Source organism: Hemitrygon akajei, chromosome 28, assembly GCF_048418815.1.
Source record: "Hemitrygon akajei chromosome 28, sHemAka1.3, whole genome shotgun sequence".
NCBI classification, from domain to species: domain Eukaryota; kingdom Metazoa; phylum Chordata; class Chondrichthyes; order Myliobatiformes; family Dasyatidae; genus Hemitrygon; species Hemitrygon akajei.
The window spans coordinates 37,076,535-37,148,623 of record NC_133151.1 but is presented as its reverse complement, the minus strand read 5'-3'; the positions used below and the strand labels follow the sequence as shown (position 1 = coordinate 37,148,623).

The following is a 72,089-nucleotide window of genomic DNA, read 5'->3' as shown; positions in this document are numbered from 1 at the left end:
CCTTACCAGCTTATTAAGACGTGAGGCGTCCCTCTTCTTAATGCTTCCTCCCCAACACGCCACCACAAAGAAGAGGGCGCTCTCCACAACTGACCTATAGAACATCTTCAGCATCTCACTACAGACATTGAATGACGCCAACCTTCTAAGGAAGTACAGTCGACTCTGTGCCTTCCTGCACAAGGCATCTGTGTTGGCAGTCCAGTTTAGCTTCTCGTCTAACTATACTCTCAGATATTTGTAGATCTTAACCTGCTCCACACATTCTCCATTAATGATCACTGGCTCCATATGAGGCCTAGATCTCCTAAAGTCCACCACCATCTCCTTGGTCTTGGTGATATTGAGACGCAGGTAGTTTGAGTTGCACCATATCACAAAGTCCTGTATCAGTTTCCTATACTCCTCCTCCTGTCCATTCCTGACACACCCCACTATGGCCGTGTCATCAGCGAACTTCTGCACATGGCAGGACTCCGAGTTATATTGGAAGTCTGATGTGTACAGGGTGAACAGGACCGGAGAGAGTACGGTTCCCTGCGGCGCTCCTGTGCTGCTGACCACCGTGTCAGACCTACAGTCTCCCAACCGCACATACTGAGGTCTATCTGTCAAGTAGTCCACTATCCAATCCACCATGTGAGAGTCTACTCCCATCTCCGTTAGTTTGTGCCTTAAGATCTTGGGCTGGATGGTGTTAAAGGCACTAGAGAAGTCAAGGAATGTAATCCTCACAGCACAACTGACCCCATCTAGGTGAGAGAGTGATTTGTGCAGCAAATACGTGATAGCATCCTCCACTCCCACCTTCTCCTTATACGCAAACTGAAGAGGATCCTGGGCGTGCCTGGTTTGTGGCCTCAGATTCTGTATTATCAGCCGCTCCATGGTCTTCATCACGTGCGACGTCAAGGCAACAGGTCTGAAGTCATTCAACTCCTTTGGTTGTGGTTTCTTCGGTACCGGGACAATACAGGATGTTTTCCACTGTCTGGGTACTCCTCTCTGCTCCAGGCTCATGTTGAAGATGCGCTGTAGTGGTTCTCCCAGCTCAGTCGCACAGGCCCTCAGTAATCGTGGGGAAACTCCATCCGGTCCAGCTGCCTTGCTGGTACAGATCTTCCTCAGTTGACCTTCCACCTGTGCAGCCGTAATCCTGGGCGTGGGCAAGGTCTCCTGTGAGTGGCTATTTTCCTGTGAGGGAAGTAAGCCTGGTGCGGATTTCTGCGGTGAGGATGAGATTGAGCTGTCGAACCTGTTGAAGAAGTTGTTCAGCTGGTTCGCTTTCTCCACATCTCCACTTATGTTTGCCCTCTGCTTTGCACCGCATCCGGTGATGATCTTCATCCCATCCCACACCTCCTTCATCCTTCATACAAAGAGACCATTACTTCGGCAGTGGAACATTACAGAGAAACCATTACATTAGCAGTGGAACATTACAGGGAAACCATTACCTCGGCAGTGGAACTTTGCAGAGAAACCATTACCTCGGCAGTGGAACATTACAGAGAAACCATTACATTAGCAGTGGAACATTGCAGAGAAACCATTACCTCGGCAGTGGAACATTACAAAGAGACCATTACCTCGGCAGTGGAACATTACAAAGAGACCATTACCTCGGCAGTGGAACATTGCAGAGAAACCATTACCTCGGCAGTGGAACATTACAGAGAAACCATTACCTCGGCAGTGGAACATTACAGAGAAACCAGTACCTCGATAGTGGAACATTACAGAGAAACCATTACCTCGGCAGTGGAACATTACAAAGAGACCATTACCTCGGCAGTGGAACATTGCAGAGAAACCATTACATTAGCAGTGGAACATTACAGGGAAAACATTACCTTGGCAGTGGAACTTTGCAGAGAAACCATTACCTCGGCAGTGGAACATTGCAGAGAAACCATTACCTCGGCAGTGGAACATTGCAGAGAAACCATTACCTCGGCAGTGGAACATTGCAGAGAAACCATTACCTCGGCAGTGGAACATTACAAAGAAACCATTACCTCGGCAGTGGAACATTGCATAGAAACCATTACATTAGCAGTGGAACATTACAGAGAAACCATTACATTAGCAGTGGAACATTACAGGGAAACCATTACCTCGGCAGTGGAACTTTGCAGAGCAACCATTACCTCGGCAGTGGAACATTACAGAGAAACCATTACATTAGCAGTGGAACATTGCAGAGAAACCATTACCTCGGCAGTGGAACATTACAAAGACACCATTACCTCGGCAGTGGAACATTACAAAGAGACCATTACCTCGGCAGTGGAACATTGCAGAGAAACCATTACCTCGGCAGTGGAACATTACAGAGAAACCATTACCTCGGCAGTGGAACATTACAGAGAAACCATTACCTCGATAGTGGAACATTACAGAGAAACCATTACCTCGGCAGTGGAACATTACAAAGAGACCATTACCTCGGCAGTGGAACATTACAAAGAGACCATTACCTCGGCAGTGGAACATTGCAGAGAAACCATTACCTCGGCAGTGGAACATTACAGAGAAACCATTACCTCGGCAGTGGAACATTACAGAGAAACCATTACCTCGGCAGTGGAACATTACAGAGAAACCATTACCTCAACAGTGGAACATTACAGAGAAACCATTATCTCGACAGTGGAACATTACAGAGAATCCATTACATTAGCAGTGGAACATTACAGGGAAAACATTACCTTGGCAGTGGAACTTTGCAGAGAAACCATTACCTCGGCAGTGGAACATTGCAGAGAAACCATTACCTCGGCAGTGGAACATTGCAGAGAAACCATTACCTCGGCAGTGGAACATTGCAGAGAAACCATTACCTCGGCAGTGGAACATTACAAAGAAACCATTACCTCGGCAGTGGAACATTGCAGAGAAACCATTACATTAGCAGTGGAACATTACAGAGAAACCATTACATTAGCTGTGGAACATTACAGAGAATCCATTACATTAGCAGTGGAACATTACAGGGAAAACATTACCTTGGCAGTGGAACTTTGCAGAGAAACCATTACCTCGGCAGTGGAACATTGCAGAGAAACCATTACCTCGGCAGTGGAACATTGCAGAGAAACCATTACCTCGGCAGTGGAACATTGCAGAGAAACCATTACCTCGGCAGTGGAACATTACAAAGAAACCATTACCTCGGCAGTGGAACATTGCAGAGAAACCATTACATTAGCAGTGGAACATTACAGAGAAACCATTACATTAGCTGTGGAACATTACAGTGCGTTACACGTGCACTTGTTGTCTTTACCTTATTTCTGACATACGCAGATAAGCTTTGTACTCTCAAAATTTCACTTTTACCAAGTATACCTTTGACAAAAGAAAAGCCCGTCCCAATACATTTTGGATTTCATCAAAATTTGTTTTTCTACAATTTGATATCTCAAACTGATCAGAGATGTCCAGGAAGCAATATACCATCCGGGAATCGCAGAATCTTCTTCCTGTTCCTCTAACTAACAAATCCTCTATAGCCACAGCTCGCCTCGTCTCCCTCCCTCTACCCCACTTCCGTTCTGAGTCGCAGAGCCAGGGACCTTTGAGGTGACCAGTCGCTGTGACTTTCCGCTCGCTGCTGGGTCATCCCCCAGGATAGATTCCAAAGTGACATTCCTGCATTTGAAGAGGATGGCCACAGGGTACTCTGCTCTGGCTCCTTGACCCCTTCTGATGTCTGCGATTGGTCGCTGGTCAAAGCTCGCAATCCATCATTGGAACTTGCGGTCAGACGCATTTCAATTCGCGTGCCACATGCTGACGCAGCTGGGCAGGATGCTCTCGGGCTCCTGTAAACATTGGTTAGATTATTTAGAATGGAGGAGGTGCATCTTCCCTCGACTCAGTCACCTCGGGAGGTGGAAACGCTGCGGTGCTTTCTTGACCAAAGATGTGGTTTTGAGCCACCAGGTAAAATCGTCTGTCATGGGCACCCCCAGAAACTTGGTGATTCCAACACTCTTCACGAAGTCTTCACGTTTATGTTGTGCAGTGAGGAGTGGTCCGCCTCCAGCTTACTAACGTCCACAACCACGTCTTTTGTCTGTTGCACTTTGGGACTCAAGTTGTTGTGCTGGTACCAAACTCCCAATCACACTGCATCCTCTCCACGCCGTCTCTTTGGCGCTGTTGATGAAGCCAACCATTACTGTGTCGCCATCGAACTTGATGATTTGGTTTCAGCTGGACCTGGCAATCCGTCAGCAGCGGGCTGAGCACTCATCCCGGGGGGGCTCGGTGCAGCCATCAGCGACTGACTGCAGTCTTCCCCTCAAGAAGTCCAAGATCCAGTTACAGAGAGAAGTGTTGAGCCCGACGAGGGCAATTTACCCAGCCGTGCTTTTTGAATAATCATATTAAACACCGAGCTATAGTCAATAAACAGCATCCTGGTGATTGAGGCTCCCTTTTCCAGGTGATGGAGAGCAAAGGCTCTAGCACTGGACCGATCTGAACGATACGCGAGCTGGAATGGATCGATAGGCGCGATTTAATGCCATTCTTGTCCGGCCGTTCAGAGCTCTTCATTGTTGTTGAGATCAGTGCCACTGTTTGGTAGCCGTTCAGGCAGCTCACAGTCGCACTTGTGAGCACCGAGATGGTTGGGGCTGCCTTGAAGTCTGCCGGGACAGTGGAAGATGTTGAAGATGTATTTTCGAGCCTCGGTTCGAAGGAAGCACATTGCTTTAACTCCCGACCAGGTATACTATCAGGTCCCTGCAGCATGACGCGGGTTGGCCCTGGCTGGGGTCTTCCTCACAGCAGCTGCGGCCAGAGAGAGTGCCGGTTTCTCTGCGGGAAAGGGGGCCTTTCTCGCCGGCACATCGTTCCGTGCGTAAAATACATTCTGCCTGCCACGAGGTGTGGCGTCACTGCCATTGACGCACAAGTGGAGTTGTAGACCGTTATCATCCGAATTCCCTGTCAGACGCGCAGAGCAGCTCTACGTTCCTTACGTGAGTACGCATGTACGGCGTTCCGAGGAATCCCACCAGACTTCGGTGCCTATACTTGGTGGAACTCAAGAAATTCATACGGAAACAGAAAATTCGGAAATGGACAGATAAGGTAGAATCAAGGGAGTCGTTTTCACCGGTAATTGAGACCAGGACAAGGAGACACGAACTCGAAAACCGGGGGAGTAGAATTAGGATTGAGATGAGGAGAAGCTGCTGTTCTCAGAGGGCGGTGCATCGGTGGAGTTACGCACCCAGGTACAAAGTTGAGGGTACCTCCTTAAGTATATTGAACACACAGTTTGAATTAGTTTTACTTGCAGAGATCTGTTGGCCAAACGATTGATGCTTTTTTTCTCCCAGCTCCAAGAATGGACGTCCTCCTTGCGACCGTCACTCTCAAGAGTTCTCGCTGCTCCGCACTTCCGAGCCCTTGACTCTCTTTTCACATCCTTAGCATCTCAAAAGTTTGGTTCGATCTCATTGGCTCTGGCCGACCGGACTGACGCTTTGCATAGTCTCTGGTCCATCAGCTTCATTGCACCGCCCCTCTCGCAGGTCGCAACTGGTAACTAATGTTGGTTTGTGCTGAATCAGAGCAGATCAGACGCTTACTCCCGTCAGACGCAGACTGACCTATCCATAAACCGGCAAAGAACACCTCAGAAATGAGTTTGTATTTGCAAATTATCTGTAGTACAGCAGATTATCAGGAAACTCAGGGGAGCGATCACTTTAAAGTGTCATGACGCAGCTATACCTGAGCGATACCAGTTCACAAAATGGAGGCTGCAGGTTTGTTTCGCGAATTGGCCACCTCCATTCCTTCAATGACATGGCAAGAACAAAGACATCTTCGCTCTTCCGCTATCCCCGATTATATGTTTTCTTCCATATTTAAATTAGTTCATGGCCAACAAATTTCTCGTCCTAACCACGTGCCCTCATTCGAAAAACCGGGAATATTTTTCTGCTTGATCTTAAACATGGACTTCCGGGTACATTAGTTGCAATACCACGCCCAGACTTGTATCTGTTGACCGCCGGGCGTCACACGTCATTTCTACGCCATGGAGTGTTGAGCCCTGCTCTTCGTTCTGCCGCTGCCCGGGAACAGTCTCTGTGCTCCAAATCCCATCCCTCTTCGCCCACTCTCCGGGAGTTTGCGAATATATGAAAATCAATATCAAATTTCGAAGGAACTGTGTTATCAAAGTACATATATGTCACCATATGCAGCCCTGAAAGTCGTTTTATTGCGGACAAACTCAATAAATCCCATAGATTAAAAACCATAATGGACCAATGAAAGACCGCCCCGACTCGGACGTTCAAACAGTTAGCACACTGTGCAAATAGAAAAACAATTAGTATTATCACTGTAAAAGTGAGTCCATTGCTTATGGGAACCTTTCAATGATGGGGCAAGTGAAGTTGAGTGAAGCTATTCCCTTTGGTTTGGGAGCCTGATGGATGAGGGTAATAACAGTTCCTGAACCTGGTGGTGTGAGTCTTGAGGCTCCTGTGCCTTCTTGCTGATGGCTGTCGGGTAATGACTATTCCCGAACCTGGTGGTGTGAGTTCTGACACTCCCGTACCTGCTTCCCAACGACAGTAGCGAGAAGAGAGCATGACTTGGGTGGTGGGGGTCTTTGAAGATACATGTTGTTTCCCTCGACAGTGTTTCGTCGAGGTGGACTCAGTGGTTTACCCGTGATGTACTGCGCCCTGTCCATTCTTCATGCAGAATATTCCTTCCCACGGACATTGGTGTGACCATACCTGGCTGTAAAATGAACGGGTACATTTTCAATTTGCATGGCAGCAATGCAGAAAATCAGACCGATGCTTTTCGGTCTGACAACGTGCTCTCCCTTCCAAAGTAGAAGTTTAAAAGCAACTGACAAACGAAGCCATAGTCTGGCGCAGAAAATGGCATCTACCATACCCACCACTACACGTCTAATGAAGTTTGTCAATGTTTAGATGTCATGCCGAATCTTGCAACGCCTTGGCCTAAGGAAGTAAAGAGGCGGCTGCAAATGAGAGCGAATTGGCCGATGCTGGGAATCCCAACGACACACACAGAGGAACTCGGCAGTCCAGGCAGCATCTATTTGTGAGTCTCAGGCTCGGCCAGCACGTGTTCGACTAGGGCAAAACAACTCCTGGCCCCGCCAAACTGAGAAATCCCGTTTCTGTGGATGTGTTGCCCGGTTACGAATCCGCACCGCAAAATATCAAACGGTACACAATAAGTGATTAAGTGATTGAACTTTATAAATCTTAATCTGAATAAAGGGACAGTAAAGAAAATAAAAAGTAAAAGGAAAAAAAATCATTTTAAGGGAAAAAGTCAAAAGTGGACGTTGGAGCTCACCGATACGGTTATTCATCAACCATCGGACCCTCGCTCCTCAGTCCACCCCTTCCGGTAGTCTTCCGAATCTCTCCATTCCCGTCCTCTCGCTCTATCGCTCCCGACGAATGACCGCAAAAAACCCGGCTCCCAGCTACACAAGCAAGAACAACATTTTTCCCATGGATAGCCCATTGCATTCCAAAGTCCCATTGCTGCTGCAGAGAAGCCATTACTTTAACCGCGGAGCATTATATGAGCCTCAGCAGTGAAGATCGAGGGAGGATCTTATTGAAACGTATAAATTTCTAAAGGGATTGGACAGGCTAGATGCAGGAAGGTTGTTTCCGATGTTGGAGAAGTCCAGAACGAGGGGTCACAGTTTAAGGATAAAGGGGAAGCCTTTTAGGACCAAGATGAGGAAAAACTTCTTCACACAGAGAGTGGTGAATCTGTGGAATTCTCTGCCACAGGAAACAGTTGAGGCCGGTTCATTGGCTATACTTAAGAGGAAGTTAGATATGGCCCTTGTGGCTAAAGGGATTAGGGGGTATGGAGAGAAAGCAGGTACAGGGTTCTGAGTTGGATGATCAGCCATGATCATACTGAATGGCGGTGCAGGCTCGAAGGGCCGAATGACCTACTCCTGCACCTATTTTCTATGTTTCTATGAAACCTTACAGTGTGTTTGAGATGTATCTATTTTGAGAAGGTTTGAGATTTTAAAGCAAGAAGTGTTGTGAACAAAGCGGACGAGCTTAGCGCGTCAATCTATACTTGCAGATGTGATGTGTTGGCCATTACAGAGACTTGGATGGCTCAGGGACAGGAATGGTTACTTCAAGTGCCGGGTTTTAGATGTTTCAGAAAGGACAGGGTGGGAGACAAAAGAGGTGGGGGCGTGGCCCTGCTGATCAGAGATAGTGTCACGGCTGCAGAAAAGGTGGACGCCATGGAGGGATTGTCTACGGAGTCTCTGTGGGTGGAGGTTAGGAACAGGAAGGGGTCAATAACTTTACTGGGTGTTTTTTATAGGCCGCCCAAAAATAACAGGAATATCGAGGAGCAGATAGGGAGACAGATTCTGGAAAGGTGTGATAATAACAGGGCTGTTGAAGTGGGAGATTTTAAGTTCTCAAATATCGATTGGCATCTCCCTAGAGCAAGGGCTTTAGATGGGGTAGAGTATGTTAGATGTGTTCAAGAAGGTTTTTTGACACAATATGTAGACAAGCCTACAAGAGGAGAGGTTGTACTTGATTTGGTATTTGGAAGTGAACCTGGTCAGGTGTCAGATCTCTCAGTGGGAGAACATTTTGGAGATAGTGATCATAATTCTATCTCCTTTACCACAGCACTGGAAAGAGATAAAAACAGACAACTTAGAAAAGCATTTAATTAGAGTAAGGGGAATTATGAGGCTACCAGGCAGGAAATTGGAAGCTTAAATTGGAAACAGATGCTCTTAAGGAAAAGCACGGAAGAAATGTGGCAAATGTTCAGGGAATATTTGTGTGAGGTTCTGCATAGGTACGTCCCAATGAGAGAGGGAAGTTATGGTAGGGTACAGGAACCATGGTGTACAAAGGCTGTAATAAATCTAGTCAAGAAGAAAAGAAAAGCTTCCAAAAGGTTCAGAGAGCTAGATAATGTTAGAGATCTAGAAGATTATAAGGCTAACAGGGAGGAACTTAAGAAGGAAATTAGGAGAGCCAGAAGGGGCCATGAGAAGGCCTTGGAAGACAGGATTAAGGAAAACTCCAAGGCATTCTACAAGTATGTGTAGAACAAGAGGATAAGATGTGAGAGAATAGGACCAATCAAGTGTGACAGTGGGAAAGTGTTTATGGAAATGGAGATAGCAGAGGTACTTAATGAATACTTCACTTCAGTGTTCACTGTGGAAAAGGATCTTGTTGATTGTAGTGATGACTTGCAGCAGACTGAAAAGCTTGAGCATGTAGATATTAAGAAAGAGGATGTTCTGGAGCTTTTGGTAACCATCAAGTTGGCTAAGTCGCCAGGACCGGATGAGATGCACCCGAGGCTACTGTTCAGCCTCTGGCAATGATCTTTGCATCATCAATAGGGATGGGAGAGGTTCCAAAGGATTGAAGGGTTGTTAACGTTGTTCCTTTATTCAAGAAAGGGAGTAGAGATAGCCCAGGAAATTATAGACCAGTGAGTCTGAACTCGGTGGTTGGTAAGTTGATGGAGAAGATCCTGAGAAGCAGGATTTATGAACATTTGGAGAGACATAATATGATTAGGAACAGTCAGCATGGCTTTGTCAAGGGCAGGTCGTACATTACGAGCATGATTGAATTTTCTGAGGATGTGACTAAACATATTGATGAAGGAAGAGCAGTAGATGTTGTGTATATGGATTTCAGCAAGGCATTTGATAAGGTACCCCATGCAAAGCTTATTCAGAAAGTAAGGAGGCATGGGATCCAAGGGGACATTGCTTTGTGGATCGGGAACAGGCTTGCACACAGAAGGCAAAGAGTGTTTGTAGATGGGTCATATTCTTCATGGAGGTCGGTCACCAGTGGTGCACCCCAGAGATCTGTACTGGGACCCCTACTCTTTGTGATTTTTATAAATGACCTGGATGAGGAAGTGGAGGGACGGGTTAGTAAGTCTGCTGATGACACAGTGGTTGGGGGTGTTGTGGAGGGATGTCAGAGGCTACAGCGGGACATTGATTAAATGCAAAACTAGGCTGAGATGTGGCAGATGGAGTTGAACCCAGATAAGTGTGAAGTGGTTCATTTTGGTAGGTCAAATATGATGGCAGAATATAGTATTAATGGTAAGACTCTTGGCAGTGTGGAGGATCAGTGGGACCTTGGGGTCCGAGTCCATAGGAAGCTCAAAGCAGCTGCGCAGGTTGACTCTGTGGTTAAGAAGGCATATGGTGTATTGGCCTTCATCAACTGTGGGATTAAATTTAGTTGCCGGGAGGCAATGTTGCAACTGTATAGGACCCTGGTCGGACCCCACTTGGAGTACTGTGCCCAGTTCTGGTCGCCTCACTACAGGAAGGAAGTGGAAGCCATAGAAAGGGTGCAGAGGAGATTTACAAGGATGTTGCCTGGATTGGGGAGCATGCCTTAGGAGAATAGGTTGAGTGAACTTGGCCTTTTCTACTTGGAGCGACAGAGAATGAGAGATGACCTGATAGAGGTGTATAAGATGATGAGAGGCATTGATCGTGTGGATAGTCAGAGGTTTTTTCCCAGGACTGAAATGGCTGCCACAAGAGGACACAGGGTTAAGGTGCTGGGGAGTAGGTACAGAGGAGATGTCAGGGATAAGTTTTTCACTCAGAGTGGTGAGTGCATGGAATGGGCTGCTGGCAACGGTGGTGGATGCGGATACGATAGGGTCTTTTAAGAGACTTTCGGATAGGTAAATGGAGCTTAGAAAAATAGAGGGCTATGGGTAAGCCTAGTAATTTCTAGGGTCGGGGCATGTTCGGCCCAACCTTGTGGGCCAAAGGGCCTGTACTGTGCTGTAGGTTTTCTATGTTTCTATACGCTAAAGAGTACAGTCGATGTTCCGGGCCGAGACCCTTCCACAGGACTGATTGAGATATAGCATCCTCCACTCCACAATCATATTTGTGAATAGACCATGGAAGCAGTTACAGTATTTTGTTATTCTTTTCCTTTATTTTTTTAATTGTGTTTATGTTCTGCACTGTGCTGCTGCTGTAGTCAAAAATTTCTACGTCGCCCTTACTCGGGAAAGGGTGGGAAGCATTGTGTTTCACGCCACAGCGGCATTTCTGTTCCCTCCCCTCTCAGTAAGACTGGTACACGGGTCACATTATGGGTCAAACTCGGGCTTGGTTTGCCAGTTGCTTTTAGCTACCGCTTTGGAAGAGAAAGCACGCTTTCAGACCAAAAATCATTGGTGTCAATTGCTGCACTGCCACAATGCAGATTGTAAATGTACTAATTCATTGTAACTCCCCCCGGTTGTCACAGACATCGCCAAACCTGCAACACTTGATAAACCAGTGAATTAAAATAAAAAGAAATCACATTGGCCCAGATTCCACCATTAATGCGAATCTGTTCATTCATTGGTAGAGTTTCCCGACTTATCTAAATTAGTTTTGCTGACTTTTCTTTAAATGATAAGCTATTGACAGTTGCCCACCTGGTTGCTTGGATATGGATGCATTTACCAGACAGGTGGATGATATTGAAAATTATTTGGATGATATTGGAAATTATTTGAACTCCCATCAAGGAATACAATTCGATTTGCGTTTTACCTACAGAGCCGACCATGTAACGGACCATGTAACGACTCCTTTCTTCAGCTCCTCGCTGAATTTCCTCTGTGTCAGAGTGTAGATACACGTGTTGTTGCGGGTACAGAGAAGCTGCAACATGAACGCAAACTCTTGTGGGGTATTCAAATACCTGTCTTCGTAAAAGTAATTGTAAGCTTACCATTTAATACCGTGTACAATAAAGGGGATCCCACAGCAATATGAATCTGGCTGATAGAGCGAAAAACAAAATCTGGACTTACTCCGGTTCTCTACCTATTTATTCTATAAAACCTCAGGACAATAAAATATAGGAGCTGAAGTAGGCCATTCGGTCCATCAAGTATGCTCCGCCTTTCAATCATGGGCTGATCCAATTCTTTCAGTCATCCCCACTCCCCTGCATTCACCCTTTGATGCCCTGGCTAATCAAAAACCTATCCATCTCTGTCTTAAATACATCCAATGCCTTGGCTCCACAGCCTCTCGTGGCAACAAGTTCCACATATTTACCACCCTCTGACTAAAGTAATTTCTCCGCATCTTAGTTCTAGAAGGACGTCCTTCAATCGTGAAGTCGTGCCCTATTGTCCTAGAATCCTCTACCATGGGAAATAACGTTGTCATATCGAATCTATTCAGGCCTTTTAACATTCGGAATGTTTCTACGAGACCCCCCCCCCCCCCTCCATTTCTCATGAACTCCAGGGAATACAGCCCAAGACCTGCCAGACGTTCCTCATACGGTAACCCTTTCATTCCTGGAATCATTCTGGTGAATCTTCTCTGAACCCTCTCCAATGTCAGTATATCCTTTCCAAAATAGAGAGCCCATTTCTTGAATAAGGGAACAACATCCGCAACCCTCCAATCCTCTGGAATCTCTCCCGTCCTCATTGATGATGCAAAGATCATCGCCGGAGGCTCAGCAACCTCCTCCCTCCCTTCCACATTAGCCTGGGGTACATCCCGTCCGGTCCCGGTTACTTAACGAACTTGTTGCTTTCCAAAATCTCCAGCTCATCCTCTTCCTTAATAGCTACATGCTCAAGCTTTTCAGTCCACTGCAAGCTATTCCTACAATCGCCAAGATCCTTTTCCGTAGTGAATACTGAAGAAAAGTATTTATTAAATAAGACCATACAACAAAGGAGCAGAAGTCGGCTATTCGGCCCATCGAGTCTGCTCCGTCATTTTATCATGAGCTGATGCATTCTCCCATTTAGTCCCACTTCCCCGCCTTCTGACTATAACCTTTGATGCCCTGACTACTCAAATACCTATCAATCTCTGCCTTAAATACACCCAATGACTTGGCCTCCACTGCCGCCCGTGGCAACAAATTCCACAGAGTCAACACCCTCTGGCTAAAAAATTTCCTCGCATCTCTGTTCTGAATGGGTGCCCTTCAATTCTGAAGTCATGCCCTCTCGTACTAGACTCCCCCACCATGGGAAACAACTTTGCCACATCCACTCTGTCCATGCCTTTCTACATTCGATATGTTTCTATGAGGTCCCCACTCATTCTTCTAATCTCCAAGGAGTACATTCCAAGAGCGGTCAAACGTTCCTCATATGTTAACCCTCTCGTTCCCGGAATCATTCTAGTGAATCTTCTCTGAACCCTCTCCAATGTCAGCACATCCTTTCTTAAATAAGGAGCCCAAAACTGCGTACGGTACTCTAATTGAGGTCTCACAAGTGCCTTATAGAGCCTCAACATCACATCCTTGATCCTATACTCTATTCCTCTAGAAATGAATGCCAACATTGCATTCACCTTCTTCACAACCGACTCAACCTGGAGGTTAACTTTTAGGGTATCCTGCACAAGGACTCCCAAGTCCCTTTGCATCTCTGCATTTTGAATTCTCTCCCCATCTAAATAATAGTCTACACGTTTATTTCTTCCACCAAAGTGCATGACCATACAGTTTCCAATATTGTATTTCATTTGTCACTCCTTTGCCCATCCCCCTAAACTATCTAAGTCTCTCTGCAGGCTCTCTGTTTCCTCAACAATTCCTGCTCCTCCACCTATCTTTGTACCATCGACAAATTTAGCCACAAATCCATTAATCCACCAATTCTGTCTGCTGTTCCTGAGCTCCGGCAGACTCTGCGGCAATAATGTGACTGATTGTTAAAGTATTAAAAAACGGAATAGATTGACAATAAAGGTGTGGTATAATTTCCACACGGGAAATTAACATAATCTGATTTGGCCATGGATTGCCTGGGTGTAGCCAATGACAAGGTAAGGATAAGGTAATGGCAGATGGAGTTCAACCCAGATAAGTGTGAAGTGGTTCATTTTGGTAGGTCAAATATGATGGCAGAATATAGTATTAATGGTAAGACTCTTGGCAGTGTGGAGGATCAGAGGGATCTTGGGGTCCACGTCCATAGGTTAAGAAGGCATACGGTGCATTGGCCTTCATCAATCGTGGGATTGAGTTTAGGAGCTGAGAGGTAATGTTGCAGCTATATAGGACCCTGGTCGGACCCCACTTGGAGTACTGTGCTCAGTTCTGGTCGCCTCACTACAGGAAGGATGTGGAAACCATAGAAAGGGTGCAGAGGAGATTTACAAGGCTGTTGACTGGATTGGGAAGCATGCCCTATGAGAATAGGTTGAGTGAACTTGGCCTTTTCTCTTTGGAGCGACGGAGGATGAGAGGTGACCTGATAGAGGTGTAGATGATAAGAGGCATAAGAGTGTGGATAGTCAGAGGCTTTTCCCCAGGGCTGAAATGACTAGCACGAGAGGGCACAGGTTTAAGGTGCTGGGGAGCAGGTATAGAGGAGATGTCAGGGGTAAGTGTTTTACTCAGAGAGTGGTGAGTGCGTGGAATGGGCTGCCGGCAACGGTGGTGGAGGTGGATACGATAGGGTCTTTTAAGAAACTTTTAGATAGGTACATGGAGCTTGGAAAAATAGGTTATGGGTGGGGCTAGTAATTTCTAACGTAGGGACATGTTTGGAACAACTTATATTGTGCTGTAGGTTTTCTATGTTTCTATGTTTAAGGATCTACTGCAATCTGTGATGGAACACGCCTCGCACACCGAATAGATAGATAGATAGATAGATAGATAGATAGATAGATAGATAGATAGATAGATAGATAGATAGATAGATAGATAGATACTTTATTCATCCCCATGGGGAAATTCAACTTTTTTTTCCAGTGTCCCATACACTTGCTATAGCAAAACTAATTACATACAATACTTAACTCAGTAAAAAAAATATGATATGCATCTAAATCACCGTCTCAAAAGCATTAATAGCTTTTAAAAAGTTCTTAAGTCCTGGAGGTAGAATTGTAAAGCCTAATGGCATTGGGGAGTATTGACCTCTTCATCCTGTCTGAGGAGCATTGCATCGATAGTAACCTGTCGCTGAAACTGCTTCTCTGTCTCTGGATGGTGCTATGTAGAGGATGTTCAGAGTTTTCCATAATTGACCGTAGCCTACTCAGCGCCCTTCGCTCAGCTACCGATGTTAAACTCTCCAGTACACTATCACCATCACCATAGTCGCTCTCCTCTCAGTGTATTATCATCCTGCATCTTTTAAGTACAATTTGTAAAACAGTGTACAGACATGAAAGCTGCCACAAACCAAATGGAACATCATTGAGAGACATGGCGCCAATCGGTGTCATGGGTAAAGGGGATAAACATAAATATCACTAATCTCGCCAAGAACCGATAACGCGCATTACATCATCTGTTGCCATCCCCACCAAGAGACGGGAGACGTATTTCGTGAGTCCTCATTTACCCCGAGGCAGGAGCACAACCGCCTTAACATTAAGTGCAAGGAAGCAAAAAAGAGTTAGTTTCACGCGCAGAAACCCTGATCATTTTTAAATGATATACAGGATTAGAAATGTGTTGAACCTGATTGAGTGAACCTCATTCTTCTGATCTTGTGCAGGGTTGGGCTGGCTTTGATTCGGAGAGAGGAAACTGCCCTCCATTGGAAGATAACGGCGCTCCCGGTGCCAGGTGAGCCACAACTCCCCAGAGGTTGACAGCGGGGGTATGAGTGCGGCTTATCAACCCTCTCATCCGGATAGGCCCATCATTGGAGCTGAGAATGATGAAGGATGTATTGAATGCCCCAGGAATAAGTGCACCCAGCGAGACTCTTTCTTCAGACATACCTCTTCTCCATTGCGGACCCACAGGTGTGTTTCTGTGTGCACGTGGCAAGTAAACGTGAACCTTGATTCTTAAAATTACACCCAGACAAAGAAGAACACGTGTACGTTTTGTAACGATTTAAAAGATATTTAGACAAATAAACAGAAAGAATAGTTCACTTTTTTTGCACTAAGAAGGAAGACAAAAATCTGTGTGCCGCCGAAACACCTGGAAGCTGGCTGACAGAGCTGCAGAACGGATTTTTAAAAAATTTTTGTCAAGGTTTGAGTTTCTATGATGATGCAGAATCAGATTTAGAACATGACATGCTGGTAAAGCGTTCAGTGGCCCAGTAAAGTGAAATGCTGGAACAGCATCAATATTAGCTCTCGTTCAATTGTAACAATTGACAAAAGAATCGGACATAAGAAGCAAGCAACAATGCCAGAGAAAAATAACTGAGGATATGCTTTAACCTGGTCAGACCTAAAGAACTCATCAGACACACCAACTTCTGTGGTGACTATTATGCCCTACAACAGGTAGGTAAAGAGAAGAACACACAAAGACACACACATACAAAGATACACACACACAAAGACACAAACGCTCACACAGACACATACACGAACACACACAAAGACACACACACACACACACACACACACACACACACACACACACACACACACACACACACACATAGACGCATGCACACACACAGAATTTACACAAATACACATATTTGCACAAAGACACACACATCCATACGCACACACATACACAAAGACACAGACGCGCGCGCGCACGCACACACACCAGCCAATTTCACTTGCTTACCAGGGATACCAATAGTAAATACCAGCAATGTAGTAGATATCCTGTGTACCATTTTCTGTGTGAAGCACCGATCACTTTGAAATGGACCGAATGCCGATTACAGGAACGTGCACTCTGGGAATTAATCACCCCACCTCCTCGCCGCACCAGTGACAGCCCACCGAAGAAACACTTCAGCTCAAGTATTTTCATGAGTTGCGTCATCGTGAAATAAAAGTCGCGCCTCGGCGAAATCACAAAATAACAATTATGTTTAATTTTGTTTAGTTAAACTTTCAAATTAGAACGTTGGAAGCTGCCTCTCTATAACAGAGGTCGCGCGTTTCAAATATCATCTCAATATCGTCAGGACGTATACGACCACTCTTAAAAATTATTCTTTGTAACTGGACTGGCGCATTAACATGAAGGAAGGGCATTTTCTTGCTGTTTCCTCTCCGCGCCTTGAGGCGTATCGGGCAGCAACCTTGACGAATCTTCCGCGCTTGCTTGCTGTTACGCGGCCCAGTCGCAAGTTCGACGCCCAACCCAAAGGCGTTCTGACCGATCTGAACCCGGAGCCACTCGCCACCAGGTCCGCTGCGGATGCCACTACACACCCGGCTTAAGAAAAGACAAGTAGCTTGGCTGTGAAATTAGATACTCTTATCCCTGGAAAAGCCTTCTTGCTGTTTGGTGGCACCGTAGCTGTCACTTTGGATGAAAAATAACTTAGCAAACGATTGGAATATTGTTGCTTCTCGAAGGCCACCTCCGTGTCCACGCTGATATGGGGGTCACCCGTGCTTAATGTGTTACATGAAACTATCTGTAACATTATGGACAGATTAAATACCAACATTTCCAACATGGAACTGCACTGTCCAACGTGGAGCAGTCACACTGACATGCCAGCCCGTCTCCCTTCTGACCACTGGATTCTGTGGCATTTCTTGCAAGTAGAGTCATAGAAACATTACAACACAGAAACAGGCCTCTTGGCCCTTCGTGGCTGTGCCGAACCATTTTTCTGCTGGGTCCCACTGACCTGCACCTGGGCCATATCCCCCCAAGCCCCTCTCATCCATGTACCTGTCCAAGTTTTTCTTAAACGTTAAAAGTGAGCCCGCATTTACCGCTTCATCTGGCAGCTCATTCCACACTCCCACCACTCTCAGCGTGAAGAAGCTCCCCCCCCCCAATGTTCCCTTTAAACTTTTCCCCCTACACCCTTAACCCATGTCCTCTGGTTTTTTCTCCACTGACCTCAGTGGAAAAAGCCTGCTTGCATTCACTCTATCTGTACCCATCATAATTTTATATACCTCGATCAAATCTCCCCTCATTCCTCTACACTCCAGGGAATAAAGTCCTAACCTATTCAACCTTCCTCTGTAACTCAGTTTCTCAAGTCCCAGAAACATCAAGTGTATTATTTTCATGAACTTCACTCTGCACATTCCTTCTTTTGCCTTTTGTTTGCCAATTTTACAAGACAGAGAATCTACCAGAATTTGTATTAAGTCTGAAGGCAAATAGAGTCAAATGCGGAGATTTATCTGCAGGGGATGCTAGTCGCCATGTTTTACTTACTGGATTTAAGACACTTTCTATTTAAGGCAAATGCTTTGACTATCGTTCCCTGTGTGTGGGAAGCCCGTGCCTTCATTACGTCTCCAATAAATCATGTTGAATCAGTTTTTGTGCCTGATAAACATTTTGTTTGGGACGTCGCACGCCATCAAACTCTTAACGAGCATTCCGTGTTGCCCAGTGAAAGATGAAATAGACCAGAACAGCAAGTAAGACGGGGCTGCAGTTTCCCCTGATATACTTTCAATTCCCTTGTCTCCAAATGCATCCACCTCCCTGATCCATAACGCCCCAAACCTTTGTGTCATCAGCAAATTTACTAACCCATCCCTCCACTTCCTCATCCGGATCATTTATAAAAATCACGGAGAGTAAGGGTCCCAGAACAGATCCCTGATACACACCACTGGTCACCGGCCTCCATGCAGAAAATGACCCGTCTACAACCACTCTTTGCCTTCTGCGGGCAAACCAGTTCTGGATCCGCAAAGCAATGTCCCCTTGGATCCCATCCCTCCTTACTTTCTCAATTAATCTTGCATGGGGTATCTTGCCAAATGCCTTGCTGAAATCTATATACACTACATCTACTGCTCTTCCTTCTTCAATATGTTTAGTCACATCTTCAAAAAATTTAATCAGGCTCGTAAGGCACGACCTGCCTTTCACCAAGCCATGCTGACTATTCCTAATCATATTAATCCTCTCCAAATGTTCATAAATCCTTCTTCTCAGGATCTTCTGAGGAATTGGGGATATAAAAAATATTTTGAACCTATGTAACCTCTGGCTAAAAGAATAATTGGCACTGAATAGGAATTTTTGAACTGAAGTAAACTCTGCCTTCAGCAGTCAGATAAGACAGGCTCTTACCAGTTTTCCCCAGCTTACAGAGAGACATTGAGAGATTGATAACGTTGTACATTGTACTCTCATTTGAGTAGCAGGAGGAGGGCTCACGAGTAAGGCCTGGACAACACAGCCATCTGTAATTAAGCCTTGATCCAGCGGACTGTTACACGAGCGTGTAGGTGGATGAACCCCAAGTGCAGAACATGGGCACGGAGGCAGAGTCGGGAGGCGTTATTAACGTAGCGAGCGTGGAATCGGTATCCAGGAGTGATGCTAGACTTAGAACTGACAGTCCTAAGAACCATGAAACGAGGTTACTCACACCGGAGTCGACCAACGAACTGGCAGCTCCTTGTTGTGATCACAGGGTCATTATCCTGCATTTTCTGATGGAAAGTAGGTGTGAGTAGTTAGTGGAACATGGGAATGATTGGGAACTAAATGTGGGGATTGAGGCCCAATTCCTGAGGTAAATAGCAAGATGGGGGATTGCCAGAAGGGGCCATGACACGGACTCTGTAACCTGTAACTACATTTCTCACCAACAGACATGGTGAGTGTACCAGTTCAAATGACATCTCGCAACAGTAATGTATGGGGCTTATTATGTATAAATATATGGCTGTAATCTGAGGGAACAGGCCCACTTGTCGGATGGTGGCTGTACTTACTTCCCTTCCCTTTGACAATTGGGTCTCAAACTCCTGCAGGAGAGTGCGCAATGAACTGTGATAACGATAAGAATCTGGTCTCCCGCGTTTTATTCAGATTCAACTTTAACATTTCTCCATCAACTTAACACCACTGAAGTAAGACCCACTGGTCTATAATTTCCTGGTCTATCCCTACTCCCTTTCATGAATAAGGGAACAACATCTGTAACCCTCCAATCCTCCGGAACTTCTCCCGTCACTATTGATGATGCAAAGATCAATGCCAGAAGCTCAGCAATCCCCTCACTTGCCTCCCGCAGTAGCCTGGGGTACATCTCGTCTGGTCCCAGTGACTTATCCAACTTGATGCTTTCCAAAAGATCCAGCACATCCTTTTTCTTAACATCTACATGCTTAAGCTTTTTAGTCCATTGTAAGTCACCCCTACAATCGCCAAGATCCTTTTCTGTAGTGAATACTGAAGCCATGTACACATTAAATATCTCTGCTATCTTCTCCGGTTGCATACACTCTTTTCCATTGTCACACTTGATAGGACTTATTCCCTCACCCCTTATCCTCTTGCTCTTCACATACTTGTCAAATGCCTTGGGGTTTTCCTTAATCCTGTCCGCCAAGGCCTTCTCATGGTCCCTTCTGACTCTCCTAATTTCTTTCTTAAGCTCTTTCCTGCTAGCCATATAATCTTCTAGATCTCTATCATTACCTAATTTTTTTGAATCTTTTGTAAGTTTTTCTTTTCTTCTGGGCTAGATTTACAACAGCCTTTGCACACCACAGTTCCTGTACCCGACTATAACTTCCCTGTCTCATTGGAATATACCTATTGAGACCTCCACACAAATATCCCCTGAACATTTGCCACATTTCTTCCGTACATTTCCCTGAGAACATCTGTTTCCAATTTAATTGGAAATAAATAAAAAATAGCCTCATATTTCCCCTTACTCCAATTAAACACTTTCCTAACTTGTCTGTTCCTATCCCTCTCCAATGCCATGGTGAAGGAGATAGCATTGTGATCACTATCTCTAAAATGCTCTCCCACTGAGAGATCTGACACCTGACCAGGTTCATTTCCCAATACCAGATCAAGTACAACCTCTCCTCTTGTAGGCTTGTCTACATATTGTGTCAAGAAACCTTCTTGCACACACCTAACAAACTCCACCCCATCTAAACCCCTCACTCTAGGGAGATGCCAATCGATATTTGGGAAATTAAAATCTCCCACTGCAACAGCCCTGTTATTATCACACCTTTCCAGAATATGTCTCCCTATCTGCTCCTCGATGTCCCTGTTACTATTGGGTTGTCTATAAAAAACACTCAGTAAAGTTATTGACCCCTTCCTATTCCTACCGTCCACCCACAGGGACTCAGTAGACAATCCCTCCATGGTGTCCACCTTTTCTGCAGCTGTGACACTATCTCTGATCATCAGGGCCACGCCCCCTCCTCTTTTGCCTCCCTCCCTGTCCTTTCTGAAACAGCTAATGCCCGGCACTTGAAGTAACCATCCTGCCCCTGAAGTCTCTGTAGTGGCCACCACATCACAGCTCCAAGTGCTCATCCACACTCTAAGCTCATCCGCTTTGTTCATTACACTCCTTGCATTAAAATGGACACATCTCAAACCATCGGTCTGAGCTCGTCCCTTCTCTGTCACCTGCCTATCCTCCCTCTCGCACTGTCTCCAAGGTTTCTCTGCTTGTGAGACAACAGCCTCTTCCTCCGTCTCTTCAGTTTGGTTCCCACCCCCCAGCAATCTTGCCCCAATAGCCTGAGAAAACCTCTCCGCCAGTATCTTGGTACCCCTGGGATTCAAGTGCAACCCGTCCTTTTTGTACAGGTCACTCCTGTCTCAAGAGCCGTCCCAGTGATCCAGAAATCTGAATCCCTGCCTCCTGCGCCAATCCCTCAGCCATGCAGTTATCCTTCACCTCACTGTATTCCCATACTCGCTGTCACTTGGCACAGGCAGTAATGCTGAGATGCCGACCTTCGTGGTACGATTTCTAAACTTCCTTCCTAACTTGCTGTTTTCTTTAAACCTGGCCGCCAAGGCCTTCCCATGGCTCCTTCTGGCTCTCCTAATTTCATTATTAAGTTCCTTCTGCTAGCCTTATAATCTTCTAGATCTCTAACATTACCTAGTTTTTGAACATTTCATAAACACTTCTTTTCTTCTTGACGAGATTTACAACGGCCCTTGTACACCACAGTTCCTGTACCCTACCATTCTTCCAGTCCTGTTAGGTTTTGTAAGGGGGTGAGTGTCAGTGATTTGGAGTATGATGTTGTAGCTGCTGTTTTACCGTGTGAAGTGATCTGGTTTGATTTGGTGTGAGGGAGAGTGTTCGGGATTTGGGATTTGATATTCTCGCTGTATTTCCGTGTGAAGTGAAACGTTAGTTTTGGTGTGAGGGACAGTGTTAGGGATTTGGGGTGAATGTTGTAGCTGCTGTTTTTCCCTGTGAAGCAATCTGTTAGTTTTGGTGTGAGGGAGAGTGTTGGGATTTGGCGTAAATGTGGTAGTTGCTGTTTTTCCGTGTGAAACGATCTGTGCGTATTGGTGTGAGGGAGAGTGTTTATTTCACGTGAATGTTGTTGCTGTCATTTCTCCATGGGAAGCAACTCTTCGTATTGGTCTGAGGGATAGTGTTGGGGAATTAGGGTTTGATGTTGTAGCTACTGTTTTCAGTGTCAAGCCATCTATTAGTTTTGGTGTGAGGGAGAGTTTTGGGGATTTGGGGTAAATGTTGTAGCTGCTGTTTTTCTCTGTAAAGCAATCTGTTAGTTTTGGTGTGAGGGAGAGTGTTGGGATTTGGCATAAATGTGGTAGTTGCTGTTTTTCCGTGTGAAATGTTCTGTGAGTATTGGTGTGAGGGAGAGTGTTGTTTGTATCACGTGAATGTTGTAGCTGCTGTTTTTCCCAGTGCAGTGATCTGTTCGTATTGGTCTGAGGGATAGTGTTGGGGAATTGGGGTTTGATGTTGTAGCTGCTGTTTTCAGCGTCAAGCCATCTGTTAGTTTTGGTGTGAGGGAGAGTTTTCGGGATTTGGGGTAAATGTTGTAGCTGCTGTTTTTCCCTGTGAAGTGATCAGTTAGAATTGATTTGATGGAGAGTGTTGGGGATTTGATATTCTCGCTGTTTCTCCATGTGAAACTATCCGTTAGAATTGGTGTGCGAGAGTGTAGGGGATTTGGGGTTTGATGTTGTAGCTGTTGTATTTCCCTGTGAAGCGATCTGTTAGTATTGGGGTGAGGGAGAGTCTTGGGGATTTGGGGTGAATGTTGTCACTGCTGTTTCTCCCTGTGAAGCGATCTGTTAGTTTTGGTGTGAGGGAGAGTCTTGGGGATTTGGGGTGAATGTTGTCACTGCTGTTTCTCCCTGTGAAGCGATCTGTTAGTTTTGGTGAGAGGGAAAGTGTTGGAGATTCGATACTCGCTGTTGTTCCGTGTGAAATGATCTGTGAGGACTGGTGTGAGGGAGAGTGTTGTTTATTTCTGGTGAATGTTGTAGCTGCTGTCTCTCCATGTCAAGCAATCCGTTAGTACTGTTGTGAGGGAGTGTGCTGGGAGTTTGGGGTGAATGTTGTAGCTGTTGTTTTTCACTGTGAAGCGATCTGTCGGTATTGATGTGAGAGAGAGTGTTTGCAATTCAGGGTAAACGTTGTAGCTGCAGTTTCTCCATGTGAAGCGATCGGTGAGTTTTGATGTGATGGAGAGTGCTGAGGATTTAGGGTGAATATTGGAGCTGCTGCTTTTCCCAGTGCAGTGATCTGTTCGTATTGGTCTGAGGGAGAGTGTTGGGGAATTGGGGTTTGATGTTGTAGCTGCTGTTTTCAGTGTCAAGCCATCTGTTAGTTTTGGTGTGAGGGCGAGTGTTGGAAGTTTGATATTCTCGCTCTTTTTCCATGTGAAACGATCTGTGAGTGTCAGGGTCCGGAATCCGCGTTCCGGGTCTCGATCCGGTCCGAGGGCTTCCGGACTCCGGGTCCTGCAGTTGTCCCTTCCGTCACCTGTGAACTAGTTAGGACCCTCCTGGCTCAAGGAGGCACACCTGTAACTCATTGAGCTGCAGGTGTTTATAAGGGGCCTTGGGACTGGGACCAGGAGGGTGGTCGTTTTGTTCTGTATCCTGTTCTGCCCTGCTGGGAATCCAGTTCTACCCTGCTGGGAATCCTGTTCTACCCTGGTTGCTGACCTGCTGGGAATCCTGTTCTACCCTGGTTGCTGTATATGCTCTATCCGGTTAGTCTTGTTTCCCTGCTTCTCTCCTGTGTGATGTTCCCGCGGTTCCGCCTTATTCTCCTTGCTTGCGCTGCCACGCGGTCGGTTGCCTTTTCCAATTTACCGGTGCATCACGGTAGTCCTGCTGTACACCCTGGACCCAGCGTCCTACCCGTTGCCTCCGTCGGGTGGGTCCGGCAGGGGTTCTGCCCCTTCCACCTATTGCTCCCTAAGGGTTGTGCCCCGCACCTGCCCAGGTGTCCGCAACTGGCCCAGGCCTCTGTGTTTTCCGACTGGGAGGCAGCCCTGCCCGGGATCCATGCGGCCCGCCCTAGGGGACTCCTACCCTTGCCTCCCTTCGATTCCCATGGACTGTGCCCGCACCTGTCCAGGTGTCCGCGACTGGCCCAGGCTTCTGTGTTCCCGCCTGGGAGGCGGCCCTGCCTGGGATCCCTGCGGCCCCGAACTGTGGGATCTCTCTGCCTGCCCCGAACTGTGGGATCTCTCTGCCTGCCCCGAACTGTGGGATCTCTCTGCCTGCCCCGAACTGTGGGATCTCTCTGCCTGCCTGAACTCCGGGAGCCCGCTCCGCTCTGCCTGCCTGACACTCTATCTACCTGAACCCCAGCTCTACCCTTAAATGCCATGGTATCCCCATCCTGTCCTCCCCCTAGTAGTGTCTGCGTCCTACGTTTGAGTCCATCCGGCCCCCGTTCCTGACAGTGAGGATTAGTGTAAGGCAGAGTATTGCTTATTTCGGGTGAATGTTGTAGCTGCTGTTTCTCCATGTGAAGTGATCTGTTATTACTGTTGTGAGGGGGAGTGTTGGCGATTTGGTGTTTGATTGAAAAAAAGTTCAATAGGTATGCGGACAGGAAAGAAATGGAGGGTTATGGGATTGCGGGTCGGTGAGAATAAGCGTTTGGCACAGACTAGAAGGGCCGAGATGGCCTGTTTCCGTGCTGTAATTGTTTTATGGTTATATGATGATGTAGCTGCTGTTCTTCTGTGTGAAATGATCTGTTAGAACTGGTGTGAGAGAGAGTTGGAGATTTGCGATGAATGTTGTAGCTGCTGGTTTTCCTGGTAAAACAATCTGTTCGTATTGGTTTGAGGGAGAGTGTCGGGGAGTTGGGGTTTGATGATGTAGCTGCTGTTTCTCTGTGTGAAGCGATCTCTTTGTATTGGGGTGAGGGAGAGTGTTGGGCATTGGGGTGAATGTTGTAGCTGCCGTTTCTCCATGTCAAGCAATCTGTTAATACTGTTGTGAGGGAGAGTGTTGGGGAATTGGGGTGAATGGTGTTTTTCACTGTGAATCGATCTGTTGGTATTGGTGTGAGGGAGAGTGTTGGGGATTTGGGGTGAATGGTGTCTTTCACTGTGAATCGATCTGTTGGTATTGGTGTGAGGGAGAGTGTTGGGGATTTGGGGTGAATGGTGTTTTTCACTGTGAATCGATCTGTTGGTATTGGTGTGAGGGAGAGTGTTGGGGATTTGGGGTGAATGGTGTTTTTCACTGTGAATCGATCTGTTGGTATTGGTGTGAGGGAGAGTGTTGGGGATTTGGGGTGAATGGTGTTTTTCACTGTGAATCGATCTGTTGGTATTGGTGTGAGGGAGAGTGTTGGGGATTTGGGGTGAATGGTGTTTTTCACTGTGAATCGATCTGTTGGTATTGGTGTGAGGGAGAGTGTTGTGGATTTAGGGTGAATGGTGTTTTTTCACTGTGAATCGATCTGGGTATTGGTGTGGGAGAGTGTTGGGGATTCAGGGTAAATGATGTAGCTGCTGCTTCTACGTGTGAAGCGATCTGTTAGTTTTGGTGTGAGGGAGAGTGATGGCGATTTGGGGTTTGAAGTAGTAGCTGCTGTTTTTACCTGTGAACGGATCTGTAGGTATGGGTGTGAGGGAGAGTGTTGGCAATTTGGGGTGAATGTTGGAGATGCTATTTTTCCTTCTGAAGTGATCTGTTGGTATCGGTGTGCTGGAGAGTTTTGGGGATTTGGGGTGAATGTTGTAGCAGCTGTTATTCCATCTGAACTGAACAGTTAGTTTTGGTGTGAGGGAGAGTGTTGGGGATTTGGGGTGAATGTTGTAGCAGCTGTTTTTCCATCTGAACTGAACAGTTAGTTTTGGTGTGAGGGAGAGTGTTGGTGATTTGGGGTGAATGGTGTTTTTCACTGTGAATCGATCTGTTGGTATTGGTGTGAGGGAGAGTGTTGGGGATTTGGGGTGAATGGTGTTTTTCACTGTGAATCGATCTGTTGGTATTGGTGTGAGGGAGAGTGTTGGGGATTTGACATTCTCACTGTTTTTCGTGTGAAGCGATCTTTTACTTCAGGCGTGATGGCGAGTAGCTTGGGTTTCGAGTGTTAGTTTGATTGTGCGGGTTGATGTTTTTATTTCCAATTTTTCCCTGTATTTCGGGGCTATCGGCAGAAGGCCAATCTCAGTTTTTTTTTATTCAATTAACACTTTGGGAATAAACTGAACTTTGAACCTTCGGGACCATACCCGTTCGCCCTCCACGGTGCGCATGCGCCCCAACATGGCGCCTGGTCCTTTCCCTCGTCCCCGGGATCGTGGGTCTGTGAAAGCCGGGAAGGACAGCAATGTCCCAGGGTGCGGGGCCGCGGTGTATCCGAAGTTCGCAGCAACTGTCCCCCAGTCGCGGAGTGGACACCTCCGCCCAGAGCCCCGATCCCACCTGCAGTCGATCTTGCTTAGCCTATTCGTTGTGCGCATGCGTATTTGATACTGATTCCCTTCTGCGCAGATTTCTGGGTAAGTCAGGTGCCATTGCAACCAAGCTGAGGCTCTTCGCAGTACAGTAGTAGTTTCAAATCTCTTACTGTCTCTTTCAGTTAGTCCTGACGGAGGGTCTCGGCCCGAAAAGTCGACCGTACGTCTTCCTATTGATGCTACCTGGCTTGCTGCGTTCCACCAGCATTTTGTGTGTGTTCCTTTTTTTCAGTCAATGTTTCCAAATGTTGCTGATCTTTCATTTTTAGCCTCAGACAACTGGTCTGATTCCCTTTTCCTACTCTCTGTAACGACCCTTCCGGTTTGGAGCCCCGAATCCCTGATTCGTGCTGGCCCCTCTTTCGTTTCACTCAACACAAGTGGTGGGTGCAGGTTTGTTTGCAACATTTAAGAGAAATTTCAATACATACATGGATGAGAAACGTACGGAGGAATATGGTGCCGGTCTATGGAACAAGGCAGAAAAAGAGGTCAGCACAAACGAGATGGGCTGAAATGTGTTTCTGTGCTGCATGAATCAAATTGTATTCTGATTTGTAATTTCCACAGTCAGTTGTTTGCTCCTAAAGACTGAACCCAGAGATCTACAGAATGGGTGAAGAGGCTGCCCACTGACTGTTCCTGTTCTCAAAGTCACTGGGATGTCCCGTCACTGAGCAGATATTGTCTTCTCATTCTCTTCTGCCCAGTCTGTCACTCAACAAGCTCAGTGTTTACAGGAAATGATAGAACTCACAGAGAAGTGGCCCCACTCTGTCTCAGTCTGGTGATGGGGAAACGCTCTCACTCCCAGAGAGTGCTTGTGGAAATGTAGAATGAGATGGCAAAGTTGGACAAAAAGCTGAAAGAAGTTCTGGAGTTTGAAATGGTAAATCAACACACTGAACTGAAATTCACACTGAAAACTGGCCCACAACATTGTATCGACCTCAGAATATCCTCCAAGAACAATCTAAATATTCTCTCCTCCATGCCCCTCCATCTTCCATCATCCATATACCTCAGTCTTTGAAAAGTCCTTCAAAAATCTGCCTCAGACTCCACTTTGCGGGGTTTTCAATGCTCTGTTTAACTCTGACACACCCCTCCTCCCTACTACACTTGCCTCCAATCATCTTAAAATTGTTGCCCTCCCCCATATTACCATTTCTAGGGAAATATCACTGGCTGTCCACCCAATCTGTGCCTCTCATCATCTCGTCCACCTCTAACACGTCAGCTCTCATCCTGTCGCTCCAAAGAGTAAAACCGAAGCTCGCTCAACCTACCCTCGTAATTCATGCTGTTGAATCTTGTTAAGCCTCATGTGAACCCTCTCTAATGGTTAAACACATTCTTCCTTTCATGAATCGACACACAAAATGCTGGAGGAACTCAGCAGGCCAGTCAGCATCTATGGGAAAACAGTCAGTAGGGTGTGTTAGAGCACAGGTCCATAAGACATGGGAGCAGAATTAGGCCATTCAGCCCATCGAGTCAGCTCTGCCATTCCATCATGGCTGATCCTGGATCCCACTCAACCCCATACACCTAACTTCTTGCTCCATCAGTTTCCTGACTGATCAGGATTTCATAACCCACCAGCCTCTGACTAAAAAAAAATTACTCCTTGCCTCTGTTCTAAAGGGTCACTCCTCAGTTTTGAGGCTGTGCCGTCTAGTTCTGGATACCCACACCATAGGAAACATCCTCTCCACATCTACTCTTATCTAGTCCTCTCAACTTTTGGTAGGATTAATAAGATCCCCCCACATTTTTCTCAATTCTATTGAGTGCAGGCCGAAAGCTGCCAAACGCTCCTCACATGTTAACCTCTGGATTCTCTCCAGTGCTTTCTGCGATATGGGGTCCAAAACTGTTGACAATATTCCAAGTGTGGACTAAGTGGAGTTTTACAAAGGCTCAGCATTATCTCCTTGCTGACATATTCTATTCCCCTTGAAATAAATGCCAACATTACATTTGCCTTCTTTACCACAGATTCAACCTGTAAATTAACCTTCTGGGAGTTTTGCTCTGACCTCTGAACTTTTGACCATCTCCCCATTTAGATCATAGTCTGTGCTATTGTTCCTTTTACCAGAATGTATTACCATACATTTCCCAGCACTGTATTCCATCTGCCACTGTTTGCCCATTCTTCCAATGTGGAAGCGCTGTAACGTTCTACTTGCAACATTTCACTTTTGAAGTAAGAATGGTTTGGCTGTGCCTCTGCTTTTTTTTTGGAGCAGAGGAAGGTAAGTCTGTTTTTTGTGATTTAAAAAGTCATGTAAAGCCCAGCTAGATGGGTAAAGAGAAACTTTTCCACATAAGCCTGATGTTTGGAAATCTCAAGGAAGATGTTCACCCCAGAGATGACCCAGTTCACCAAATGAAGCATCAAGGGAGACTGAAACATTGGGGCAGCAGGAAGTGTGTGCAACTGTCAAAAGAAAGCCTTTGCACCCAAGTAATCCCCCCTCTTTTGAAGGTGAGTGAGAGACTGTCGGTCATGGGTCGAGAAGCGACGGAGAGGATTGTAACATAGGAACAACCAGATGCTGCACTCCTGCCTTCTGAGAGTGGTGGGTTAATTCAGTATTTGAGAATCTCTGGTACATTCTGAGAGTGGTGGGTTAACTCTGTATTTGAGAGTCTCTGGTACATCCTGAGAGTGGTGGGTTAATTCTGTATTTGAGAGTCTTTGGTACATCCTGAGAGTGGTGGGTTAATTCTGTATTTGAGAGTCTCCGGTACATCCTGAGAGTGTGGGTTAATTCTGTATTTGAGAGTCTCTGGTACATTCTGAGAGTGGTGGGTTAATTCTGTATTTGAGAGTCTCTGGTACATTCTGAGAGTGGTGGGTTAATTCTGTATTTGAGAGTGTGGTACATTCTGAGAGTGGTGGGTTAATTCTGTATATGGGACTATGGTACATTCTGAGAGTGGTGGGATAATTCTGTATTTGAGAGTCTCTGGTACACTCTGAGAGTGGTGGGTTAATTCTGTATTTGAGAGTCTGTGGTACATTCTGAGAGTGGTGGGTTAATTCTGTATATGAGACTATGGTACATTCTGAGAGTGGTGGGTTAATTCTGTATTTGAGAGACTCTGGTACATTCTGAGTGGGGTGGGATAATTCTGTATTTGAGAGTCTCTGGTACACTCTGAGAGTGGTGGGTTAATTCTGTATTTGAGAGTCTGTGGTACATCCTGAGAGTGGTGGGTTAATTCTGTATTTGATTGTCTCTGGTACATCCTGAGAGTGGTAGGTTAATTCTGTATTTGAGAGTCTCTGGTACATCCTGAGAGTGGTAGGTTAATTCTGTATTTGAGAGTTTGTGGTACATTCTGAGAGTGGTGGGTTAATTCTGTATTTGAGAGTCTGTGGTACATTCTGAGAGTGGTGGGTTAATTCTGTATTTGAGAGTCTCCGGTACATTCTGAGAGTGGTGGGTTAATTCTGTATTTGAGACTTCTGGTTCATTCTGAGAGTGGTGGGTTAATTCTGTATTTGAGTGTTTCTGGAACATCCTGAGAGTGGTGGGTTAATTCTGTATTTGAGATTCTGTGGTACATTCTGAGAGTGGTGGGTTAATTCTGTATTTGAGAGTCTCCGGTACATTCTGAGAGTGGTTGTTTAATTCTGTATTGGAGAGTCTCTGGTTCGTTCTGAGAGTGGTGGGTTAATTCTGTATTTGAGAGTTTCTGGAACATCCTGAGAGTGGTGGGTTAATTCTGTATTTGAGAGTCTGTGGTACATTCTGAGAGTGGTGGGTTAATTCTGTATTTGAGAGTCTCCGGTACATTCTCAGAGTGGTTGTTTAATTCTGTATTGGAGAGTCTCTGGTACATTCTGAGAGTGGTGGGTTAATTCTGTATTTGAGAGTCTCTGGTACATTCTGAGAGTGGTGGGTTAATTCTGTATTTGAGAGTCTCTGGTACATTCTGAGAGTGGTGGGTTAATTCTGTATTTGAGACTATGGTACATTCTGAGAATGGTGGGTTAATTCTGTTTTTGAGAGTCTCCGGTACATTCTGAGAGTGTTGGGTTAATTCTGTAGTTGAGAGTCTCTGGTACATTCTGACAGTGGTTTGTTAATTCTGTGTTTGAGAGCTCCTCCTGTTCTTCCCTTAAACAGTTTACCTTTCACCCTCAACCCATGACCTCCAGATGTATTCAAAAGTTCGAATTAAATTTTATTATCAGAATACGTTTATGTGACTACAATCAACCCTGAGACTCATTTTCCTGTGAGGATTCTCAGCAAATATGTTTAATTGTAAGTACAACAGGATCAATGAAAGATCACCCAGTGTGCAGAAGACAACAAACTGTGCAAACGCAAATTAATATCAAGGACATGATATAACAAGTGTAAGTGAGATCATCGGCTGTGGGAACATCTCAATTGTTGGGCAAGTGTCTTTTGTTCGAGAGCCTGATGGTTGAGGGGTAGTAACTGTCTTGAATTTCATGGTGTGAGTCCTGAGGCTCCTGTATCTTCTACCAGATGGAAACAGTGAGATAAGAGAGTGGCCTAGGTGGTGAGGATCTGTGATGATGGATGCTGCTTTCCTACAACAGTGTTTCATGTAGATGTGCTCAGTGATTGTGAGGGATTTACCCATGATGTACTGTCCAAATCCTTTGCAGGATCTTCTGATCAAAAGCATTAGTGCTTCCATACCAGGCTGTGATACAGCCAGTCACTACGCACCTGTAGAAGATTGGCAAAGTGTTCAATGTCATGCCAAATCTCCGATGACTCCTAAGGAAGTAGAGGTGCTTCTGGGAAAGTTGTTGAAGGTCAGGCAGTGGATGTTGTCGACCTGGCCTTTGACAAATTTCTGCATGGAAGGTTGGTTAAGAAGGTTCAGTCGTTCAGCATTTGGGACGAGATACTGAAATGGATTGAATTGGCTTTGTGGGAGAAGCCAGAGAGTGGTAGTCCATGGTTGCCTCTCTGACTAGTGGTCTGCCTCTGTGATCGGTGCTGGGACATCGTTGTTTGTCATCAGCACCAACGATCTGGATGATGATGTGGTCAACCAGATCAGCAGATCTGAGGAATGCATCAAGACTGGGGTGTTGTGGATAGAGAGGAAGGCTATCAGAGTTTGCAATAGGATCTGGGCACAGCAAAACATGGGTTGATAAATGGCAGTTGGAATTTAATGCAGACAAGTGTGAGGTGTTGCACTTCACTGGGACCATCCAGGACCGTTCAGGGTGTGAGACTGACCAGGCACTGAGGAGTGTGGTAGAACAAAGGGATCTGGGAATACAGGTCCATCGTTCATTGAAAGTGGCCTCACAGTTATATAGGGTCGTAAAGAAATCTTTTGGCACATTGGACTTCATAAATCGAAGTACTGAGTATCGGAGATGGGGTGTTATGTTGAAGTTGTGTAAGATATTGGTGAGGCCTAATTTGGAGTATTGTGTGCAGTTCTGGTCACCGACCCACAGGAAATGTTTTGAAGGAGGCCAGAGAAAATTTGCAAGAATGTTAGTGGGACACGAGGACCTGAGTTCTGAAGAATTGTTGCGTAGGGTAGGACTTTATTCCTTGGACTGTAGATTGGGTGGGACTACCCATACCATGGGTTGAGGGTGAAAGTTTAAAGGGAACATGGGGGGGGGGGAACTTCTTCACTCAGAGGGTCATGAGAGTGTGGAATGAGCTGCCAGTGCAAGTGGTTCACACGAGCTCGAATTAAGAGATTTTGAGATGGGTACCCGGATGATAGGACTATGGTCCTGGTGCTGATGGACGAGAGCGAGCAGTTTAAGTGGCTTAGATAGGCCTCAGGGCCTGTTTCTGTGCTGCACCTCTGTAGCCTCTGCGGCTGCTCAGCACAACAGGACTGAATCCTGGTCGCTGTGCAGGGGGTCTCCGGATGTTTGCTTTAAGATAGACTGCTGTTCTGTTTCAAACCCTGTGTCTCAGGTGCTCACCGTCCCTGTCGCATGGCTAATGTACAGTGGAGAGGCCACTCTAGTCCATCTGGTACCTGCTCGTGTCCCTTTCAAATCCATCCCTGCTGTTCACCACTGACTCACCCTCTAATGTTCACTGGTCTGTGGGTGAAGAGCTTTACCTCGGATTTCCTGTACGTCTTTTAGCAGACTGGTGAGTTCACTGGGGTTGTGTCCCGAATAATCCTCATTCCCCAGGGCTCTTGGCAAAGGAAGAATGTCATGGGTGGTGAAATCCCCTGCTCAACAGCTGGGATGTTGCATCGCCACACTCCCCTTGAACATATGGTAGCAGAACAGTAGGTACATCTTTGATGGAGCAAGGCCTGGAACAGAAGAGGGGCCCAGCACCAATCGGGGCTCGGGACACGGCGGTGACTAGAGTTTACAGGGAGTAGGAGGAGGTCAGAGTAGAGATAAGCAGCATTTGGAAACTGAGAGGTAGAAAAATTGGTCTAAGTCTGCATAATGCTGGAGGAACTCAGCAGATCAGGAAAGGAATAAAGTCGCTTCTTGTCAGAAACGAGCCACGCTCCCAAATAATGGCTTCAAGACAAATTCAAGGAAACAAAGTTTATTAACAGTTCTGCAGAGCTGGGCCCCTTCAGAGAAGGGAACCCTGAACCTTACAGGGCAGCAGGTTTTATCCTTCTTCCTTACCCCTCCCCTCCCTGACTCGGGAGGAACACAGTGTTTTCCCATTCCATATTTGGAGTTGTTGTTTACACATTTCTGTAAAACAATAGTCCATATCTCAGGACTTCAATGATTACAATCTTCGCATATCTGCTCTGTTTTCCACAAGCAGTTAATTTTGTCAGGCGCTTCTGCATTCCTGCTTATCAGACATAATTAAATCACATTTGTTTACTGACTTTAACCCTTTTCCAAACCCACAGACATCTTAATTTACTTCAACTCTCACAATTCCACCCTTTTTCTTTTTAAGATGTGCGTAGCAGCTAGCATTTCTCCTCTTTCCAGGGGGCCCACTGTCCTTCCTCCGCCCCCCCCGTGGAGGGTCAACTTTCTTCTTTAATAGCATAAGTTTTAGCTCGTTTGTCCCATGTTGGGGTAACGCTACTGCCTGGAGCTGGAATATACTGCGCCTGATCAGTGTTCGTATCCAAGGAATCACACACGGCAAAAGTAAGAGAATCATTAGACCCCCGCCTGCTACTAGGAGAGCGGTGCGCCACCAACTACCTCCCAGTAGCCCGTCTAGCCAACTCGTGTTCCCCAGGGATCTCCTGTTTTGTACTGGCACGTGGGCCAGTTTCCGAATTTTGTTGAATATTTTTAACAAGACCTTTCCACCGGATCCAAATTGACTTTACTGAATTGCCGCCAGTACAAAGGTGGAAGTATTTGTTAGTGATTGTGGACCACTTCACCCGTTGGGTGGAGGCTTATCCGACCACCAAGGCGGACGCTCCAACGGTGGCTCGCATATTGTTAGAGAATATAATCCCGAGATATGGAATTATGGGATCCATTGATTCCGACCGTGGAACACACTTCGCCTCTAAAACCCATCAACTGATCTGCGTCGCTCTCGGAATTGAATGGAAGTTGCACACTCCATGGCATCCCCGGAGTTCCGGGAGGGCTGAGAGAATGAACAGCTCTCTAAAGGCACAATTGGCTAAGCTAATGATGGAAACTAAGCTACCATAGACTAAGTGTCTCCCTATTGCTCTTTTAAGAATACGAACTGCACCCCGCAAGAATATAGGGATATCCCCATATGAGATGCTGTTTGGACTCCCGTATTGGAATAAGGTAGAGGGGTACCCCAGGTTACAAGGGGGCGATATCTTTGTAAGGGACTATTTACTGGCATTATCCCGTTCCTTTGCAGAACTGTGGAAAAAGGGTCTCTTGGCCCAGACTCCGCCGCTCGACTTTGCTTTACATCAGATCGTGCCTGGAGATTGGGTTCTGGTGAGGACCTGGAAGCCGGAGAAGTTACAACCACAGTGGGAAGGCCCTTTCCAGGTCCTGCTATCAACAGAGGCGGCCGTACGGACAAAAGAAAAAGGGTGGACACACACATCCAGGGTAAAAGGACCGGTGAAGCCCGAAAGCCGCGCTGAGTGGACCTGTGTTCCCGGTGAAGAACCGTTGGTGGTGAAGCTAAAAAGGCAGCAAAAATGAACTCTATGTGGACTGTAACATTATTGACTGTAATATATTTGATTCTATATGTCGGGGAAATTGAAGGGAAATGTGACAAGTGCAGAACCGTGGTACGAGTGGGGCAGAGGGTGTTCCCAGGATCATTTGTGTCCCACTCGTATGTGAATGATCAATGCTATGATCTAAGTAAAAGAGAAGAATGTTGAGAGAATAGTAAACCTTATTACCAAGTTTATAGTAAGGGTCATGGGGATATCGTACACCGATCAATATGTTAAACCGAATTATTAGACTACAGGCGGTGGTGGAAGTGATAACCAATCAAACGGCACTGGCATTGGAGCTGTTGGCAAAACAGCAGAGCCAGATGCGAACGGCAATATACCAGAACAGGCTGGCTGTGGATTACCTATTGGCCTCTGAAGGTGGGGTATGTGGGAAGTTCAATCTTACAAACTGTTGCCTTAAGATAGTAAATTAAGATGTGCGTGGGTTTGGAAAAGGGTTAAAGTCAGTAAACAAATGTGATTTAATTATGTCTGATAAGCAGGAATGCAGAAGTGCCTGACAAGATTAACTGCTTGTGGAAAACAGAGCAGATATGCGAAGATTGTAATCATTGAAGTCCTGAGATATGGACTATTGTTTTACAGAAATGTGTTTTAAAAAAAAAACAACTCCAAATATGGAATGGGAAAACACTGTGTACCTCCCGAGTCAGGGAGGGGAGGGGTAAGGAAGAAGGATAAACCTGCTGCCCTGTAAGGTTCAGGGTTCCCTTCTCTGAAGGCACCCAGCTCTGCAGAACTGTTAATAAACTTTGTTTCCTTGAATTTGTCTTGAAGCCGTTATTCGGGAGCGTGGCTCGTTCCTGACACTTCTGGTCAACCAGCGCCTGGACTCTGCTGAGTCCCGGCAGCACTCTGTGTGTGTTTCTGGACATTTCCAGCATCCGCAGCGTCTCATTGTCGGGACGCCTGTTCATGTTCAGAATACGTTTCTCCAAAACGCTTGCGGACAGGCTCTTGCACCCAGAACCCCCCGCGCGTCCGACGCGCATGCGCGGCGGTCCCGGACGGCGAGTGGCCGCCAGGCTCGGGAGGGTCGGCCGCAGGTAGGAGCGGGGCCTGGGGCCTGGGGCCGAGGCCGGGGCCGGGACCGGGGTCGGGGGAGGCGGGAGGCGATCACCGCGAGCCGCGGACCCGTTCCCCGCTCTCTCAGCTCCGCCATCCGTGCCCGGCCCCCCACGGGGGGAGCTCGACGCTGCCGCCATTTCTGCCGCAGCTCGCTTCGGCCGACAGACGGGTCTGCGGGTCGCCGCCTGGCAGCCAGTGGGCCGTGTTTGGAAAGGCATCTAAATCCCAAATGCTGCATGGGGACAACGGAACAAAATCCTCCCACCAGCTTCAGTTACATAGGACACAGAAATCTACTGCCCTTCGGCCCTTAATTTTATTACTCTTAACCTACCCGGGAAACTGCTTAGAATTTCTTTTCTCAGCTCTCTACCTATCTGACAGTCCATTAAAAGACCCTATTGTATCCGCCCCTATTGTAAAAATAGAAGTTACATGTTCTAACTTTACTTTAAAATCCACAATTCTATTGGAATTTTGTATTTTACTCGTTAGTTTCCTTGTACTTCCTTCTTGCACCTGCTCCTCATTTACATCACTGTGGTCGGCAGTACATTCCAGTATATTCACATCACTCTCTGTGTTAAAAAATTTTCCCTGACATCCCCTCTGTACCTGCTTCCAAGCACCTTAAAACTATCCTCCCTCATGTTAGATAGATAGATAGATAGATACTTTATTCATCCCCATGGGGAAATTCAACATTTTTCCAATGTCCCATACACTTATTGTAGCAAAACTAATTACATACAATACTTAACTCAATATAAACATGCATCTAAAATCACCCTCTCAAAAAGCATTAATAAGTAGCTTTTAAAAAGTTCTTAAATGGTTTACTAAGAAATACATTGAATGGTAACTTAAGCTCAGTCCTGACCCCGGCACTTTAACATATCCTACCCCTGGCGTTTGAATTGTAAAGCCGAATGGCATTGGGGAGTATTGACCTCTTCATCCTGTCTGAGGAGCATTGCATCGATAGCAACCTGCCGCTGAAGCTGCTTCTCTGTCTCTGGATGGTGCTATGCAGAGGATGTTCAGGGTTTTCCATGATTGACCGTAGCCTACTCAGCGCCCTTTGCTCTGCTACCGATGTCATACTCTCCAGTTCTGTGCCCACGTCAGAGCCCGCCTTCCTTACCAGCTTATTAAGACGTGAGGCGTCTTAATGTGTTAGGCATTTGATCCTGAGAAAAAGCCTCTGACTATCCACGTGATCAATGCCTCTCATCATTCTCATGCAACCCTATCGGGTCAGGTCTTATCCTCCATCACTCCAAGGAGGAAAGGCCGAGTTCACTCAACCTATTCTCATAAGGCATGCTCCCCAATCCAGGCAAGATCCTTGTAAATCTCCTCTGCACCCTTTCTATGGTTTCCACATCCTTCCTGTAGTGAGGTGACCAAAACTGAGCACAGTACTCCAAGTGGGGTCTGACCAGGGTCTTATATAGCTGCAACATTACCTCATGGCTCTTAAACTCAATCCCATGGTTGATGAAGGCTAATACACCGTATGCTTTCTTAACAACATTGGCAGCCTGCGCAGCTGCTTTGAGTGTCCTCTGGACTCAGACCCCAAGATCCTTCTGATCCTCCACACAAGCCTATACATATACATATACACACACACAAATATACGCTAACATGCACACATGCATACATATGTACGCACTGCATATAAATACACATAAACGAGCATACATATTTACACACACTTATGCATGCACATATACATACTCGTGTGTAAACACAAATTTACACACACATATTTGCAAACATACACATACTCATGAATATTTGCACACACACAACATACATATTTACACACATATGTATACATAGTTATTTGAGAAAATCTCCTTTCTCTTACCTCTTCTTGTTCTGGACCTTTCCACCCATGAGAACATGTTCTGTACCACTCTGTCCGGGTACTTACTGATATCTTTGTTACCGTTGTCCTGGGTAACAAGTGACCTGCAGCTTCCACATCAGAAGAATGCCACACTCCAAACGGAAATACGACTGCCTTTCCCTTCATAGTCATTGGCATTATCATCGATGGGTTCACCACCATCAGTCACCCGGGGGGCGGGCGGAACTCACACATCAGTCACTGTGAACTTGAGAGGTAAGTGATCATATGATCGAATTCAGCCTGAAATTTGAGAGGGAGAAGCTAAAGTCAGATATATCAGTATTGCAGTGAAGTAAGGAAATGACAGAGGCAGGAGAGAGGAATTGGCCAGAATTCATTGGAAAAGAACACTGGCTGGGATGGGGGCAGAGCAGCAAGGGCTGGAATTCCTGGAAGCAATTCAGAGGCACGGGGTATAAACATCCCGAAGAAGTATTCTAAAGGGAAGATGAGACAACTGTGGCTAACGAGAGGTCCACGTCAAAGAGAGCATGTAACAGAGCAAAATTTAGAGGGAAGTTCGAGCACTGTAAAACTAAAAACCAACAGGTGGCAACAAAAGTCATTCAGAAGTTCAAGATGGCTTACGAAAGTAATATTAAATAGGAAACCAGAAGTTACTTCAGCTACATAAAGTGTAAAAGAGAGGCAAGAGTGGATATCAGACCACTGGGAAATGATGCTGGAGAGGCAGTAATGGGGAGCAATGAAATGACAGATGAACTTACGAAGTATTTTGTATGAGTTCACTGAGTAAGACACCAGCAGTGTGATGGAAGCTCCAGGTGTTGGGGGTAATGAACTGTGTGTAGTTACCATAACTAGGGAATAGGTTCTTGGGAAACTGGAAGATTGCAAATGTCATTCCACACTTCAGAAAGGGAGGGGCCGACAAAAGGAAATTATAGGCTGTAGTCAGCCTAGTTTCCTCAAGGAAACATCTTGCCTGACAAATCTGTTGGATTCTTTGAAGAAATAACAATCAGGGTAGACAAAGGAGCATCGGTTGAAGCTGTGTACTTGGATTTTCAGAAGGCTGCTTAAGATGCTGCGAGCTCGTGGTGTCACAGGAAAGATTTGAGCATATTTAAAGTAGTGGCTGATTGGAAGGAGGCGACGAGAGAAAATAAAGGGCACCTTTTCTGGTTGGCTGCCGGTGACTAATGGTATTCTACGTGGGTCTGTGTTGAGACCGATTCTTTTAACGTTATATGTCAATGATTCGGATGATGGAATTGATGGTTTTGTTGCAAAGTTTGCCGATGATCTCAAGGTAGGTGGAGGGGCAAGTAGTTTCGAGGAAGTAGAGAGACTACAGAAGGACGTGGACAGATCAGGAGTATGGATGAAGAATTGGCAGATGAAATACAGTGTTGGTATGCACTTTGGTAGGAGAAATGAAATGGGACTTTTCAGCATGGAGAGAAAATAGAAAAAAACTGAGGCACAAAGGGTCTTGGGAGTTCTTGTGCAGTATTCCCTAAAGGTTAATTTGCAGGTTCAGTCTGTGGTGAGGAAGGCAAATGTGATGCTGGCAATCATTTCAAGAGGACTAGAATGGAAAAGCACGGATGTAATGTTGAGACTTTTCAAAGCACTGATGAGGCCTCACTTGGAATATTGGGAGCAGTTTTGGGCCCCCTATCTTAGAAAGGATGTGCTGAAACTGGAGAGGGTTCAAAGGAGGGCCATGAAAATGATTCCAGGATTGAGTGGCTTGTCATATGAAGAGCGTTTGATGCCTCTGGGCCTGTGTTCTCCGGAATTCAGAAGAATGAGGGGTGACCTATCAAATGGTGAAAGGCCTTGATAGAGTGGATGTGGAAAGGATATTTCCTGTGGTGGGACAGTCGTACGACCAGAGGACACAGCCTCAAAATAAAGGGGCATCCTTTTAGAACGGAGATGAAGAGGAATTTCTTAAGCCAGAGAGTGGTGAATCTGTGGAATTCTTTGCCACAGTGGCAGCAAGTCTTTATGGATATTTAAGACAGAGGTTGATAGATTCTTGATTGGTCAGGGAGAAGGCAGGAGATTGAGGCTGAGAGGAAAATTTGATCGGTCATGATGAAATGGAGGAGCAGGCTTGATTGGCCAAATGGCCTAATTCTGCTTCTGCAGTGGCATGCAAAAGTCTGGGCAGCCCTGGTCAAAATTTCTGTTACTGTGAATAGCTAAGTGAGTAAAAGATGACTTGATTTCCAAAAAGCATAAAGTTAAAGATGACACATTTCTTTAATATAAGCAAGATTACTTTTTTATTTCCATCATTTACAGTTTCAAAATAACGAAAAAGGAAAACGACCTGAAGCAAAAGTTTGGGCACCCTGCATGGTCAGTACTTAGGTACACCCCCTTTGGCAAGTATCACAGCTTGTAAACGCTTTCTGTAGCTAGCTAAGAGTCTTTCAGTTCTTGTTTGGGGGATTTTTACCCATTCGTTCTTACAAAAGGCTTCTAGTTTTGTGAGAATCTTGGGCCATCTTGCATGTACTGCTCTTTTTGATGTCTATCCACAGATTTTTGATGATGTTTAGGTCGGGGGACTGTGAGGGCCATGGCAAAACCTTCAGCTTGAGCCTCTTGAGGTAGTCCATTGTGGATTTTGAGGTGTGTTTAGGATCATTATCCTGTTGTAGAAGCCATCCTCTTTTCATCTTCAGCTTTTTTACAGACTGTGTGATGTTTGCTTCCAGAATTTGCTGGTATTTAATTGAATTCATTCTTCCCTCTACCAGCAAACGTTCCTCGTGCCACTGGCTGCAACACAAGCCCAAAGCATAATCGATCCAACCCCGTGCTTAACAGTTGGAGAGATGTTCTTTTCATGAAATTCTGCACTCTTTTTTTCTCCAAACATACGTTTGCTCATTGCGGCCAAATGTTCTATTTTAACTTCATCAGTCCACAGGATTTGTTTCCAAAATGTATCAGGCTTGTTTAGATGTTCCCTTGCAACCTTCTGACGCTGAATTTTGTGGTGAGGATGCAGGAAAGGTTTTTTTCTGATGACTCTTCCATGCAGATCATATTTGTGCAGGTGTCGCTGCACAGTAGAACAGTGCACCACCACTCCAGAGTCTGCTGGAGTTTTAATTTGCCTTTCTACCAATCCTACGAGCAGACCTCTCGGAAAGTTTTCTTGGTCTTCCAGACCCCAACTTGACCTCCACCGTTCCTGTTAATTGCCATTTCTTAATTACATTACGAACTGAGGAAACAGCTACCTGAAAATGCTTTGCTATCTTCTTATAGCCTTCTCCTGCTTTGTGGGCATCATTTATTTAAATTTTCAGAGTGCTAGGCGGCTGCTTAGAGGAGCCCATAGCTGCTGATTGTTGGGACAGGTTTGAGGAGTCAGGGTATTTGTAAAGCTTTGAAATTTGCATCACCTGGCCTTTCCTAACGATGACTGTGAACAAGCCATAGCCCTAACAAGCTATGTAAGGTCTGAGACCTTGGTAAAAGTTATCCGAGAGCTCAAATCTCTTGGGTTGCCCAAACTTCTGCATAGTGCTCCTTTCCTTTTCTTCACTCTAAAATTGTACAGAACAAAAATAATACACTAATCTTGCTTAAAATGTTGAAAAGAATGTTTCAACTTTAACATTATGATTTTTGGAGATAAGTTCATCTTCTAGACACTTAACTATTCACAGTAACAGAAATTTTGACCAGGGGGCCCAAGCGTTTGCATGCCACTATATATGTTATGGTCTTAAGGCACTAGCAGTGTGCCTGATATTGTAGTGTGTGAGGGAAGAGAAGTGGGTGCAGAAATTGTGACAAGAGAGAAGGTGCTCAAAAAGCTGAAAGACCTGAAGGTGCATAAGTCACCCGGACCAGATGAACTGCACCCTAGGGTTCTGAAAGAGGTACCGTTAGAGATTATGGCAGCATTAGAAATGATTTTTCAAAAATCATGGTGCCAGAGGACTGGAAAATTGCAAATGTTAGTCCACTCTTTAAGAAAGGAGGAAGGCAGTAGAAAGGAAATTATAGACCAGTTAGCCTGACCTCAGTGGTTGGGAAGATGTTGGAGTCAATTGTTAAGGATGAGGTGATGGAGTACTTGGTGACACAGGACAAGATAGCACAAAGTCAGCATGGTTTCATAGAAACATAGAAAACCTACAGCACAACACAGGCCCTTCGGCCCACAAAGTTGTACCGAACATGTCCCTACCTTAGAAATTACTAAGCTCACCTATAGCCCTCTATTTTTCTAAGTTCCATGTACCTATCCAAAAGACTCTTAAAAGACCCACCACCGTTGCTGGCAGCCCATTCCACGCACTCACCACTGTCTGAGTAAAAAAAGCTTACCCTTGACATCTCTGTACCTACTCCCCAGCACCTTAAACCTGTGTCCTCTTGTGGCAACCATTTCAGCCCTGAGAAAAAGCTTCTGACTATCAACACGATCAATGCCTCTCATCATCTTGTACACCTCTACCAGGTCACCTCTCATCCTCTGTCGCTCCAAGGAGAAAAGGCCAACTGCACTCAACCTATTCTCATAAGGCATGCTCCCCAATCCAGGCAACATCCTTGTAAATCTCCTCTGCACCCTTTCTATGGTTTCAACATCCTTCCTGTAGTGAGGCGACCAGAACTGAGCACAGTACTCCAAGTGGGGTCTGACCAGGGTCCTATATAGCTGCAAATCCTGCCTGACGAACCTGTTGGTATTACAAGCAGGATAGATAAAGGGGATGCAGTGGATGTTGTATATTTGGATTTTCAGAAAGCCTTCGACAAGGTGCCACACATGAGGCTGCTTACCAAGTTAAGAGCCCATGGTATTACAGGAAAGTTACTGGCGTGGTTAGAGCATTGGCTGATTGGTAGGAGGCAGCGAGTGGGAATAAAAGGATCCTTTTCTGGTTGGCTGCCAGTGAATGGGAGTGTTCCGCAGGGGTCGGTGTTGGGACCGCTTCTTTATATGCTGTATATCAATGATTTAGATGATGGAATAGATAGCTTTGTTGCCAAGTTTGCAGATGATTACGAAGATTGGTGGAGGGGCAGCTAGTGTTGAGGAAATGGGTAGGATGCAGAAGGACTTGGACAGATTAGGAGAATGGGCAAGAAAGTGGCAAATGAAATACAATGTTGGAAAATGCATGGTCATGCACTTTGGTAGCAGAAATAAATGTGTGGACTGTTTTCTAAACAGGAAGAAAATCTAGGAATCTGAGATGCTGAGGGACTTTTACAGAGCACCCTAAAGGTTAACTTGCAGGCTGAGTCTGTGGTGAGGAAGGCAAATGCCATGTTAGCATTCATTTCAAGAGGTCCAGAATATAAGAGTAAGGATGTGATGCTGAGGCTTAATAAGGCACTGGTGAGGCCTCACATTGCGTATTGTCAACAGTTTAGGGCCCCATATCTTAGAAAAGATGCGCTGGCATTGGAGAGAGTCTAGAGGAGGTTCATAAAGATTCCAGGAATGAAAGCATTATCATACGAGGAATGTTTGATGGCCCTGGGTCTGTACTCACTGGAATTCAGAAGGGTGAGGAAGAATCTCATTGAAACCTTTCAAATGTTGAAAGGCTTGGACAGAGTAGATGTGGTAAGGATGTTTACCATGGTGGGGGAGTCTAGGACAAGAGGGCACAGCCTCAGGATATAAGGGAGTCCATTTAAACAGAGATGCGATAAATTTCTTTAGCCAGAGAGTGGATGAACTTGTGGAATTTGTTGCCAATGCAGTTGTGGATGTCAGGTTGTTGGGTGTAAGTTAAGGCAGAGATTGATAGGTTCTTGATTGGATACAGCATCAAAGGTTCCAGGGAGAAGGCTGGGAACTGGGGTCGAGGAGGAGGTTAAAAAAAGGATCAGCCATGATTGAATGGCAGAGCAGACTCGATGGGCCAGACGGCCTAATTCTGCTCCTGTGTCTTATGTGTAGGGTGCGGGTGGGGGGGTGTCAGAGTAATTAGGAAGTCCCCCTGAACAGCCATGTAGTATGTGCTCATTGTAGCCCTGTGGGACTTGAAATAACTTGTTATCGGTCTGGATACCTGATCCGTGCCCAGTTGGAAGATCTGGAGTTGTGTTTCCAACTTGCGTTGAACCTCAGTATTGAAGAGGTGACCAGATATTTCCTTTGTTTCACCAATAATCTGATGTGGATCCGAGGAAATGAAGAAGAATCTTGTCCCAGCTGTAAAAGTGCTTTTTTTTGTCTCAAATTGCATTTTTTTTCCCCTCTCAGTGAAATCCATTGGAACCAGGGTGCTGAGATCACACCAGTACTTGTTGATCTGTTCCGTCAGTGGGAAGCGATTCATTCTGTCATCCAAGCTGACATAGATCCAAAAATTCACACCAGTGACAGAGACTGCTCGATTGCTGCACGTGTGGGAAGACATTCACTCGGCTGTCTGATCTGCTGACACACCAGTGAGTTCCCACTGTGGAGATGCCGTTCACCTGCTCAGACTGTGGGAAGGGATTCACTCAGTCATCTCAACTGAAGGCACATCAGCGAGTTCACACTGGGGAGAGACCGTTCTCCTGCTCCGACTGTGGGAAAGGATTCACTCGATCATCTGATCTGCTGGCCCACCAGTCAGTTCACACTGGGGAGTGGTCATTCACCTGCTCAGACTGTGGGAAGGGATTCAATCATTCATCCCAGCTGCAGACTCACCAGCGAGTTCACACTCGGGAGAGAACATTCACCTGCTCCGTGTGTGGGAAGGGATTCACTGGGTCATCTGCTCTCCTGGTACACCAGCGAGTTCACACCGGGGAGAGGCCGTTCACCTGCTCCGACTGTGGGAAGGGGTTCATTCGATCATGTGACCTACAGATACACCAGTCAGTTCACACTGGGGAAAGGCCGTTCACCTGCTCAGACTGTGGGAAGGGGTTCATTCGGTCATCTGATCTACTGACACACCAGTCAGTTCACACTGGAGAGAGGCCGTTCACCTGCTCTGACTGTGGGAAGGGATTCACTCAGTCATCTCAACTGAAGGTACATCAGAGAATTCACACTGGGGAGAGGCCGTTCACCTGCTCAGACTGTGGGAAGGGGTTCACTCAGTCAGCCCACTTACTGGCGCATCAGCGAGTTCACACTGGGGAGAAGCCATTCACCTGCTCAGACTGTGGGAAGGGATTCACTCAGTCATCCCAGCTGAAGCTACATCTGCGAGTTCACACCGGGGAGAGGCCGTTCACCTGCCCTGAATGTGGGAAGGGATTCACTCGATCATCTCAACTGAAGCTACATAAGCAAATCCACACTGGGGAGAGACCGTTCACCTGTTCAGACTGTGGGAAGGGGTTCACTCGCTCATCTTACCTCCTGGCACACAAGACAGTTCACACTGGGGAGAAACCGTTCACCTGCTCAGAGTGTGGGAAGGGATTCACTCAGTCATCTCACCTGAAGCTGCATCAGCGAGTTCACACCGGGGAGAGGCCGTTCACCTGCACTGAATGCGGGAAGGGATTCACTCAGTCCTGCAATCTTGTAGCGCACTATCGGGTTCACAATGGGGAAAAAGTTTAAATAAATGGCAAGCTGGATATGAACCATCACAGTTCCTATATCCAGAGACAAATTCAGAAGTGACTGTCGGTGTTGAACTCTCGATTATTGTTGCTGCTCACCAAACCCAGTCCTGCACCCCGGTCACTGGCATTCCTTCTGCTGATTTCATATTCAATGGGACTGGAGTTTAATATTCTGCATCTGAGACAAATAAATCAGTTCCATTTTAAACTCTGTCTCGGGTATTTATTTAATCTGCTACACACCCAGTGTACAGTCGGGAGTCAACTCAGCCCAGCTGGTCCTTGCTAGTATTTCTGTTCCTCGACCGTGCTTTTAAATCCTGTTCTGCTGCTCACCTCTCACTGTCGCTGTGGTGATGGGTGCCAGTCTCAACTCTGTGGATGAAATGGCTTCCCTGGAATTTCCTGCTTGACTTTTTGCAGACTAAAGAAGATGAGCTGACTGCAGTCATGTTTGTCCCTCATATCTCTGGGCCGAGGAAGAATGACATTGGTAGTTAAACACCTTATTCCCTGCTCATTGTAATGTTGGGGTCATTTTCACTGTGTCTCACACGGCTGGGTTGTTGGAATACACCTGAAGCCTGAAAGCAGAGTGTTACACGTTAATTGGAGTGGGGTCTGAAACCAGAGACGGATCAGCACAGGGCAGAGTTTCGGGCTCTGGACAGTGGGAGGGGTGAGCAGGGAGCGTGGCAATGAATGACAGAGTAGAGACATTTGGAATCTGATTGACGGCAAAAAAAAATGAGGATTTTGAATGTTGACACACACAATGACAGTGGACATGCTTGTGGAAGCTTGCTGTGTTAAAGTGGCTACTGAGTTTAGAAAAAAATATTACCCTGAATGGTGCCATTTGGCAGAGGAGGGACAATGCTTGAAAATACTTCCAATGGCACCATTCTTACCCAGAAATCCCTGGGGTTAAGAATGTACTATTACTGTGAATTGAATGGGCAGGTGCCAAGAGCAAAACCTAAGGATTTAGGACTTGCATGAAAAATATCATCACAAACAACAGAAAATCGGCTGGAAATTCAAGCAACACACATGCAAAATGCTGGAGGAACTCAGCAGGCCAGGCAGCATCTATAGAAAAAAAGTACAGTTTGACGTTTCAGGCCTGCCGAAGGGTCTCAACCTGAAATCTCACCTGTACGTTTTTCCATAGCTGCTCCCTGGCCTGCTGAGTTCCTCCAACATTTTGTGTATGGAAAATATAATTCTGTCTTTATCTTGCATGAAAAGCTTATCATGTATCTTCAAGTTAAGTAGATAAACAATTGAAGTGGAACATTAAGATGAGCTCTGATGACAAAAATGCACTGATGTCCATACCTTGGTAGTTATTGGGAATTGTTGAGTCTGAGGCTGGAAAGAGTTTGCTCCAAGGAGAAAAGTCCAAGCCCGCTCTCTAATCTTGGTATCCTCTCTCATGCTCCACATCCTTCCTATAGTGTGGTGCTCCGAACTGAATATAAGGCTCCAAGTGTGGTCTCACCAAGGTTTTATAGAACTGCAACACTGCCCTTGAACTCATCCCTGTCCATTGGATGCCAGCACCCCAAATTTCTTTTTAACCACCCTTTCAACACGTGGAAACTATGAGGGATCTGTGGATGTGGGCCGTAATACCACTCTGTTCCCTCACACTGTTAAAAGAAGGCTTGCCGTTAATCCTGTATTCTTCTTCCAACTTCGTGCTTCCAAGTAAATCACTACTTTTCCAGAGGGAGATCATCACGATGTATTTGCACCTCCTGTCCACTTGGAGCGCAGGAGCGGGAGTAATATTCTTGTAGCAGCAGAAACGCGACAACGTTACCCTGCGGTTTGCAAATCCCTCTGGCCTCCTGACTCTTTTCACCTGCCTATCAGCTCCCGCTGGTGCCTCTCATCCTTCCCTTTCTCCAATGGTCCACTCTCCTCTCCTCTCAGATTCCTTCCTCACCAGCCCCTTACCTCTCCAACTACCTGACTTCACTTATCACCTTCCAGCTATCCTCCTTCCCCTCTCCCCCACCTTTTTCTGGCGTCTTCTCGCTTTCTTTTCAGCCCTGAACAAAGGTCTTGGCCTGGAAAGCCGACTGTTTATTCATCTCCATGGATATTGTCTGACCTGCCGAGTTTCTGCACCAGTGATCAACGACGCATGCGTATGGATCACAGCTGATATCGCGCATGCGCGCAGCGGACGGGCGATCGGCTGGAGGTCGGGGGGTGGAACCGTGACTGAGGGGCAATTGTTGTAAGGCCTGGCACACCGTAGCCACGTACCCCGGGACATGCCCTGTTCTTTCCCTCTCTCTCAGTCCGGGAGAGCATCCTGCTGATTAGTAAAGGTGCCGGCTGCCATTTGTGCGGCGCGAATGCATCGCTGAGACCAGGACTGATGAATGGGTCTCTGGGTCGTGGGCGATTCTGGGTAGAGTGGCAGCCATGGATGCCCCTTCCAGGTCTTTGTCAGTCTGTAGTGTAGAGCGGGTTTGGAAGTGCTGGCGGATGGATCTGCCAGAGACTGCCGAGCTCCTGCTATCTGCATGGGGAAAAAACATTCCTCCAGCAGCTTCAGTTCTTGCGAAAATCAGTTGTGTCTTCTCTTTTTCTGGACTTTTCCACCCATGAGGAGATAGACAATAGGTGCAGAAGCAGACCATTCGGCCCTTCGAGCCTGCACCGCCATTCTGAGATCATGGCTGATCATCTACTATCAATACCCGGTTCCTGCCTTGTCCCCATATCCCTTGATTCCCCGATCCATAAGATACCTATCTAGCTCCTTCTTGAAAGCATCCTGAGAATCGGCCTCCACTGCCTTCCGAGGCAGTGCATTCCACACCCCCACAACTCTCTAAGAGAAGTAGTTTTTCCTTAACTCTGTCCTAAATGACCTACCCCTTATTCTCAAACTATGCCCTCTGGTACTGGACTCTCCCAGCATCTGGAACATATTTCCTGCCTTTATCTTGTCCAATCCCTTAACAATCTTATATGTTGCGATCAGATCCCCTCTCAGTCTCCTTAATCCCAGCATGTACAAGCCCAGTCTCCCTAACCTCTCTGCATAAGACAGTCTGGACATCCCAGGAATTAACCTTGTGAATCTACGCTGCACTTCCTCTACAGCCAGGATGTCCTTCCTTAACCCTGGATAACAAAACTGTACACAGTACTCCAGGTGTGGTCTCACCAGGGCCCTGTACAGATGCAAAAGAATTTCCTTGCTCTTGTACTCAATTCCCTTTGTAATAAAGGCCAACATTCCATTAGCCTTCTTCACTGCCTGCTGCACTTGCTCTTTTGTACCATTCTCTCTGGCTACATATTAATATCAAACACCTTTGTCCTGGGTAACAACTGACCTGTAGCTTTTACATCACAAAAGCACCACGCTCCAATGAGAAAGACTATTGCCCTCCCCTTCATATTCATTGATGTTCACCACCGTCATTCAACTGGGGGGGGGGGGAGAGTGGGAACGTTTCTAGGATCAGCCATGTGCTCTATGCTCTAGGTACAAGGGGGATGTCAGAGTTAAGTTTTTCACACAGAGAGTGGTGGGGACGTAGATTGCACTGCCTAATTTTTTTTTAAACCTTCTATGATCAATCCAGTTTTTGAAGAGTGGGATAGATTGGGTATTAAATGCTTCCAGGATCTGTTTGTTGGAGGAAGTCTCTTTTCGTTTGAGCAATTGTCAGCTAAATATAGCTTACCAAAAACCCACTTTTTTCAATATCTACAAATTACAGACTTCTGTGATCTCAATTATATATATTTTCTGAAAGTCCTGATAAGCACTTATTAGATGCAATTTCTAATTTGAAACCTTATCATAATGATTCAATATCCAATATTTATGGCATGTTGCTGGGAATGAGAAATGCTCCTTTAGACAAAATTAAAAATCTTTGGGAACAAGATTTACAGATTTCAATTTCTGTGGAAACTTGGAATGGGATTTTTACATTGGTTAACACTTCATAGTCATGTGCCCGCCACTCCCTCCCCTCAATTTAAAGTGATTCATAGGGCTCACATGACCAAGGATAAGCTATCTCATTTTTATTCGGATATATCTCCCTATTGTGATAGATGTAATTCACTAATTCATATGTTTTGGACATGCCCAAATGTTGAAAAATGCTGGAAGGAAGTATTCCAAACATTCTCTGTACTTTTCAAAGTAAATTTTAAGCCGAACCCTTGGACTATTTTATTCAGTATTGTTGGAGGAAAAGATATTATTTTGGAGGCATCTGATTTGCACATTTTGGCTTTTAGTTCTCTTACAGCTAGGAGGGTGCTCTTGCTTAAATAGAAGGATGCCGTTCCGCCTACTTATGCTCAATGGTTACGTGATGTTATGTTATGCTTTAATTTAAAGAAGATCCGTTGTTCAATTTCTGAATCTAGTCAAGACTTTGTTTTAGTCAAAACATTGTGGGGACCATTTTTGAACTATCTTTAAAACCTTTGATTTGCTCTTAAAATACAAATGTTGGCTAATAACATTTCACCATATGATAAGGATTTTTTTCCTTTTTTCTTTCTTTACCAAACAGCTTCGACCTTGGTAGGGGGCTTATATTCTTTTTTTTTAATAATAAAATTATTGCATTTCAATATTATGATTTAATTTAGTTTACATGAACACAGGGTAATGAGATTGCAAGTGTGATTCAAAGTGTGTATTTGGTATTATTTTATCTTTTTTTGACTTATAATATATATCTTGTACTCTGTATTCTTCTATTTAGAAATTAATAAAAATATTTAAAGAGAATGCACTGTCAGTGGTGGAGGCAGATACCATAGAACACTACAGCACAGTACAGGCCCTTCAGCCCTCCATGTTGTGCCGACCCATATAATCCTTAAAAAAAGTACTAAACCCACACTACCCCATATCCCTCCATTTTTCTTTCATCCATGTGCCTGTCCAAGAGGCTCTTAAATAACCCTAATGTTTTAGCCTCCACCACCATCCCTGGCAAGTCATTCCAGGCACTCACAACCCTCTGTGTAAAAAAAACTTACCCCTGATGTCTCCCCTAAACTTCCCTCCATTAATTTTGTACATATGTCCGCTGGTGTTTGCTATTGGTGCCCTGGGAAACAGGTACTGACTATCCACCCTATCTATGCCTCATATAATCTTGTAGACCTCTATCAAGTCCCCTCTCATTTTTCTGAGCTCCAAAGAGAAAAGTCTCAGCTCTGCTTACCTTACTTCATATGTATGACTTGTTCTCCAAACCAGGCAACATCCTGGTAAATCTCCTCTGCACCTTCTCCATAGCTTCCACATCCTTCCTATAATGAGGTGACCAGAATTGAACACAATGCTCTAAGTGTGGTCTCACTAGAGATTTGTAGAGTTGCAACATGTCCTCTCTACTCTTGAACTCAATTCCCCTGTTAATGAAGTCTAGCATCCCATAGGCCTTCTTAACTACCCTATCAACCTGTGCAGCGACCTTGATGGATGTATGGATTTGAACCCCAAGGTCCCTTTGTTCATCCACACTCTTAAGTAACTGACCATTAATCCTGTACTTAGTCTTCTGGTTTGTCAATCCAAAATGCATTACCTCACACTTGTCAGGATTGAACTCCATCTGCCATTTTTCTGTCCAACTCTGCAGGCTGTCTATATCCTCTTGTAACCTCCGACCACCTACAACTCCATCCACAACTCCTCCAACCTTCGTGTCATCTGCAAACTTACGCATCATTCCGCCTCTACATCCAGGTCATTTATAAAAATCACAAATAGCAGGGGTCCCAGGACAGATCCCTGCGGCACTCCACTAGTCACCGACCTCCAGGCAGAATACTTTCCTTCCACAACTACCCTCTGCTTTCTTCCTTTAAGACATTTTTTTTTTATCCAAACAGCCAAGGTTCCATTTATCCCATGCCTCATGACCTTCTGGATGAGTCTCTCATGAGGGACCTTGTCAAATGACAAATGACAGTGTCAAATACGATAGGGTTTTTTTTTTAGAGAATCTTAGAAAAATGCGCCAGGGAAATTCTCGGCAGTTTCTAGAGTGGGTTACATGGTTGGCACAACGTTGTGGGCCGAAGGGCCTGTAATGTGCTGTAAATTTCCATGCTGTATGTTCTATGAGACAGTACACTGTTAATTGTTGCTGAGCGGAGAGGTCTTGGGAAGCTCGCTGGAAGTGGCTACACAGCTCGAGTAGGTGGTTAAGAATGCTTACGGAATGCCTGTGTTTATTAGTGAAGCACTGAATGCAAAAGCCATGAGGTTCTGTTGGACCTTTATAAAACTCCGGTTCAGCCACATCTGGAGTACTGCACACAGTTCTGGTAGGACACTATGGGAAGGATGTTGAGGCTTTGGAGAGGGTGCAGAAGGTGCTGCCTGGTTTAGAGGGCATGAGCCATTACGAAACGCTCGGGAAGTTTGAGTTGCATGCTGTGGAGTGCTGGAGGCTGAGGGAAAATCTGATAGAGGGTTAGAAGATTATCAAAAGCATAGATAGTGGACAGAGAGTATCTGTTTCCCGGGGTTGAAATGTCTGATACCAGAGGGGACGATTCAGTGTTGGAGGGGTAGGTTCGAGGGGGCTGTGAGGTGTGTTTTTATTCAGAGCACTGTGGATGCCTGGAATGCGCTGACTGACATGGTGGTAGAGGCAAATTCAGAGGCACATGGATGGAAGGAAGATGGAGGAATACGGGCATGGTGTAGGTAGGAGATTTTCGTGGTTGGGCATTTCTGATTTGCTTTTTACCTGGTTTGGCATAATATTGTGGGCTGAATGGCCTGCTCCTATGCTGTACTATTCCAAGTTCCTCCCTACTAATCCCCCTCCCGGCATTTATTCCTTCAAACAGCAGAAATGGTACGCCTGCCCATTCACCTGCTTCCTCACCTTCACTCAGGGCCTCAAACAGCCCTTCCAGGTGAGGCAACACCACCTGTGAACCAGGTGTGCTCCTCTACTGTTACCAGTGCTCCTGACATGACCTCCTCTACATTGGTGAGATCCATCGTAGATTCGGGGGGGGGGGGGGCGTTTGGTCGAGTACCTCTGCTCCATCCAGAAAAAGCAGAATTCATCAGTGGCTAACCATTTTAATTCCTATTCCAACTTCCATTCTGACATGCTGGTCCGTGGCTTCCTTTCCTGCAGGATTATGCCACTCTCATTCTGTTTGGAGAAACAGAGGGATCTTGGGGTCCACATTCATAGATCCCTCAAATTTGCCACACAAGTTGGTTTGGGTGGTTGGGAAGGCATCTGGTATGTTGGCCTTCATTTGTCAGAGAATTAAGTTCAATTGCAGCTCGAAAAAACTCTACTTAGACCACACTTGGAATATTGTGTTTAGTTCTGATCACCTCATTATACGAAGGATGTGGAAGCTACTCTGTGTTTGCAGTACAAATGAGTAATTTGTGTTACTATTGCTGTGGCAGTGATTAGGGTTTTCCAGTTTTGTTCAAGGACCGAATGGCTGAAGGAACGTAGCTGTGCTTCAATCTGTTATAGTGGGATTTTAGGCTTCTGCACCTCCTGCTCAATGGTAGCTGCGTGAAGATGGCATGGCCCGGATGGTGGGGAGCTTTGATGGTGTTTGTCGCTTTCTTAAGGTGGGCTGGCAGGAATATTGGGGAGAGCCAACTCTAATGAAAACTCCAAGGGATGCAGTGTGTTTTCAGTTATTGTGTGATCCTCTCTCCCTCTCTCCTCCTCCCCGTTCTAACCTCAGGGTACCACCACGTCCACCTTCTGCTGGCAAACGGCAACTGATCGATTGCAAGCATTGTGATATTCTCTCTACAAGTTCATTAAAAAAATGTTACCACACTCACCACTTGTCGTCTTTGGTAGACAGAGAGCTAGGGAGGCATTATTCTGAGATGGTGTAGAGCACTGGTGTACATCACAGCTGGAGGACTGTGCTCTTTTCTCATCAGCACATTACAAGGAAGATGTGACGGCACTGAAGAATTCCGTAAGGAGCAAATCCAGCTTTTCCACCCATTGAGTCTGTTCCTCCATTTCTTCATAGCTGCTCCATTTCCCTCTGAACCCCATTCACCTGCCATCTGCCCGTAAACTTTCACACTGTAATTAATCAGGAGCCAATCAATCTCCGCCCCTTGAAATGGCCTCCACAGTTTCCTATGGCCAGCCTGATCTGAAGAAATTCCTACCAATCTCCATTCTGAGTGGCCATCCCTCTACTCTGAGGCTGTGCCCTCTGGTCCTAAACCCCAACAATAAGAAACATCCACTATCTCGGCCTTTCAACAGTTGATAGTTTTCACTGAGATCCCGCTCATTCTTCTCAGTTTCAGAAGGTCAAGGCCCAGAGCCATCAGTCACTCCTCATACGATGAGCCATTCATCCCCAGAGTCTTTCTCATATCTTTCCAGGAACCTTTTCTGATTTCAGCACATCCTTTCTTCAGTAAGGGGCAGAAAATTACTGACGTAACTGCAAATGAGGCATTACCAATGCCTTAGGAAACCAGAGCATTATATCCCTACTTTCATGTTTTTTATCCTCTTAAAATCAGTATTAACATTCCATTTGCCTTTCTACCCAACAAGTCAACCTGCAACTTAATCTGCATGAGGACTCCCAAATCCCTTTGCACCTTGGGCTTTTTAGTTATCTCCCTGTTTGGAAAATATGCTGTTATTCCTTTCACCAAAGTGCACGACCACACACTTCCTGACACTATATTCCATTTGCCACTGTTTTGCCCATTCTCCTAATCTGTCCGAGTTCTCCTGGGGCCTTCCTCCCAGCTTCCTCAGCACTATTTGCCCCTCTGACATCTTTGTATCGTCCACAAAGCCGTAAATTTCATCATCCAAATCAATGACGCTGAACGTGAAAAGAAGTGGTTCCAACACTGACCCCTGCAGGACACCACCAGAGACCGAAAGCCAATCAGTAAAGGTCCCCTTTGATCCTACTCTTTGCCTCCTGCCCATCAGCCAACACTCTCTCCATGCTAATATCTTTCCAATACCACCATGGGTTCTCATCTTGATCAGCATTCTCATCTCCAGCTTCTTTTCAAAGACCTGGAAATCGAGGGACACAACATCCATCGATTCTCCTTTGTCTTTCCTGCTTGTTATTTTCTCAAACAATAAAACCAGATATGTCAGGCAAGGTTTTCCCTCAAGGTAACCGTGCAGACTTTGGCCTATTTTATCATGTACCTCCGTACCCCAAAACCTCATCCTTAACAGAGAAAGATAGAAAACCTACAGCAGTAGGTTTAAGAAGTACCTACAGGCCCACAAAGCTGTGCCAAACATGTCCTTACTTCAGAAATTACCTCGGGTTACCTATACCCCTCTATTTTTCTAAGCTCCATGTACCTATCCAGCAGTCTCTTAAAAGACCCTATCGCGTCTGCCTCCACCACCGACGCCAGCAGCCCATTCCCCGCACTCACCACCCTCTGTGTAGAAAAATTTACCCCGACATCTCTTCTGTACCTACTACTAAGTACCTTAAAACTGTGCCCTCTCGTGCTAATCATTTCAGCCCTGGGGAAAAGCCTCTGACTATCCACACTCTTATGCCTCTTATCATCTACACCTCTATCAGGTCACCTCTCATCCTCCGTCGCTCCAAAGAGAAAAGGCCAAGTTCACTCAACCTATTCTCATAAGGCATGCTCCCCAATCCAGGCAACATCCTTGTAAATCTCCTCTGCACCCTTTCTATGGCTTCCACATCCTTCCTGTAGTGAGGCGACCAGAACTGAGCACAATACTCCAAGTGGGGTCTGACCAGGGTCCTATATAGCTGCAACATTACCTCTCGGCTCTTAAACTCAATCCCACGACTGATGAATGCCGATGGACCGTATGCCATTTTAACCACAAGAGTCAACCTGCGCAGCAGCTTTAAGTGTGCTATGGACTCGGACCCCCAAGATCCCTCTGATCCTCCACACTGTCAAGAGTCTTACCATTAATACTATATTCTGCCATCATATTTGACCTACCAAAATGAACCTCTTCACACTTACCTGGATTGAACTCCATCTGCCACTTCTCAGCCCAGTTTTGCATCCTTTCTTTTCTTTTCAAATCTTTTTATTAATTTTAAGAAAAACATAAGTAAAATATGAGTACAAAACATTTGAGAGTACACAATTAATAGATTAATTAACAATCAGATATGTATTAATCAATATATAAAGTCTCCCAAACTCATAGTATTAATGTAAAGGAATTAAGAAAAAGAGAAAAAGAAGAACCCCCCCCCCAAAAAAAAAACTAAGAGAATTTTTAAAAAAACTAATAAAAAAATACTAACCAACATGGGCAATTGCATAATGTTAAATACATACAGTAGTGCCGATGACTCCGAACCTCCATCCACACAATTCAGGATAATAACAATAAGGTTCAGGATCAGACCATTTAATTCATATGAAAATGTTGAATAAATGGTCTCCAAGTTTCCTCAAATTTAACTGAAGAATCAAAAACCACACTTCTAATTTTTTCTAAACTCAAACAGGAAATAGTTTGAGAAAACCACTGAAATACAGTTGGAGGGTTAATTTCTTTCCAATTCAGTAAAATAGATCTTCTAGCCATTAATGTAACAAATGCAATCATTCGTTGGGATGAGGCGGATAAACGCTTATTATCTATCATTGGTAGACCAAAAATTGCGGTAAAAGGATGTGGTTGGAAATTAATATTTAAAACTCTTGAAATAATATTAAAAATATTTTTCCAATAGTTTTGTAAACAAGGACAAGACCAAAACATATGAGTCAGTGAAGCAACATCAGAATGACATCTATCACAGGTTGGATTAACATAAGAATAAAATCGAGCAAGTTTATCTTTAGACATGTGAGCTCTATGTACAACCTTAAATTGTATTAGGGCATGTTTAGCACAGATAGAGGATGAGTTTACCAATGATAAAAATTTTTCCCATTGTTCAGTAGATATAGGACAATGCAATTCTTCCTGCCATTCCTTCTTAATTTTTTCTAATATGTCTGGCTGTCCATTCATAATCATATTATAAATGATAGCTACTAAACCCTTTTGACAAGGATTGAGGGTTAAAATTCTTTCTGTAATGTCCAATGGACATTCTTTCGAAAAAGACTTTAATTCATTATATAGAAAATTTCTAACTTGCAAATATCTAAAAAAATGGGTTTTAGATAAATTATATTTATTAGATAACTGTTCAAAGGACATAATGTTATCATCCAAAAACAGATCCCGAAAACATGTTATACCTTTTGTTTTCCATAAAAGAAAAGCTTGATCTATAGATGATGGTCGGAAGAAGTAGTTAGATATTATAGGACTTAACAGCATAAACTTATTCAAGCCAAAAAATTTACGAAATTGAAACCAGATTCGTAATGTATACTTGACTATGGGATTAGTTATCTGGCCCAGTTTTGCATCCTATCAATGTCCCGCTGTAATCTCTGACAGCCCTCCACATTATCCAACCTTAGCGTCATCAGCAAATTTACTAACCCATTCCTTCAATTCTTCATCCAGGTCATTTATAAAAATCATGAAGAGTAGGGGTCCCAGAACAGATCCCTGAGGCACACCACTGGTCACCGGCCTCCATGCAGAATATGACCCGTCTACAACCACTCTTTGCCTTCTGTGGGCAAGCCAGTTCTGGATCCATAAATCAACATCCCCTTGGATCCCATGCCTTTTACTTTCTCAATAAGCCATGCATGGGGTACCCTACCAAATGCCTTGCTGAGATCCATATACACTACATCTACTGTTCTACCTTCAACAATGCGTTTAGTCACATCCTCAAAAATTTCAATCGGACTCGTAAGGCACGACCTACCTTTCACAAAGCCATGCTAGCTATTCCTAATCATCTCCAAATATTCATAAGTCCTGCCTCTCAGGATCTTCTCCATCAGCTTACCAACCACTGAAGTAAGACTCACTGGTCTATAATTTCCTGGACTATCTTTACTCACTTTCTTGAATAAGGGAACAACATTCACAACCCTCAAATCCTCTGGAACTTCTGTCCCCATTGGTGATGCAAAGGTCATCACCAGAGGCTCAGCAATTGTCTCTCACAGCATACTGTCCGGTCCCGGTGACTTATCCAATTTGATGCTTTCCAAAATCACCAGAACATCCTCTTTCTTAATATCTACATGCTCAAGCTTTTCAGTCCGTTGTAAGTCATTCCTACAATTGCCAAGATCCTTTTCCATAGTGAATACTGAAGCAATGTATTCATTAATTGCCTCTGCTATCTCCTCCGGTTCCATACACACTTTTCCACTGTCACACTTGGTTGGTTCTATTCTCTTATGTCTTATCCTCTTGCTCTTCACATACTTGAAGAATGCCTTGGGGTTTTCCTTAATCCTGTCTGCCAAGGCCTTCCCATGGCCCCTTCTGGCTCTCCTAATTTAATTCTTAAGCACCTTCCTGTTAGCCTTATAATCTTCTAGATCTCAGTCATTACCTAGTTTTTTGAACCTTACGGTACCTGTACCCTATCATCCTTTCCCTGTCTCATTGGAAAGTACCTGTGCAAAACTCCACACAAATACCCCCTGAACATTTGCCATATTTCTTTCGTACATTTCCCAGAGAATACCTGTTCCCAATTTATGCTTCCAAGTTCTTGCCTGATAACCTCATATTTCCCCTTACTCCAATTAAACGCTTTCCTAACTTATATGTTTCTATCTTTCTCCAATGTTATGGTAAAGGGGATAGTATTGTGATCACTTTCTCCAAAATGCTCTCCCACTGAGAGATCTGACACCAGACCAGGTTGTAGGTTGATCTACATATTGTGTCAAGAAACCTTCCTGAATACACCTCGCAAACTCCACCCCACCTAAACCCCTTGCTTTAGGGACATGCCAATTGATATTTGGGAAATTAAAATCTCCCACCATGACAACCCTGTTATTATTACACTTTTCCAGAATCTGTCTCCCTATCTGCTGTTACTGTCCCTATTACTATTGGGTGGTCTATGAAAAACACACAGTGGAGTTATTGACCCCTTCCTGTTCCTAACCACCACCCACAAAGACTCCGTAGATAACCTCTTCATGGCGTCCACCTTTTCTGCAGCTGTGACACTATCTCTGACCAACAGTGTGACGCACCGATCTCTTTTGCCTCCCAGCCTGTCCTTTCTAAAACATCTAAAGCCTGGCACTTCCTGCCCTTGAGCCATCCAAGTCTCTGTAATGGCCACAACATCATAGTTGCAAGTACTGATCCATGCTTTAAGCTTATGTGCTTTGTTCATAATATTCCTTGCAATAAAATAGACGCATCTCAAATCATTGGTCTGAGTGCATCCCCCCTCTCGCACTGCCTCCAAACTTTCTCTGTTTGAGAGCCAACCGCCTCTTCCTATGTTTCCTCAGTTCGATTCCTGCCTCCCAGCAATTCTAGTTTAAACTCTCCCCAGTAGCCTTAGCAAACCTCCCCGCCAAGATATTGGACCCCTGGGATTCAAGTGCAATCCGTCATTTTTGTACAGGTCACACCTTCCCCAAAAAAGGTTCCAATGATCTAGAAATCTGAATCCCTGCACCCTGCTCCAATCCCTCAGCCACACATTTATCCTCCACCTCACTCTGTTCCTATACTATTTATCTGTCTATCCCTCTCTCTATCACTCCATATCTATCTCTCGATCCCTCTATAACTCTATCACACTATCATCTATCTGTCTCTATATATCTATCCCTCTATCTCTCAATCTTTCTACCTATCTCTCTCTCTCTCAAAGTCTCTATCTTTATCTATATCTCTATCGCTCTCTCTCTCTCTCTATCTCTCATTCTATATCTCTTTATGTCTATTTATCTCACTCTTTATCTATCTACCTATCTATCTATCTACAGTGGTATGCAAAAGTTTGGGCACCCCGGTCAAAATTTCTGTTACTGTGAATAGCTAAGCAAGTAAAATATGACCTGATTTTTTAAAAGGCATAAAGTTCAAACTGACACATTTCTTTAATATTTTAAGCAAGAAATCTTTTTTTATTTCCATCTTTTACAGTTTCAAAATAACAAAAAAGGGAAAAGGGCCCGAAGCAAGATTTTGGGCAGCCTGCATGGCAGTACTTAGTAACACCGCCTTTGGCAAGTGTCACAGCTTGTAAATGCTTTTTGTAGCCAGCTAAGAGTCTTCCAATTCTTGTTTGGGGGATTTTCGGCCATTCTTCCTCGCAAAAGGCTTTTAGTTCTGTGAGATTCTTGGGCCGTCTTGCATGATGTGGTGGCCACTGCAGAGACTTCAGTGGCTCAGGGGCAGGAACGGTTACTTTAAGTGCCAGACTTCAGCTGTTTCAGAAAGGACAGGGAGGGAGGCAAAAGAGGTGGGGGCGTGGCACTGTTGATCAGAGATAGTGTCACGGCTGCAGAAAAGGAGGAAGACATGGAGGGGTTGTCAACGGTGTCTCTGTGGGTGGACGTTAGGAATAGGAAGGGTCAATAAATCTGCTGGTTGTTTTTTTTTTTACCGACCACCCAATAGTAACAGTGACATTGAGGGGAAAATCGGGAGACAGATTCTGGAGAGGAATAATAGTAATAGAGTTGATTTTAATTTCCCAAATATTGATTGGCATCTTCTTTGGGTGAGGGGTATAGATGGGGTAGAGTTTGTTAGGTGTGTTCAGGAAGGTTACTTGACAGAATATGTAGATCAGCCTACAAGAGGGGAGACTGTACTTGATCTGGTATTGGGAAATGAACCTGGTCAGGTGTCAGATCTCTCAGTGGGAGAGTATTTTGGAGATAGTGATCATAATTCTATCTCCCTTAACTTAGCATTGGAGAGGGATAGGAACAGACAAGTTAGAGGAATGTTTAATTGGAGTAAGGGGAAATATGAAATCAGGCAGGAACTTGGAAGCATAATTTGGAAACAGATGTTCTCGGGGAAATGAATGGAAGAAATATGGCAAATGTTCAGAGGATATTCGCGTGGGGTTCTGAGTAGGTACGTTCCAATGAGACATGGAAAGGATGGTAGGGTATAAGATTCGTGGTGTACAAAAGCTGTTGTAGATCAAGTCAAGAACAAAAGAAGAGCTTACGAAACGTTCAAAAATCTCAGTAATGATAGGAATCTAGATTATAAGGCTATAGGAAGGAGCTTAAGAATGAAATCAGGAAAGCCAGAAGGGGCCATGAGAAGGCTTTGGCGGCCAGGAATAAGGAAAATCCCAAGGGATTCTGCAGGTATGTGAAGAGCAAGAGGATAATATGTAAGAGAGTAGGACCAATCAAGTGTGACTGAGGAAAGGGGTGCATGGAACTGGAGGAAGTAGCGGAGGTACTTTAGTCATTTCTTTGGCAGATTGAACAGGGCATGACTGCGCATGCGCGTGAAGGTCGGGCTCTGAGGCAGTGGGAGAGCTTATAAAGCGAACAGATTAACGGAGCGGGCAACGGAGTAGTGGGAGGCAAAGCAGGAAGGCTTTGACTCAAGAGGCTTTGGTGAGCAGAGGCTGAGGGCGAATTTGCTCTCCAGTCAGGTAAGGCCGGCTAAGCTCCTTAAATTAATCTAATTAGCTTAGAAGTGGGTCTTTTTTCCCCCTTGGCGAATCGGCCTGGACAGGCGGAGGAACAGCAGGGCTCACACAGCTAATGGTACGAGCTGACGGTGTGTTTGGCGAGTAGACATATTTTCCCTTGTTTCATTCCTGTAGAATTAGGTAGCATGTCTGCAGGGTTAGTGCTATGTTCAGGGTGTCAGATGCGGGAATCCTGGGAGACCTCCTACCTCCCTGATGGCCACATCTGTGCCAGGCGCACCGAGATGCAGCTCCTCAGAGACCGTGTTAGGGATCTGGAGCTGCAGCTTGATGACCTACTGCTTATGAGGGAAAGTGAAGAGGTGAGAGACAGGAGCTACAGGGAGGTAGTCATCCCTAGGCTACCGGGGTCAGAAAACTAGGTGACTGTCAGGAGAGGGAAGGGAAATGCCCGGATAGTGGAGAGTATCTCCTGTGACTGCCCCCCTCAGCAACAAGTATATCGTTTTGGACGCTGTTGAGGGGGATGACCTGACGGGACGGCCCAGGTGACCGGATCTCTGGCACTGAGCCTGGCGCTGTTGTGCAGGAGGGAAGGAGGGGAAGAGGAATGCGGTAGTCATAGGGGATTCCATAGTTAGGGGAACAGACAGGAGATTCTGTGAGCCTGATAGAGATACCCGCATGGTGTTCTGCCTCCCAGGTGCCAGGGTACGGGATGTCTCGGATCGGGTCCAGAATATTCTGAAGGGAGAGGGCGAGCAGCCAGCTGTCTTGGTACATGTTGGTACCAATGACATAGAGAGGAAAAGGGAGGAGGTCCTGAAGAGAGATTTCTGGGAGTTAGGAAGGAAGCTGAGCAGCGGGACCTCCAGGGTAGTGATCTCAGGATTGCTACCTGTGCCACGTGTTAGCAAGGGCAAGAATAGAAGGATCAGGCAGATGAATGCGTGGCTGAGAGACTGGTGCAGGGGGCAGGGCTTCAGATTCTTGGATCACTGGGATTTCTTCTGGGGTAAGTATGACCTGTTCAAGAAGGACGGGTTACACCTGAACTCGATGGGGACAATATTCTGGCTGGAAGGGTTTAAACTAATTTGGGAGGGGGTTGGAAACCGGAATGATAGAGCGGAGGAAAGGGAAAACAGAAATAAATCTAAGATTGTGAGCAGTAAAGATGTCAGGAAGGGCAGGCAGGTGATGGCGCAAATTTTCAGCCATTGGGATGAGTTGCAGTGTTCATCCTAAGGAACCCTTAGCGGGCAGTGATCGTAATGTGATTGAGTTCACTGTGAAATTTGAGAAAGAGAAGCCAAAATCCAATTTGTCGGTATTTCAGTGGAGTAAATGAAATTACAGTGGCATGAGAGAGGAACAGGCCCAAGTTGACTGGAAAGGGACACTAGTCGAAGGACGGCAGAGCAGCAGTGGCGGGAGTTTATGCGAGAAGTGAGGAAGGTGCAAGACAGATATATTTCCGAATGGAAAAACTGATGTAACCGTGGCTGACAAGAGAAGTCAAAGCCAAAGTAAAAGCAGAGGAGAGGGCATTCAAGGAAGCAAAAATTAGTGGGAAGACAGAGGATTGGGAAGTTTTTAAAAGCTTACAAAAGGAAACTAAGAAGGTCATTAAGAGGGAAAAGATGAACTATGAAAGGAAGCTAGCAAGTAATATCAAAGAGGATACTAAAAGCTTTTTCAAGTATATAAAGAGTAAAAGACAGGTAAGAGTAGATATAGGACCGGTAGAAAATGATACTAGAGAAATTGTAATGGGAGAGAAGGAGATAATGGAGGAACTGAATGAGTATTTTGTATCAGTCTTCACTGAGGAAGGCATCAGCAGTATACCGGACACTCGAGGGTGTCAGGGAAGAGAAGTGTGTGCAGTCACAATTACGACAGAGAAAGTACTCAGGAAGCATTTGTGTTGAAAGGATATTCGTTGAAGATCACTGTGGTGATACTTCGTGTGTGGAGTGGAACAACTTCGGATATAAAACCGACTGTTATTGTTATTTTAGAATATCGACATAATTGCCTTCTAACAACATGCTCCTGTGGATTACAAATCTCTCTCTCTCTCCCTCCCTTCCTCCCTCCAACTCTATTTTACTCAATACCACGAACTGAACTGAACTGTATTCATCAATCGTAAGACTGTATCCATTTACCCCTAGACTTGAAGAAGTTTAGTTTTGTTCCTATTTCCATATATATATATATATATGTGTGCGTATCATTGCTAACCTGTTTGATATACCTGCATTTATATTACTGTATTGAGTAGTTACTAATAAAGACAATTAGTTATTAGCGATACCAGACTCCAATGTGTTTTCTTTAACCCGTCCCTGGTCCCGAACAGAGACTTTTCCCCGGGCACAGGCAGAACATGCCGAGACATAGGAACGGGTATCCGTCTCCGTGGAAGGCCAACAAAAGTGTCTTTTCAGGAGAGCCAGGGTCCGATCACTCCGGATTGCCGGGGTCGCGGTCATGCCGTTGGGCTTCGATCTCCCAAGTGAGGGTCGCCACCATGCAGGATGGTGGGAGGACAGTCCCTGGGCTGGAGGTGTCCTCCTTGGAATTGTATTGGCGGGAGAGCGCGTCCGGCTTCCTGTCCGCGGATCCTGGACGGTATGTGAGGGAAAACTTGAACCGTCCGAAAAGTAATGCCCAACGGGCCTGGCGGGAGATCACACGTTTGGCGGTCTGAATATATCCCAGATTCTTATGATCAGTCCAAACAACAAGCGGGTGTTCCGCCCCTCCAGCCAGTGCCCCCATCCTCCCAGTGCTAGTTTGACCGCCAGTAGTTCCCGATTGCCCACATCGTAATTCCGCTTAGCGGGGGACAGTCGGCGAGAAAAAGAAGGCACAGGGGTGAAGCTTTTTGTCGAACTTAATCGTTGGGACAGGGCTGCTCCTATCCCGGAGTCTGAGGCACCCCCCCCCCCCAACAATGAATTGACGGGAGGGGTCCGGATGGACCAGGATGGGAGCGGTGGTGAAACGCCTCTTTAGGCCAGTGAACGCTGAGTCCGCTTCGGAGTCCCAACAAACGGGGGTAGTAGGCGAGGTAAGCCGGGTAAGGGGGGGGGGGGCGCCACTCGACTGTAGTCTCTGATAAATCGGCGGTAGAAGTTCGCAAACCCCAGGAACCTCAGAAGTTGTTTGCGGGTCGTGGGCCTAGGCCATTCTTCCACCGCCCGGATCTTCACGGGGTCTGCTCTCACCTGCCCGCTCTCAGTGATATAGCCCAGGAAGCTGACCGAAGGGACGTGGAACTCGCATTTCTCCGCCCTCACAAATAACTGGTTTTCGCGCAGTCTCTGGAGGACCAGACGGACATGGTGAATGCGTTCCTGGGGGCTGATAGAAAATATTAAGATATCATCGAGGTAAACGAATACGAAGCGATTAATAAAGTCCCTCAGCACATCATTGATTAGGGCTTGAAAAACGGCGGGAGCACTGGTGAGGCCAAACGGCATGGACAAGTATTCAGAGTGGCCCGGCTTCCACTCGTCTCCGTCCCTCATCCTGACTAGATGGTAGGCGCCTCGAATGTCCACCTCCGAGAAGATGGTGGTTCGGTGAAGTAGTTCAAACGCCGAATTAATGAGGGGTAGTGGGTACTTATCTTTGTTTAGGCCTCGGTACACAATACAAGGACGAAGCGACCCGTCCTTCTTCTCTACAAAGAAGAAACCGGCGCCTACCGGGGAGGATGAAGGTCTAATAATGCCAGCTGATCGGGTTAAGTTATAAAGACAACTGGGGGGGGGGGGGTGTTACGAGGCCCCAGGGAGAAGGTCGATGGCACAATCATACGGGTAGTGCGGAGGCAGGGAAGAGCCCATTGCTAACTGAATACCTGTCCCAGGTCATGGTATTCTGTGGAGACTCTGCACAAGTCGAGGGGGTTTCAAGACAGGCGATGTCACCGTAGTCTCACTGGAAAATGGGGCTGACCGCAGACAGGTGGTGTGGCAGAACGGGCTCCAGCTGGCTATCCTCCCGGTAGACCAGTCGATGTGGGGATGGTGGTGGTTCAGCCATGGGCGAATGGATGAGATTGAATCGTGCCTCCTCCCGATGGTTTCCGGATAGGATCAGGGTGAGGGGCGGCATACAGCGGGTCACCCGAGCCAGCAGTTTTCCTTCCAGTGCCCAGGCCTCCGGAGGGGTATTTAACGGCTCCCGAGGTATTCCGGCCTGGGAGGCTATGTCTTCGTCCAGAAGATAGCCCTCGGAACCGGAATCCACCAAAGCGGACAGGGACAGAGAGTGTCGTTGGTGATTCACGGTAGCCGGGATTTGCATCCGGGTCTGGGGAACTAGGGAGTGTCGGCTGACTCGCCAGGACAGTCGAGCGGGAGCTCTGCGAGGAACGGAAGGGAGAGAAAGGTTAGAGCTGGTTGAAGATGGTAAGCTGGGCCCTGGGATGGCCCGAGGAACGGGGTGACCGGTCTCTCAGACGCTCTCGACATCGATTATCTGGTCTGGTGGCTAGAGAGACCAAGGAGTCCAGGCTGTCGCGTCATCCCTGGCCGCTAATTCATCTTTTATCTTGTCAGAGAGACCCCGTCGAAACACTTCCCGTTCTGCCTCATCATTCCATCCAGAGTCAGCGTCATCCCTGGCCGCTAATTCATTTTGCTGCGCTTCGCGAGCCCTGACAGAGAGTCAGAGGGGGCCTAGCGGTGTCCTTCCCGCGGACGGGGTGTTCAAAGACCTTCCTCATTTCGGAGACGAAAGAGGAAGAGGAACAGACCTCTGGCCGGTTGTCCCCGATCGCGGTGGTCCATGCCAAGGCAACACCTCGTAACAGTCCCATGATGTACACAATCTTTGATCAGTCCGAGCTGTACGGACGTGGCTGTAGCTCAAAAACCAGTGAGCGCTGCAGTAAGAAAGCCCGGCACTTCCCTAGGTCCCCGGCGTAGGGTTCTGTTTCGGGTTCGTACGGCTCTCGAAGTGATTGTGTTGCCGACCCAAGTGGCGTAGCCATCCCAGGCTGTGCGGTTTGGTCAGACTGGGTTCGTGGAAGGGACGGAGTAAGGGGAGTTTCTACCCGGTCAACCTGCTCACTGACCATTACGTCCTCGGACAGGGCACGAAGATCCCTCATGATTTCTCCGAGCAGTTGCTCATGTAGGGAGCCCTGGCTGACGAGGGCCTGTTGCACAGGGTCCGTGTCCGCTGGGTTCATTCTTGGCCAGTTCTTTCTGGTGCAAGGACGTGGCTGGGGACGAACCCAAGTGCACGACCCAGGCGTGGAGATAGGGTCAGGAGGCGTTAGCGCCGGAGCGAGCGTGGAATCGGTGTCCAGGACAGTCTTTACCAGGTTCACGCAGAGAATCCAGGAAGCGATACGGAACTTGGAACCGACAGTCTTAACGAACCATGAAACGAGGTTACTCACACAAGTGTCGACCAACAGCACTAATGCTCTTGAACAGCAAATCCTGCGAAAGGTAGTTCCTTGTTGTGATTCCAGGGTTTTTATCCCGCTGATGGGAAGCAGGTGTGTGTAATTAGTGGGACTGAGAATGATAGGGAATTAGACGAGGGGATTGAGGCCCAATTACTGAGGAGATAGCAGGGTGGGAGATTGCCGACGGGACCATGACAGTACCGGCCAGTGGCCCACTGGCACCCAATAGTGAAATAGACGATTTAATAATGACGGCAACTGCCTTGTGACGTCCCGTACCCACTCATTACAACCCCCCATGCCAGAAGTTCAGACATCTGACACCCCCTGGGGGGGCAGACATCGCTGTAACGAGAGAAGGGTCTCGGGAAAGAGGAAATGAAGCTGAGGGAGCTGAAGGAAGTGTTAGCGGTACTGGTGATGAGAGGAAAAAACGCCCAGAAAGGCAGGGGAAAAAAAGAGGCAGGAAAAGAAAATGGAGGAAATAGAGGATACGCTTTTAAAGAGACACCTTCATTATATCTAAAACAGTGTCGCTTCCCCTGCTGGGTCTGCAGACCCTTTGTAAATTAGGGGCAACACTGCACTGTATAACTGAAGATATATACATGGAGCTTTCTCAAATTAGGATCGCTCAAATTCCAAAATTAATGAATAGGCGAGGAAAGGACGGTTCAGAACCCATATTGTACTGTTTGAAGCTGGATGGCAATCCCTGTGCTTGGCAAGTTCAGAGACTGTATGACACATTGATAGGACGAGCCAGCCTTTACACACAAAATCTGCAATACTTGATTAATAGCAGCCCGGAAAGGAAGCAGCTCCACTGCACGGTCTATTACACTTTACACACTGACCCGCACTATGATCAGGCTGTACACCCTTATTTAAACGGTAACGCTGAAGGCAACACCGTATGTGTATTTCGGTCCCGAGGACTTAGGGCTCCTGGTAGACTTAGTGGAAGATCAGGAAAAGAGGTTCCGACTTGGGGACTCCTCAACGCCTCATTTGACAGCAGCCCTAAATCGGCCAGCAAAGCCTAACGATATCGGGACGATGATAAAACGATTGGCGAGGGAAACCAAGGCTGCTTGTACTATAAATCTGCCGGTACTGGGACAAGAAGCCCGAATAGACTTCTTTAATGTAAACGAGGGGAGAATTATGTGGAAGTCCGAGAGCTGGTAAACAGCCTTTGAAAAGCTACAGCCACCAGCAGAAGACCCTCTACTTTCCCCTAGAGCCTTAGCACGGGTACCAGGGAACCTATGGGCCCAACATAAAAATCATGTGGGAAAAGCCCAGACATCTCCGGAGCATAAAGCTACTCTAAGAAAGAATTTGCCACAGCCCTGTATTAAACACTACCGTACGGCTACTGAAGCTGAAGAAGGTGTTGCTCCAGTAATTGATTCATTGCAGCAAGGGGAGCTGGTGAAGACACCCTGTGTGACAACTCTATATTACCTAATCCAAAACCGGGCCGGAGAAATGAGTGGCGTTTTGTGCAGGACCTGACAGCCAAATTACCAACATTATACTTACTCCTATACCTGCGGGAGCTAGACCTTTACTGTACTTCGGTGCTCAGCATTTTCCTCCACGCCTTCGCATGAGCATGGCTAGTATTTATTTGCCCTTACTTATAAGAATGAGCAATATACGTGGACACGTCTGCCCCAGGGATATACCGAAAGCCCCGCAGTTTATGCTGCAGCGGTTAAAAATGATCTGTCCGAATATTCCACACTGATTCAGTTTGCAGACGACGTACTGATTGCTTCTGCCACAGGGCCACAATGTCTGACCGATTCTCTAACACCCCTGGAACTTTCGGCGAGAAGAGGGCGCAGGGTGTCTGTGGAGAAAGTGCAGCTTCGCCAAGAGACAGTCCAGTACCCTGGATTCCAGCTCAGTAAGGGCTGGCGAAGCTTGGGAAGGGACCGAATAAAAGCAATAAAGGAATTCCCAGTCCGCAAAGCAAACAAACAAAAAAAGACAATCTTTCTTTCCTGGGCATGGTAGGGCACTGTCGACAGCGGATTCCCGAATACCGGGAGAGGGATGCAGTAATGCGTTCTGCTGCGTTGTAAACGGAGTCCCTCATCGTGGAATGGACACCCTTCAATGACCTAAATGTAATGGTAGAATCCTATTGTATTAGATCACCCGAGTACTGTGATAGTACCCCATGCATTAATGCTACTTAGCTTCTACTCAGCATTTTACCACGGCCAGAAAGATAGGTTATGAGCTGATTTTTCTCTCCCGATCGAACTGTACGTACAAAAGATCTCGGGCTATTAGCCCAGCTACTTTTGTTCCATTACCACCTGCACAGCAGGATGGGGATGGCCGTGACTCTCCGCTCGCAGTGGAGGCCACTGCTGCTCCTCACCAGATCGGAGAAGCGAACCTGTTGATAACCCTGATCTAATTCTCTTCGCAGACGGCTCTTCGCACCGCCCGAGAGATGATCCGTTGCTGGCAGAGTTTGCTATAGTAACTCCCCACGAGGTAACAGAAGCTTACGCCTTGACAACGGGAACATCAGCTCAGGCGGCAGAACTCTATGCTGTTACCCGAGCTCGCTTGCGTTTTGGCCTAAGGAAAACTGCCAAGGTTTATTCCCACTCACGTTACGCGTTTGGGATGGCACATGACCTTGGGCAATTGTGGAAAAATAGAGGAATTATCGCCTCGTCGGGGAAAGCGATTAAACACGCCTCCTTCGCACTGAACTTGTTAGAAGCTATACAGTTGCCGCACACTTTAGTAATAATTTACTGCGAGGCACACACCTCAGCCGAGAACGAGGTCTCCAAGGGAAATCGGTTTGCAGAGATGTGTTATGTGGTCGGCAACAATGAATATCAAATTGAGTCAGGTTTTATAAACAAATGAACATTTATTAAACTCTGCTCAACAAAAGTGAAAAGTAAATGAACGACTAACTTAACCGGAAGTTAACTGCTATACGGCAATTTAACAAACAGCCAAAGTCTGGAATAGTTCCTAAAGTGGTAAATGCGAACACAGTCTTAAAGTGGTAAATTCGAAAGTCCGAGTGGTTTACACAGTCAGTAAGGACAGACTTCCCTGAAAGCTGATTTCTTCAAAGACACGATGTTACTGCCGATCCCAGCCGAGCGATCCCTTGTCCAAAGATTCATGACGAAGGAAATAAAACGGCTTAAAGGAACTGACCTTTTTTGCTGGAGGGTCAACACTGCACAAACCTTCCTGATATTGCAGGGGTTATCTCAGATGCAGGCCATTATTCCTCAATGAAGATTCAATAAGGTTGATCCTTTACAGAACCGCCGAATGACACCAACTTCACTCAATCCTTCGGGTTCCCGTACTTTGGTAAGGTCTTCACTCTCCAATACTAGACTGTAGAGGTAAAACAGAGGTGCACCAAACCAGAACTGGCAGCGGTTGGCGAAACTGCTGGCACAATGGTTTTGCACCTTACAATAGAAAGTAAAACCCCATTTCAAAATGAAACTGCGTCATGAGACGAATACGCAGCAAAACTAACTAACGAACTAACCGCAGGACCACAGGGGTTTCCCCTTATATACCTGTTGGAGCATGCCATCATATGACCTCATACCTGCTGGAAAATTACATCATGTGACCTCACACTGGCGGGAAAATTACATCACCCCACCATCACAAGACAATTACATCATGCTCACAAGATACTCAATTACATCATGGCCATAACACAGTCACAAGAGACCCACAGGGTATGTAACACATCCCTCCAACAAGGGAAAATTTTAATCTCATATAAGCAAAAATTTTAACAACTATTTACACAAAAAATACAAATGTATAAAATCTACAACATACACAATATATATGGTATTATACGACAGCATCTTACAAACTAATATACAGTAGGAGTGTTACAGATGTTAAAATACCACTCCATAAAAAATTACATTGTACATTCAACGTCTAGATATACAGTCAACAATCACATTATCTTTGCCTTTAACACTAGTTATCAAAATATTATACTCCTGTAACATCAAACTCCAATTCAGTAACCTTCTATTTTTGTTTTTCATCTTACTCAAAAATATTATCGCATTATGATCGGCATAAACTATGGGTGGTTTCTGAGTTGTACCAACATACACATCAAAATGTTGTAAAGCCAAAACAAGATATAATAATTTCTTTTCTATAGTTGAATAGTTTCTTTGATGCTCATTAAATTTCTTAGAAAAGTAAGCTACTGGATGATCAACCTCGTCACCCTCATTCCTTTGGAGTAACAGAGCTCCTGCAGCCTCATCACTGGCATCTACAGCTGATGAAAATGGTTTTTCAAAGTCAGGTGACCTGAACACCGGTTGATGACATATCATAGTTTTCAATTTATCAAATGCCTCCTGACAAAGTACTGCCCACACAAACTTTTAATCTTTCTTCAAGAGGTTAGTTAATGGAAGGGAAATGTCAGCTAAATTCTTACAACTGTTACGGTAATATCAAACCATTCTCACGAATCTTCTGAGAGTCTTTATACCAGTTGGAATGGGTACCTATAAAATTGCCCGAACTTTTGCCTGAACAGGAGCTAATTTACCTTGACACACAACATAACCAAGGTAGGTCACGGTGGCATGGCCAAATTCACTTTTATCTAGGTTAATAGTTAAGTTAGCTTTTGAAAGCCTTTCAAATAGTTTCTCCACCGCAGTAATGTGTGCTTCCCAAGTATCATTTCCTGTAACTAAATCGTCAATATAGCCATCTGTATCCTTTAATCACTGAATCACAGAATTGATCATCCGCTGGAAAGTACCTGGGGCCTTCTTCATCCCAAATGGAAGAACATTACATTAATATAACCCAGACGGTGTTACAAATGCAGAAATCACTCTACCTCTGTCCTTTAATGGAACACACCAATACCCTTTCAATAAATCAATCTTTGTAAGGAACTTTGCTTGTCCGACTTTATCCACACAATCATCCACTGTAGGGATTGGATACGCATCTGTTTTCATTACAGCGTTCACCTTCCTGTAGTCTGTGCAAAACCGACTACTACCGTCTGACTTAGGCATCGTAACACAAGGTGAACTCCAATTCGAATTAGAAGGTCTAATAATATTATTCTCTACCATATATTTAATTTCTTTCTCAGCAAGTTCACACTTTCCATGTTCATCCTATATGGATGTTGCTTTATGAGTTTGGCATCTCCAACATCTACATCATATCCACATCTACTGTGGATCTTCCAGGAACGTCTGGAAATAAATCTCTATATTTAAAAATTAATTGCTTCATCTGCTGCTTCTGCTCTGGCTGTAAATGAGCTAATTTCTCATCAATATTTTCCAGAATGGTTGAGTCTGGTAATTTGGCAGAAACAATACTGGGTTCAGAATGAGTTTCGGATGAATCATCCATTAAATTCCAAGTGAGATCAGACTCATTATTATTGACCACAACAGTCATAGTAGCAGACTGTTTGTCATAATATGGTTTTATCATATTTATATGGCAAAGTTGTGTTGGCCTTCTTCGATCTGGAATTTTTGTCACATAATCCACATTAACTTTAGACATAATTTCATAAGGACCATGAAATTTAGTTAGTAAAGGGCTCGTTTGTA

The 72,089-nt window shown here is 45.7% G+C and overlaps 1 protein-coding gene across 2 annotated transcripts; it reads left to right on the top strand.

Moving 5' to 3' along the window:
• The first annotated feature begins 35,868 nt into the window (after positions 1-35,868).
• Positions 35,869-45,639, top strand: LOC140717819 (uncharacterized). 2 transcript variants are annotated; one of them, XM_073031540.1, is made up of 3 exons: positions 35,919-35,952; positions 40,173-40,229; positions 44,119-45,639. In XM_073031540.1, the coding sequence occupies exon 3, from the start codon at positions 44,326-44,328 to the stop codon at positions 45,424-45,426; it is 1,101 nt and encodes a 366-aa protein (XP_072887641.1). In that variant the 5' UTR covers positions 35,919-35,952; positions 40,173-40,229; positions 44,119-44,325; the 3' UTR covers positions 45,427-45,639. The 2 variants fall into 2 exon arrangements, with proteins under 2 accessions (XP_072887640.1, XP_072887641.1); XM_073031539.1 differs by lacking the exon at positions 40,173-40,229 and having other exon boundaries at positions 35,869-35,952.
• The last annotated feature ends 26,450 nt before the right edge of the window (positions 45,640-72,089 follow it).

Bases quoted from the DNA above. Each gene is read 5' to 3' on its own strand.
- LOC140717819 (XM_073031539.1), top strand. From the start codon at position 44,326: ATGCCGTTCACCTGCTCAGACTGTGGGAAGGGATTCACTCAGTCATCT.